General features: G+C 32.9%; 1 protein-coding gene across 8 annotated transcripts; it reads right to left on the bottom strand.

Moving 5' to 3' along the window:
* Positions 1-13,489: 13,489 nt before the first annotated feature.
* LOC143256050 (protein mothers against dpp-like) lies at positions 13,490-61,416 on the bottom strand. 8 transcript variants are annotated; one of them, XM_076512727.1, is made up of 8 exons: positions 60,984-61,416; positions 51,391-51,679; positions 43,198-43,369; positions 30,769-31,005; positions 26,820-26,912; positions 20,796-21,017; positions 19,273-19,433; positions 13,490-16,878 (listed from the first exon to the last, which is right to left on the bottom strand). In XM_076512727.1, the coding sequence occupies exons 2-8, from the start codon at positions 51,619-51,621 to the stop codon at positions 16,639-16,641; spliced, it is 1,356 nt and encodes a 451-aa protein (XP_076368842.1). In that variant the 5' UTR covers positions 51,622-51,679; positions 60,984-61,416; the 3' UTR covers positions 13,490-16,638. The 8 variants fall into 8 exon arrangements, with proteins under 8 accessions (XP_076368842.1, XP_076368851.1, XP_076368804.1 ...); XM_076512736.1 differs by having other exon boundaries at positions 13,490-16,904; positions 26,820-26,915; positions 60,984-61,414; XM_076512689.1 differs by having other exon boundaries at positions 26,820-26,915; positions 60,984-61,414.
* Positions 61,417-72,089: the final 10,673 nt, after the last annotated feature.

Genomic DNA, 72,089 nt, shown 5'->3' with positions numbered 1-72,089 from the left:
TAAGATTAGCAGATAATCTTTTTTTTTTTTTTTTCGGTGCAGTCATTCGACAACAGTGTTAGTAGTTACACCCTGAGAAGATAGCAGTCATTCAACAACAATGTTAGTAGTTACACATTGGGTAGGTAGCAGTTATTCGACAACAATGTTTCTTCCTGGTTTCAAAGGCATTCACAATACCTTTGTGAAAACGAAAGTGAATAAACTGTTTTTGATTTTCATTTAGCAAGTATTCACACAACCAAAATCTAATACTTGAGACAAAGTGCGTATTCTAAAACTGAGTTCAATAAACAGAATACGCAAGCTGCCCAAGTTTGTTTTCATGGAAAATAGCTATAGCAACGTTGAAAAACACGAAAACAGTCGAGGGTAGGCTTTGGTTAGCTCAGAAACACAATGCACAACAAAATATTTGATGTTTTCATGGGATGTAGTACACGTTCTTTGTTTTCATGCACAAAAGTACAACTACAAAACTATTATTTTTTCAAAAGTAGATATACTTAAAACCGATGATTCAGTAAGAAATAGTAAGATACAACCACGTATGTTTGAGAACATCAACTACAGCTTCAACGTAGAAGTATGAAATAAGAACGAAGTTTAGGGGTTATCGATACCTCTGTACTGTGAAAATAAGTATTAAACACCATCCCACATATTATTCAATACATCTTAAATAAACCAAGTTAACACACACACAACACCATCAGATAGTGTTCAACTGCAAAATTTTAAAGATAAATATATTTGCCATAAATAATGTAGCTGTTGGTTTTAAGAGTTTACACTTATTTTCTCCACTACTGAAACCATTTCTAATTTTATCAACTCAGTATAAATCTTACGGAATTTATTCAACAATAATGAAATCAGACAATCATTTCCAGCTTGTTTGCTGTGGCGTTTTCTATCACAATTCAATTCTTTCTTGCTTTATTAACAGATCTATTGAGATCATTTTGAACAAAACTATTGTCCTATATAATAAGTTGAAATTAAACATGCAGTTTTGCTCAAAAGTTGCTATTATATATAGAACATTATAAAAAGTAGTAACAAAATGCCACTTGACAAATCAAAGTTATTCCTCATCCTTGAAAACAAAATATAATGAAACTCTTTACTTTCATATGTTTATCACACAAAAGTTGAGTAAAATTTAAGATTATTGCATAACATTTGGTAAACGACTGTTTAAAATATTTGCGTGCATCTGAGCTTCCAAAGCTTAAACTCATCACTTCTAATATTTAAGATTGTACTTCCATCTTTTTAATTCCATTACTCAAGCAGACCTTGATTAGAAAACTGTGAAACAAATCTTCTACTTTTCATTGAAATAAAATTCAAAACTTTAAGCCTCTCAAAAATTTAAATAATCAGTCTAAAGCTTTTTCAACATTTTGGTATCCTTTCTACAGTGAGAGGTTCAAATGTTTTGTACACAGCATTCTAAATGTGATCTTACTAGTATCTTATACAAGGTTACAATAACTTTCTTCATCTTACAACTAAAACTCCTATAAAAAGAATCATAAAATGCTTAGAAAGAGGTTTCAGTTATGTGAAGCCTTAGCTCATTAACATAACATTCACCACGTACTTAGCATAAGGCATAACACTATCTTAAGTACATACTACTAAAATTCAAAACACATTCACAATTATTATATATATATATATATATATATATATATATATATATACGCAGGGGATATATAACACGAAGTTCCATGAGCCACGGTGATTCCTAAAGTTCTAAAGATGAATACATGTTAAAATAATAAGCTATGCACTGTGAAATGGACTGAAATGAAACTAATTTCTGGGAGAAGGGATTCACTCCAGCACACTGACACTGTCCAAGCTTGTATAACGATTTAATTCATATACCTAATTTTGTATAATCTATATAAACTAACATGAATAAAATTTCAGTTTAATATGATAAATGTTACCAACTAAAAGGAACAGAATAGCTTTCTAAAACTTCCTTCACTAAAGAATCTGCTTTTATTTATCCTGTCATACAGGATAACGAACAAAATATTTAAGCCACGTAAGCAGGATTTAAATTTACAACTCATTTTTCTGAGAAGCAAATATTTTAAATGTAAAATGATTTTATATACAAATGTAAAATACTATAGTTTGCTTTTACAGTAATTTAAAACACAACTGCCAGTTACTGCCAGAAGTAATACAATTTCTCCCAATTCCTTTAGGAGGTAGACCACCTTTTGAACGCATTTGTGAGATGGAATTCAATGTAAACAATCTTCTGTAACATTAACACTTCAAAAAGAAGAGTAAATCATAATACGACAAAAACTGATATATATTACATAATGAAACAGTTCCTTATCAAAGTATAAAAACTTATTCTGGCTCATATTTCCTTACAACTAACAAATGAGAAATGGTTACTAGCTACATGTTCATACAAATAATTGTTAGACTTGTACAAAGTTACCAGTCAAGAGTTAAAATTCTATCAATCATAAAACCACACACATTTAAACAACTACAACTATCTTTAAACCCAAACAAAAAGCATATTCTCGTTACTAACACACATTTATCAAACATTCAGATTTATACATGAATGCAAATTTTAAAATTACTGGTCTTTCTATTTCAGATATCGGTCGTTTGGTCGGTTGTTTCGCCGTTTTATGGTGCAAAGCAACGGGACTATCGGCGCTAAACACACGGTAAAAAGTTAAAATTAAAGTAAAATTATTAAAATTCGCAAAAAGGAATCAAGGTAAAATAAAACAAAGTTTATTTTTCAATTAAAAACATAAATAGCATAAAATCCTATTTTTATATCTAGTTTACAGTAGTAAGAAAGAAATTACAGTAATATACGTTGTAAAGGACTTTCTGTAGCATAATTTTAATTAGCATGACTTGGCAGGATGGCTAACGGGTAAGTTCAAACATCAGTGTTAGTCACCTGAAGGCCTTTCCAATCATAATTACGAGTTATTTGACGTCACGGCCGTTTTCAGAAAGAAATGTAATACAAGATTTAAAAGACTTTCTGTGGCATAATTTTAGTTATCATAACTCGTCAGAATGACCAACACGTAAGTTCAAACATCAGCGTTAGTCACCTGAAGGCCTTTCCAATCCTAGTTTCGAATTATTTGACGTTATGGCCATTTTTTAATTTTAAATCAAACTAGTTGTATTTTAATTCTTAAAAAGAAATCACATTAATAAAAGATCTAATTTATAAATTAAAAATTTAAATAACATTAAAAAGATTAATGCCCTTTAAAAAACTAAAAAAACAGTTGTAAGGTGGACAGTGTCCCCACCGCCAATGACACTGTCTAACGTTATGGACAAACCTTGGGGCAAAACATGTTTAAACGACAACAAGATAGCAAAGTGTGGATTATTGTGACCTGTGTGTCACACAGACAACACATTGGTTCATCAGTCCCAGATAAAAGAAAACGATGAGTTAAAAACTGTGACCACTGCGTAGTCTAGTCAGGACAACTTCCTCTTTCCGATTCTTATGGAAACAAGACGCCCAGAGTCCAATAGAGGGTTTTATTTGGAAAAGCTTATTTTTACGTCGCTCACTCCAAATCGACAACCAACTGGCACGGAGCCAAGCCATGAATATAGGACCATAGTCCATGTAGGGAAGAGGCAGAGCAGTGACAGTGCCAGAGAAAACAGATTTAGCTGAGGTGTTGGCGAGCTCGTTTCCGCGAATACCAAAGTGGCCTTGTATCTAGAAAAACGGAATAGAAGTAGATGTTAAAGAAACAGGGGCCAGTCTGTTTTGAATATCGGCGAGAATAGGGTGAGAACGAACTTCAAGCGATTCCACATCCAGTAGAGAACAAAGCGAGTCAGTATAAAAAGTGCAATTTGAACAAGGGTAGGAGAAATGGCATATAGTTCAGCAATGAACACAGAAACTGTAGAGGGGATTCTGTGCACAACCACCGAACCACAATAAACCATGGCAGAACCAACAGAGTCACCTGATTTCGAACCATCCACATAAATAGGAATGGAAGGATGGTTCAAAATATGTCCAGTAAATAACAAACGGTACTTCCAATTGGAAGTATCTGCTTTTCACAGATGACTTGAAGAAAGGTTACATTTGGGGTTTATAATATACAATGGTGGGATGGACTGACCAGTGGATACAGCAATGTCATCCAAAGACACACCCAATTCATTCAAATGCACCTGTATACGCAGGCCAAAAGGAGCAATGGCAGATTTTCTGTTCTAAAAAATCATGACCCACCGAGGAAGGAAAACACAATCCCAGGTGGAATGCTGTGGTAAAAACTGAAGTTTCAAAGCAAACAATAAAGAGAGTTGCAAACGGCAGAGGTTAGAGGAGGTTTATGAGACAGACTCTGTGTACAAGCTATGGACAAGGTCCAGAGCCAAAGTCCATGATGATAAATGGGTCTAGCATCTTCAAGGTTGAGGTCCTGGCAGAGCTATAGATCAGTGATCTATAGTCTAGTTATGTTCGAATAAGAACACGATATATCTTTAGCATACAACATTGATCTGCTCCCCAAATGGTGGAACAGAGGAATGGGGATGTTCAGTGCTTTTCTACATTTGACTTGTAGCTGCTTGATGTGTGGTATAAAGGTCAGCTTACGGTCAATGATAAGCCCCAGACCTTTTTCTCAGGGACCACAGGTAGCACAACTTCACTAATACAGAGTTCAGGATCAGAATGAATACCCCGTTAGAGACAAAAATGCATTCAAACGGTTTTAGAGAGAGAGAGAGAAGTTTAAACCAGTTGCTGTGTTCCACTTCAGTATACGATTGAGGGCAGTCTGTAGCTGCCACTCATTATACCTCATGTTCAATGACTGACATGAAATGTGAAAATCGTCAACATAGAACCCGTTTGCAACAGTAAGAGAGAGTTGTTCAATGATGGCACTAATCTTTGTATTGATAAGTGTGACACTAGAAACAAAGCCCTGAGGGGCTTCAAGTTCCTGTAGAAAAGAACGGGAAAGTGTTAAATCCACATGAACTTCGAATTGCCTGACCATTAAAAATATTTTAAATAAATATGGGCAAATGACCACCTAACCCATATAAGTAAAAATCTCGCAAAATGCCATACCTCCAGGTAGTATGATAAGCTTTATCAATGTCAAAGAATATTTATACAATATTTGTCGTTTGAAAAAGGCTTCTCTGATTGACGTTTCAAGTCGAATCAGGTGGTCTATGGTAGAGTGCTGTCGTCGGAACCCACATTAGGTAAGCGAGAGGAGGTAGTTTGATTCGAGGAACAAAACAAGACGAGCATTAACCATTCTTTCTAAGGTCTTACAGAGACTGCTCGTCAAAGCAATTGGATGGTAGTTTGAAGGAATCTTGGGATCCTTCTCAGCCTTAAAGAAGCACAATAGACTGGCGCCAGGCATCAGGAAAAATAGATCCAGTTAACAAAAATCAGAAGTATAGCAAGAAAAGCAGGAGATAAATGGTACAACATTTTGTTGTGTACATCATCACGTCCGACCGACGAAGAGCCACTTTGAGTTCCATCAGTGTAAAGGGACAATTATAGTCATAGAAACAATTAACTAAAAAGGAAAGAAATGATTGCTCTGCCGGGATCTTGATGGCTAAGAAGGTGGAGGATAAAGTAGAAGTTATAGATGCCCATCAAAGGCTTTCATCTAGAGTATCAGCGATGCTTTGGGTGTCAGCTACTTCTTGGCCGTCAGAAAGCAAGATTGAGAGGGGGACAGAATTATATTGCCCACTGACCTTTCAAATCTTGTCCCACATGACTTTGTTACTGGTGGTATAAGAGATGCTGGTTGTGAACTTAATTCAAGATTCCTTCTGGCTTTGACGTCTTACCTGCCGAGAATTTGTGCAAGGGCCTGCTGGAAAGCGATGCGGTTCGAGAGTGTGGATACCTACGAAAACTATCCTAGTACTATTTTTGAACCTTCCGTGTCATATGGTAGGCAGGATTTCACCACGGATGAGGGTATCGTGGAAAACGTGTCAAGGTTTCAGGAATACACTGAACACCTGCCTTTATAATATAGCCAGTCACTGCTGCCATGCAGTCGTCTATTGATGACTTATGGACGATGGCAGCAGTTCAGTAAAGGACTGAATAGGTGCATGAAAATAAGTGTAAAAACCAGTATTGAAAAGAAAAAGGTTGTAATCTAAGAGCATACACTCTATGGAGCGATCCCTCCCATCAATATCAGTACAACCTGAGAGGGGATTATGCCCATTAAAGACCCCAAGGATTAAAAAGGGAGATGGCAACTGTTCAATGAGATCGTCAAGGTCTGATTCATCACAGGTCTCTTCAGAAGACAGATAGAGAGAACAAACAGTGAGATATGACCAAAGGAAACACGGATGGGTACGGCCTCCAAGGGTGTGTCGAATGGCAAAGACAGGGTGGGTACATGCTGATCAACCAGCAATGCCACTCCACCATGCACTCGTCCGTCACGCAATCTGTCATTTCTGCACAAAGAAAACTACTGAAAACTGACTACATTGGCAGGTTTCAGAAGTGTTTCTTGTGAGGAAAAACATACAGGATAGTAGAAAGCAATTAGTGCTTTAAAGTCATCCAGATTAGAACGTAAACCTGAACAGTTCCATCGTATGAAGGTGGCCATTTTTATTTATGTGTGGGCGAATTGGGTGGAGAGCCCTTCTGTTTTCGACCACATCTTTTTTCTTTATTTTCTTTATTCAAGGGAGGTCTGTATACCTCCATGTCTCCTGTTCTGGGCCAAATTGGTAGGTCTTCGTCGTTGGAAGAGGATTCCAGCAACTGAGGACGTGAACGAATGATCGTTTTGTATCTTAGGGTGGGAGAAGAAGATATACCTGAAGAAATGTCCGTACCCGAAACCAAAGGAAGTGCATCTTGGAGTCTGCTGGAATGAATGTTAGGGACAGATAGGGGTGTTAATGTTAATAAGACATCTCAGCTTTTCTAAAATATATCAAGCAAATTTTTCCAATAGTGCAGAATTCTTATAAAGAAAGTTAATATATACTCAAATATAAAACACAGCTATGTTGACCTTCGTGTTCAAAAGCAAAATACTCACGGATAACAGTACGCTATGAAACGAGAATTTATTTCGTTTGATACTATGATAAATAAATCTTTAAATTTAATAGTACATACTTGCATTTACATTAACATCACATTCTCAAAACTGTGGGGTAGACCATGCTTAAAACTTGAAAAAGTTACACTTCCATGTTGGCTTTTGAAAGTTTCGAATTCAAGGTAAAAATGGATGTTATTTCCATACCACTATACAGTATACGCTAAAACTAGTCAGTAGATAATAGTGTACAGTATATACCATTATTTATGAATTACTATAATTAGTATCAAGTCTATATGTACCATAAGCTAATTAAAGAATAAAAATAAATATTTGGCTGTATTTTCTTTAGCGTTACTATAAAACGTAAAAAATAGTAGTCAATTTTTATCATTTTTCTAACATAATACCTAACATTACTTCAACTCTTACTAATGTTGTTACTAGGCTTACTTCATCGTTCATTATCATTGTCTTAGTTCCAAATCTAAAGCAGCCATGCGTTTAAGGAATTTTAATCTTGGAAACTGTTTTTAAGCATTATCAATAAAATTAAACTCAAAATTTAAATTTGTATATCTTTTAATAAAAATATTAAAATGTTAATGTTCAAATTAGCCGCCACAGCTTTCTTCTGCAAATTATCCTATCCATTGTGGCAAACCGCTGTTTAATAACTTTCAACCCTCCACTAAAATTATCAACTGTTTGTTTTTTGAGTTTCGCGCAAAGCTACTCAAGGGCTATCTGCGCTAGCCGTCCCTAATTTAGCAGTGTAAGACTAGAGGGAAGGCAGCTAGTCATCACCACCCACCGCCAACTCTTGGACTACTCTTTAACCAACGAATAATGGGATTCACCGTGACATTATAACGCCCCCATGGCTGAAAGAGCGAGCATGTTTGGTGGGACCGGGATTCGAACCTGCGACCCTCGGATTACGAGTCGAACCCACCTGGCAATACCAGCCCTAAATTATAAACTGTATACTGTCAAATTATAAAATCAACACTCAGAAATACTAAAACCCAAAAAAGAAACAAATATGTTTTATTATCTTTATACATATCAAACTTTCATTAACTCGAATAGCCCAGCGCCTTCTTTATCGAATACAGCGAAGCAGAATATAATAACTGGATTATTTGGATAAAGCTTTCATCTACTATTTTGAAATAAATAGATAATTTACATAGGTTTGATCCAAACTAAAACTTGGTGGACTACTTATAAAATATGGTATGTTTAAAATTTACTTGCAAAATTATTAAACATCACTAGTTAAGAGTGTTAAAATCCTGCAAATGTTGTCTCTCTCTCTATATATATATACGTATGTAGAGTGAGCAGATATTTATCAATCACACGCTATATCTTCTGAACAGTAAATATATATATATATCAAAAGAGTATACTCTATACCAAAGAGTACATTACAGGAAAACTGTTGATTTTTTGCATTTCTTGAAACTTCATATCGACATCAACATCGACCTGTCAATCTTCGTAGCGCTGAACAGTCAATTTTCGGGAACACTTATCAAGAACAAAAATGTTTCTTTTTATGAGGAAGTGCCACGAAAAACTGCGCTTCCTCCGTTGGCTGATTAAAAAAGATTTTAAATACAGGAGCACGAACAGAAAAAACGCATTAAGAGTGCAAGGTGTTTGAATATTTATGTTTTTGTATATATATTTTTACATGTTGATACTGTATACGTCTACAAATCTATTGTATCACATCGAATAAATTAATTTGAATTAAATTAAATATATTCCCTTTGGTAGCTCTTATAGAAATTACAACTGTTAAAAACAGTTCCATAAAACTCTCTCCATGCGTTCAATAAAATGGCAAGTAACTTAGTGAAGTGGGCTCTAAATTTTAGTGTTATAAGTCTTCAGACGTACCTCTGAACTACTAGAGAGGCCATACATTAAACATCCCAAATTATGGTACACCGGAAGTGAGTATCACCTAGGCGACGATTTAGGTTTTGAGAACCATTGGAAAGGAGGGGAGTGATAAATCAATCTGAGAGATCAATTCTCAAATAAAATTAAAAAACAACAAAATATCTTGGATTGTGAATTCTTAGCTTTTGTTTAACTCGTCCACAATCCTAAAGCATAGATTTCTTTCATTATGTGTTTGTTTAAAAGGAGTCCACTTAACTACATTTATTTCAATAAATAGATCTATACTTACAATATTTTCAGCTAGAAACGGACAAGTATTAGGTGATTAGAGCTGCTAGTAACAGCAGAGGCATTTATAAAATAAGGATACAGTCTGTGTTTGATAGCTTGACTGAGTTTATCTAATTTGTGTAAAATAATGAGACTGGACAAAATTAATGAAACCAATACAATTATTATACTATGGAACAAACCAAAATAAAAAAAATGCAATTTAATTACTTTCACATATGAAGAGACAGTCGCTTCTATTACACTGTAATTAATTACAAAGCTTCTTCCTTTTGGGAAAGACTTCTAGCAAATTAAAAACGATAACTTTAAAATAGACCTTTACTCATCAATATTCAGATAGAAGCTGAAATAATAAGGTGCATCTAAGTTAAGTGGGTAAACTTGGTTTCTTTGACCGGTTAATAGGATCACTTCGTGACTTTTGTTCGTTTACAACGTTCATTGGCAATAGCATTCAGACAACGAGAACTCGGCCAGAAGAGAATTTTACAGGCGTTAATCATTTCAAATTTGTTGCTTTATGTTACTATAATATCCTTCTGGGTATTATGGACGCTATCTGCTATGGAGAACAATGGAACTAGAACAAAACAGTATTAAACTTTTTAAACTGCCCATATGACTAAAGCAGATAGAAAATGCGATATGGCTGCATTGACATACTTAATAGGACTCACAACTAAGATTATCAAAACCACTTATTTTCATACATAAAATTGTCTTTATGTACTGCTATGCATAAAGCTTTCATCAAATCTTCTATAAAACTATTAAGAAATATTTTCTCATTCGGTTTTGAGAAATGCTTTTTTTCTGACCAGTGACAAATATATATACCGTTAGATGGTTGTTGTATAAATTGCATATTTTAATATTTTGTATTTGTCAATAAGGGACTATTTATTCCTACAAGGCTGTCCCTCCTAATATTGCCTCCCAGTGCTACAGCGGTATATCTACAGACTCACAATGCTAAAAACGGAGTTTCGATACCTGTGGCGGGAAGAGCACAGGTAGCTCATTGCGAAGCTTTGTGCTGAATTTCAATCAACTAGTATAAATTTCATTATTATAAAAGTAATGGGCAAAGAAGGCATACAGAAGGGTTTGGAGGAAATTGATTTATTCTAACATTATAACGAGAGAATCACAGAAAGTTAATTAATAAACTAAATTAAAATTATCTTTCTCTAATATTTCCATTAACGTTTATTATCATTTTGACTAACTAAAAAGTCGTGTAGCTTTCAATTGTCCTCAATTGAAAGCTGACTAGCTGTGAAAATAACACACAAACCAGACTGAATGGTGTTTCTATATGCATTGTTTCTTTTCTTTTCTTCTACATGTGAATAGTACTTGACATGGTGTTATGAGAGTTGTAGATTTTAATGTAAAATTTCTGAGGAGGTCGACAGAGATTGATCCATATTCTCCTCCCCTTGACGCCTGAGAAAAAGATTTAAACCACTTTTTTATTTTTCAGGAAGTTGCTGAATTAAGCACAAAGCCACATAAAGGGTTATCTTTACTCTGCCCACCACAGGTATAAAAACCCGGTTTCTAGCGTTGTAAGTCCGCAGACACAAAGTTGTGCAACTAAAAATCATCGAATCCTCTCTTAAAGTGATCATAATAGTTTCCGTACTGTAACTTTTAACATATTTTGTTTTATGTATCTTTACAAAATTTCGCAAGTTTTCTGTAAGCATTACAGATCCTTTTTTACACTGAAAATTTAGAATTTTTTATTAAGCATTTTTACTAAAATTTCTCCGTTAAAATGTTGACTGCTCAGACCTCAAAGTGATTTTAATGTTAATATTAAAAATAATTTTCTTCATTTGAAAATTAATCAGACTTCATTCACGTAATCTCTAAAATCTTACAAATAAATATTAAAGGTTTATCAGTAAAAATGTATATTTCATCTGCTAGTTTCTCTACCCTAATTCTATACTCAGTCAATTTAACAGACCTTGCAATCACCATAAAAATATATTTAAAAAAGCATTCTAGAATGGCTGCAAATTGTAATAGGAAAAACAAATGTTTATCCTATAACCTATATCTCTTAAGGCTGGTAACAATATATATACATGTTTGTACCTAGATTTTGTAGTTTTATCATCCTTTAATCCGTGTCTAACTCTCTAACATCACTGCATTAGTTGTAAATCACTTGTATCGTGTAGCTCATTTCACCGTACTGAATGATGTAACGCAGGAACTACTACCGAGCAAACTTTGTGAAGACTTATTATTTCTCTTATTATCTTACCTAATTTAATGTAATAAGTTTCTAATTTTTACATTTTACTCTTATAATAATAAATCAACCAGATGTACTTCTGTAGGGTCCTCGAAAATGTTCCGTTTCAAAAGTAAATAAAACCAAAGTTAAGAGTAACAAATCTTTTTGTTTCTTGCTCTTGAAATTCATAGGCCATGCTGTGTTGTAGCCTACAGAGTGCATAATTCTTCTCATGATTCATGGCATGCTTATGTTTTGCTGACATCACAACAGAATAAGTTAAGTGTTCCTCATGTAACTTCATTTTAGTGTCAACTGACTGAGAACACACAGTGTCAAAACAGGGGGCCCTCTAAGCGGCCTAAGGCCCCCTTTCGTGAAAATAATGCACATAAAAATATATATAGTAATTACTTGGGTTATCCTTTCTTTCTTTATCATCTGTCTATAATATTTAACCCTACTTTTTTACACAAATGGTACTATCACACTAAATATTTTTTACTTCATTAAATATTGTACCTAAGAACACAAAATGACAATATGCAAAAAAAACAAACAACACAACAAAACAACATCCTATAACTATCACAATTTTTCTGGCTTTCTAACTATGCGATAAGAGTCTTCAAAATTCAGCTAAGCTCGTCAATGTGATTTCCATAAGTTTGAAACTGAACAACGAAATAGATAATACCATGTACGAAAAACAACGTAACGTAATACGATGGGTGAAAGATTAAAGCCTTGGCTTTCTATTAATTATAAATAATAAAGTATAAAAGTCTATAAAACGTTAGAGAAAACTATTGACAAATTGTTAAAATAGGATGTGACAAAGTAGGTCTTATTTTCTAGGTTAAGACTCCGTAGACAAATAAGATTGAAAACTACAAAAAATATACTTTGTCTTTGCCTAAGTAATATTGATGTTATAATAAGTAATTTGCGTTAAATTCCATACTCTAGGACGGTTGGTAAGTACATATGAGAAGAGAAAACAAATGTCACGATTCCCTACAGCGGTAGATTGAGGATTTTATAAAACATCTCTTCATAAAATGAAGAACTTAAAGTTTATATAATATTAAATTTTGATTCTTACTATGCTTCGATGCCATGTTTATTCATATACATTGATAATAAAGTAATTAGTTGAATGTGACTGTCTTAATAAGTCGTGACATGCAAATTTGGACCGGCCCATGGTGAGTTAACAAATAGTAATAAACTGTATTTATTTATGAAGCTAATGTCTGAAGGCTTTCCTTTAAAATGTGACAGGGGGCTCCCACGTTCTTAATTCAGCCATAATAATAACTAAAATGTATAACTATGCACTTATTATTAATTAAAGGTAATTTGCCAACTATTTGTCTAACTTACCATTTGATCCAAATCATTCTGTAATGCTTTAAGATCTTCAATATGGCTAGAAATAACCAATATTTTATCAGCAATGTATACTAATTTGCTAACAACACCCCTTTCATTCTCTATCAATATCATTAATATAAACATGAAAAGGCACATTCCCAAACCTCTGATTCTTTACATGTACCACTAGTAAGAGAAATCCACTTTAATGAACATATTCCAACCCTGTTAATTTTCTTTATTGCAGAATGGTTCGTCTCATACCCCCTACACTAAACACTGGCATCATGTGACCACAAATTGCACTACATTACTAAATAAAAGAAATAAGAATTCAAAACTAATTTTATTACAGGTTACTATTTATGAAAAGATTTAGAACTAATTAAATATGTCAAAAACTTTGACATATTAGATTATCCTGTTTAACTATGAAATCTGCATTATGAGTAACCAGTTGTTCATAATAACTACCTCCCATTAGTTGAAAAGATAACAACAACAAGAATACTTGCAACACTTTATTTCATAGTAGACCTAAAGTTACACTACTCCAGGGATGCAACAGGAACAGATTTTCTTTTTAATATATTGAACACAATTCATTTACAAACTACATATAAAACACGAAAATCAAAGTTGGACATTAACACTTTTTCAAGGGTAAACTTTGGCATTATAAATTTATCAAGTACTGTAGTTTGATTACCAGCAGCAAAAGTTTTTGTCCATATGATAAAAAGGTTAGAATTAAATACAAAATCATTAATTTAATGAATGCAGCATATTTTTCTTCTCTAAGGTTATAAATTTAACACTAATAATAAAAATGTCTTAACTATATTGCAATTAGAATATTATACTGATGTTGTGGTGAAGGTAGTTACTTATTTGTAAAACCAGTTAATCCTAATATTTATTGAAAGTATTTATAATGTTCACTGTGGTCTGACTTATCAGTCACTTCAGCATAAATCGAGAAATATATATGATGTCAATACCAGTAAATGTTACTTAAATGGTTAAATAAGTTTTCAAGCCTTACAAAACCTGTCCAAAAATACTTTAAAAAGTAAACATTTTAAAATAACAAAACTAAAATGGATCTATATATGAATTCAATTTTTTAAGAAACACAAGAAAAAAAAAAAGACTTCTAAATGTTGCAATAGCAATATTGCAAATAACAGAAAGAATTCAAACCATGAAAATTAAATGTCATTTAAAAATATTCAAAGTTTAACTAGATTACCACTAAATCATTACTGAAAGTTTTCTTAATCATTTCTGTGTTCCTCAGAACCACAGACATTTTATGTAATATCAAACATTTTATACTTGATTTATTCATTGTATATGTTTTGAATAAAGAAACTAAAAACATCTATCTTAAAATTCAGCATAAAAAAAACAACCCTCACCAAAGTACATTCATATGTTTACCTGGGAATAGAAAATGCAGATATATACCCCTCCAACAAGTAAGGGAGAAAAAAACTAAATACCCAACAAAAATTAAATGCCATTATACTATACTAAACCTATATCTTTTAAAGTTCACATTTCAGAAAGAAACTTTCTGCTTTTAACAAGCTTCTTTTATGAAATAAAAATAATGTTAACTTGGCATGCTTGATATTTTTTTTCAAAACATTTGTGGCTTTCAAATGAAACATTAAGCTTGATGTCTGATCAAGTAAAGAAACTGCTTATAAAATAATCAAAAACAAATACATAACAGTTTCTTTCACAGAGTCACTAGAAGTTCATATTGTTTATGAAGTTAACTGGATCAGAATACATTCAGTTAAACTAAAAATAAAAGTAACATTCTTCTTGACATAAACTAAACATTATTTAAAATACAATTTTTTTTCTTCTTTTAATTACATATAAATGAAAGTATGCATTTCTTTACATACCATCTATTATAAAGTAAATAATTAATGTAGTATCCATTCAAAGAACAATCATCCAATGCAACACAATAGTTCTCTACATCATGTGCCAAAAAACATTTCATTAATTTCCCATACCTCAATTATAAACATACTTTAAACATCAGTAGTACCATTTCTTTTGTTCTTCATACAAGATTATGTGTTAATTACTTTAACAAATAATTATTACTAACCTCATCGCCACTGTGTACAGGACGAATACAGTTAATGAATTTACCAAACCTATTAAATACAACATAAAATAACTAGTTAATATTAAAAATGCACCACCTTGGACTCATTTTTTCAAAAAATATAATTACCAAGAACTACAATCTTCCAGAACTGAACACGTAAGCTGATAATATGTCACATTAAAAACTTATTAGGTTTGTCAGTTTTTTACAGCTTCTTCTGATCTGGTTTGTCAGTTTTTTTATGGCTTCTGTTTCTTGTAATACAGAAAAATACAAAAATAACTAATATTCCCTGAAGTTGTTAATATAGTGTACTTTTATTAATTGTAAAGCTTAAAACAATAATTATTAATTTGTATGCTGGTAGTCAAGTGGCATCATGGAACATACTGAATCAATTTTAAATCATGATTAATAATTCATGACAATTTGTGGCAGAAACTACTTGTACTGGAAGTAAAACCTTCTGTTTAAAATTGAGATGATACATGACTAAAAAGGCATTATGAAAAAGAGCAAAAGGCTGAGTAAGACATGTAACAGTGCAGAAACTGGTGTTAGGTACCTTAATCTGAAGATCTTAATTCTTTAAATTAGTTTACATAATGTTATACAAAAATTTTTTGTATAATTTGTACTAACTTATAAAAAAACACCAATTTTATTCTAAGAAACAACATAATTCTTAGTAACAAATATGCAGTGGGAAGCCTATTGACAATGGATCAACTTTCCACCCTTGATTTTCAAACCACACTAAATCTGTAAGCAGGTAATCCTTTGCAATTAATACATAAAAGGTTCTTCAAGCAAGACAGTTTTGAAAAGTACACTTTCATGTTTTTAAACACCTAAAGTACAACTTACAGTTAACAAAAAGTGGCAAATAGAGCTAAAAATATTACAAACAGGAACATCAAAACTTCCATATGTATTCTCAGAAAACAAGTTCTGGAATGAAAATAGTTTTATAGGTGATCAAAAAGTATCACATGAATGACTATAAAAAATTTTGAGATACATCTTTAATGACAAAAACATATAATTTACGGTCACTTTGCTAGTTTCCATGGCACTCAAAAAGTTTTCTATACTATTAAGCATCATTTATGATTACCAAGTGTAAAAAACACATCTGGTTAAAATACTAGGTATGTTTTAATGAACTATGTACAAATAAAAATGAAGAATTGAGATTGGCACGGTATTTGCTTCTTACTATTTGCAGAGCTTGAACTATAAAACCTTTTAAATGGTTAAATTCCACATACAATTAAAATTTTTCATTTAAAGTTTGTCTTATCATTTAACATCCATAAAATATTACTACAGTAATAAAAATATTTTTCTTAAAAAATTATCATAAAAAGTTAATTTGAATGATTGAACTTTTATTCCATGAGAAGAAAAACAAAACAGTTAATTTTTGTTTTGAAAAGCAAAATTCTGTAGAATCGTATCTGTGACCACTTACACACGCACAAATGCATAAAAATCCATCCAAGAATAACATTTCTCTGTCATGAGACTGAAGAGATTGGATTGTGTGGTGAGCCCATTTGAGTTAGTACTTTATCCAACCACTGAAGAGGTCCATGAAGATGGATTTCAATCCAGCATGGTGTGGATGTAACATCCTGACGATGATATTCAGCTCCCCAGCCTTTGACAAAACTCATGCGAATAGTGCACATCTTTGTTAATTCATATACTGCTTCAAATCCATGATTTACAGCTTGACTCAGCAACTGAGCAAACTCCTACAAATGAAAGTGTAAACAGCAATCTGTAATAAAAACTATACAAATGACATTGTTTATCAACAATTCAACATAAAGCTATAAAATATTTACCAAAAACAGTTGTCTACACAATAAAACTTGTTTAACCCTTTCACAACAAGCTTGGTATAATATATACAAATTTGTCTATACATATGCACATATTAAGTATTTGCGATATAGCTTATGATACAACACGTATATCTTCACAAAATTTGGTACACTTTTAATAATGGTTACAAGTGTTTTATATACAAAAACATTTGATTTTTTGAATGAAATATTTTTACTAAAGCTTTGTTTGTGAAAAATGAGTCTACTTAGTTACTAGTCTGAGAGCAAAGTGATTTCATGTTATGATTAAAAAACTATTCATCCCAAAAATCCGAAATCTTTTTTGCATAATCTGTAAAGCTTCCTAAATACATCTCTAACATTTGTTTTCAGTAAAACTTTATATTTTGTGTTATTTTCTATACTCTAACCAATGCAATAAATATAAATTATACTTTTTTATTTTATTATACTACATATATTCTTTTTATTATATTGATCTTCCATTCATGCCTTGCTAACATTAGATACTTTGATGCATTGCAAGTGCACTTCAATCACGAACCCAGTAATATAAAACTGACCTTTCGTCTTCCCTGTCTTGGCTGCGTTTCAGTGGACTAGTATTTTGTAATACAGTTGCATTTCAATTACTATACATTAAATATATGGATATAGATTACTACCATTTAGAAGTAAAGCAAACAATTATCTTTTCTCTCTATAACCTTTGTACATGGTTGCTGCTGGACACAGGTTGTTTAGCCTTTTAGAATTTCACAAGTGAAGGACATCAAACAAATTAAGTTTTATATATACAGTTTAATAATCAAATAATCATAAATAACTACACTGATACCATAGAATTCTACCATAATTTATGAACCTTAGTAACAAAGAACTATTTATATAAAAAAAAAAAAAAAAAACAACTTCAAGCAAACTAAAGATACACTCTACCTCATTGAAATCTTGGATTAAAAGAAAGTGGCAGCTTTTTTAAATATTAAAATGGTGTGGAAAACCACTCTGAGAACATTCTAAGCAGTTAATTGGTTTTTCTCATGCCAATTTTTAAAGCAAGTGTATATATATGGGACTGTTTCAAAAAATGAAAAAAGTTAAATGGGGCCATAGTGTGTGACTCAGTACGTAAGCCATATCTCAGTAAAATAAAAAGATACAAGGTTCTGATTTTATATCCTAGACTGATAATATTAGTATTTTAAGTTCTTAATTTGTAGAAGACTATAGACTTAGTATTTTGACATCAGAAACATCTAATTTTAAACAGTGCTGCATTCAACATACTACGAGATTCACTAAAATCTATATTTAGATATGTTCCTTTAATATTTATTAAGAAATTAGCTCATATATAATATTAAAGTTTGAATTATAATCTACAATTTGATTCCAAACTTATCTACATAAACTCAACTCATAAAATAGAAGTTCAATGAAATTTTGAAAGCAAGTCAACAAATGCAACGTCATGGCCTTTCAACCGCGACCCAACATGAAAGGATTAATCATGATTAATAACACAGAATTTCTCAACAGACTTATTTGAGTGTATAATCATCAATGACCTTTTATTCACATTGTTATTACATACTTAAATATCTTATAAGGGTACCAACAGACATATAAATTTCTTTTTGTGCTAACTTTTCACTTTTAAGTTTACATCTGTAGTAGGCTTACAATTGAAACAACTTGCATAAAGAATAAATAATAAAATTTAGAAAAAAATCATTATGATAGGATTAATGTAGCTGTTCACAACAGTAAACCTGTGCTCATGTTTTTTTTTCTTTTTATATTAAATAAAATTAATAGTAACAATATTACAAGTACAAAGAATGTACGATGCAATGACTCAAGTTCTTTGTTTATGAAATAACTTCTTATTATAGTTTTCTACATTAATCTACATAAATTCAGAAATATTTTTGGATTGAAAAAAAAAGTATCTATGTTTGTGGGGAAATCAGTTTCTTTACTATGTTATTAGGATGCTTTTCTTTATTCTTTAACTTGATAGAATTCACCATACAGACTTTGTATTGTAAAAAGCATGTACACACATTATTCTAATTCAATAAATATTTTCTCTACTTTCAACATTTATAAAATATCTACATACTTTTAACCAACCAGATAGCTTTTGCTCAACGTCCCATCCAAAAGTAAGAATATTAGAACATCAGTAGTTATTTATAACACAAATAGTTCCTCAACCAAGGGATATTTTACATAAAATAAATAATCCATCTCCTTAATAATTGAACTTTAAGTATGTTGCAGTTTCCTCACCTGGTTATTGAAAATTTTCAAGCTGCACCCAGGAGGTATTTTACACACTGTAGTAGGATGAAAACCATGTGAATGATTACAGTTACGACTCTGTACAAAAATGGCACTATCGCTAAGGCATTCAGCATAAATTTCTCCTCCCACGTAATACATGTGCACACCTAATTAAAAAAAAAAGTCATCTAAAAAAACATTGGAATAAAGAAACTAATGTGATTTAAAAATATTTCATATCTGTATGTTTACATTCACTGGAATATAAAACATTCTTGAAAATCCCTAAATATATTTTAAGCTAAAATCAACTGTGTAAAATAACTGTGTTTATAACACCAAAGAAAATTAGTACTCATAATACACCATTATCATAAAAACATAATATGATTTTGAAGTAATATTAAGATTTTGACCAGTAAATTAACATTACTGTCAAAGAGAGACAACCAAGTAAAAATGTTTAATGTAACCACTGAATGAAGTCAGAAATATTGAATGGGATATACACTTAAGCTGTTATAAAATTTCATTCTTATTATAAGTGCCTGACTTACAATCTTAGCACTTTACTAATAAGAGCTGAAGTAAACTTAACTGTAATTTGAAAAATAAGTGCTTCTATCAATTTGTAACTGTAAACCCAACATAACTAATAATATCAACTAGCTGTGTACATTTCTTTCTTTAATGTAAAAAAAGTAGTCGTTCTGAATCACATTCTCAGTCTATCTCAGTTAATATTTACAAGCATAATAACTCCTGAAACGTATTTACATAATAAAGTAAATGCAAATCTAACAACTATGATATGTAACAAGTTAATGTATTATAGTTTATTAAATATTGTGAGTAGTATCTAATAATTTGTAAATTTAGTTGAAAATTTCCCTCATAAAACATGATTCATTAGCTGGGTATCCTTCCTATCTATAATAAATAAAGAATCTATGTGTGATTCCCATAGATCCAAGACAAAAGAAGCTAGAAATCCAAAACTTTACACCCACAATATGTTGAATTAAAATGTACATCATATTATTGGAATGTCTTCATTCCACAAAAGAGACAATGGTTTTGACATATATAGGTCATACAGAGGCAAGTGAATTTCAGGAAAGTTTTCAGTGTGTAAAAAAATCTACATGAAACTTGTTCATTTTTTGTTAATACATTCAAAATACTTACAGCAGAAAATGATGATTCACTGAACTTATTTTTTTAAGCACTAAATTCAAATTATTTACAACATGATTATAAAGTTGTATATAAGAATGTTATGCCTAAAAATTGAATGTTAGGAAAGATTCATTTACCACTAATTTTAAATCTTAATTTTAAAATTTCTAAGCTAAAATTGAATGATTATACAAACAAGCAAATGTGAAAATGCTTTACAAAGAATAAAATATTTAGCAGTCAAACAACAGAAATAACAAAAACTAAATAAAATCTGCATTAATTGTTTAATAAAGCTATTAATTTAATACAAAATTTAGTATTTTAAAAGATAAGAAAAAACAACTGACCCTTTCCAATATGACGTCGTGTGTTCTCAATTGTGGAGTTTCTATTTACATTTGACAACAGCCCAAGGCAAAACCTGTTGTTATTGTTTGATGGATCTGTAAAGCCATCTACAATAACGCTATGATGATGTGTATGGAAAACTTCTCCTACACGGGAATTCAGTTCGTAATATGCAACGGAACACCAATATTGAGGCTCTGAATATGTGACTGGAGACACATCTACAAAAAAACAATTACTTATAAAAAGGTAAGTATTGTTTATAAGGTTAGAGAATCAGTAATCTTTATGTAAAAACTTAGAATATGTAGTATACATTTTCTAAATAAATTAGATAATTTTTTCAAAGAAATTATTCTGATTTGAAGCATTAACAAGAATATGATAAAAAAAACTGGCAACTACTGGCTGTGAAAAGATTTCCTATATGAAGGTTCCAATCAATTATCATTAACATCTGATCAAAGCAAGCTACTCACATAGATTACTACTATGAAGTAATCAGTAATTAATACAGCTAAGTTAACATCACAATCTTAATTATAATAATTACAAAACATTGATTCATTACCTAGGTATCCTTCCTATGTATAATAAATAAAGAATCTATGTGCAACTCCCATAAATTCAGGACAAAAGAACCTAGAAATCCAAAATTTTACATCCACAATAAGTGGACCGTGAAGATATGCACCTGGGTATTATTACATATCCACATGAATGCACACATGCACATCTTTTTAATGAAACAAGCTAGTGAAAAACCATAAAGAAAAGAAGTGGTTCCTTATATTACAAATAGAATCACAAAGATAACCACATACATCCCTCTATGTAGTTTTTTAATTTGGCAAGCCACAATAAAAAACAAATAGTTCTTTACATAACAACTTCTAATATGTAATAATGTCTACTATGTATTCCAACAATGTATGTCATGTTGTTTAGCAACAAAATTATAACCTTATATTCTTATTAGTCTGTTTAATGAAAGCCTAAAGTTAAATGTATGAACTACAAAATGGGAAAAATATATGTTGATTTCTTAATTTATAATCTGTTGATTAAAGAGGTTTGTTTTTATTATTTAAGTTTAAAATTGGATTATAATTTTTACTTTCCTGATAAATTTTATGTACTTGGCTCTAGACAAGGTTACCTCATACTATATTTTTACTTTAATCTTATTATTTTTTTAAATTCATATCAACATTAAACTACACTTAAAAGGTTTCACTGCAACTTTCTTCATGATCCCTTGCACACCTACCATTAAAAGTTGCAATGGGCAGACATTAATAAAATGGCATAAAGTTGTAATAGATTCTGGTAAAGTGTGATAGACATTTGTAATATAAAATATAAATGTGAAATATTTAATGCAAAGATAAAGTTCATTGATAATAAATAATTCTTAATCTACTGTACCTTCTATATGACTTTTTTTTGTTTCTGGGAAATGAAAATAACCCAAGCAAATCCAGATACTTTTGCTAGTTATTGATATTTTCAGCCTCAAACCCAGTAACATCTTAAAGGTTGATCACAGTTTAAGAGATTTAGATTAGTTCTAAATACATAAACTAAGTTAAAGGTGGAAAACAATCCTCATAATAAAAAATATTAAAATTAATGTAACAGATTTTATGAAACAATTTAAGCATGTCAGAAAAAAAACTGCATTTGCTCTAACTTGACACAGAAAAAATAATGGGCTGTTGACCCTTGTTTTGGAACATGGCAATTAAAAAATATTTGGGATTCTTCTGGGTCAAAATGATTTTCAATATTAACTTTTCCTTTGATGCAACAACTGTTCTATGTACCAACATTATGCTGTGGTTTTATTATTACTTCACCAGATGTAACTTGTTAAATTTATTATTAAAGTTCTTGGAGCTTTGTCTACTCTAGATTGTAGCTTGTTAACAATCAACCATCCCACATTATCAGCAGTGATACATACAACATAAAAGTTAACATAAACTAATGACATTTACTACAGTAAGAGCTTAAAATTGATAGCAACTGATCAACTAAAGTTGTTCATTATTATCACCTCAAAGAAAAAAACCATATTAAGTAATTGTGTAGAAGCCATAGCTTTGAAAAGGTCACACTATTCTGTAAAATTATTATACCCATAATTCATTGCAAGACTGCTGAATTTACCAAAAAATTGATAAATCTGGTGTTCAAAATGTCATAAGAGACATTTCATGTGAAAAATAACCGAAACCTTGTAACATTGAACAAATCTTACTGTATCTAATAAGTTGTCAGTAGTACACACTGTAATATAATTCAATAAAAAATTTTAATTTTGAAATTTGATGCATATGTTTCATTGAAAATTGAGCTTAAATGTTTGATTAATGATGTTTACATTAAATACAGGTATACTGTGCTATGCCTGTAAGTTATGTGGATATATTTATTTAGTTATGTCAAGAAAACCTTAATAATAAGATATACAAACATCATCAACATGCACGAGAAGTGTATAAAGCTTTATCACAGCCATATCTTAAAGTATTAAAATATGTTTATTTAATATAAAAATTCAAATCTACATAAATTCAAATCTGCAGTTTGTTGGCTGAAATTATCAACTACAGGTATTCTCCATATTTGCTGAAAGAAATGTTGGTTTATCTTCAACTTTCTGATGAAAGGCTTTAATTTGATAAATAGGAATATTAATGTAAAGATAATTAAAACTAAAAATTTCTATTAGTTTTGGCTTAGTCTTTACATTTAATGAAACCAAAGATGATAATATTACACTTCTTGTTTAAATACTCTTTAATGTATTTCAGACTTTGACCAACTAGAATTGATAACCCTTAGTAATAGCTTTCTTAGCATCAACAATAAATCTATGGTTGTATGGTGATTTATCTGATTTGTGGATAAAATAATAATAAAGGTGTTAGATTTTTCAGGATGTACACCAAAGTGTGATAAAAAAGTAACTGTTTGTGTAAGATACTTTCTTCAGTGATTTTAATATGCCTATAAAACTTATCACCTCAAAGTTTCAGTGTTTATATATTAAATTTCAGTTCTTTACCTAATATTGCAATATATATATATATATATAATGAATTTTTTTAATCCTGTTTAACAATTCATTAAATAGGAGTAATTTTAAGTTCTCCTTTTATACCATTTATGTAAAACTATCTAGGGATTTACTAATTATGTGTTCTGTGATCTAGTTAACTTCAGAATTTTCTTGAAATTTAGGAACTTTGCTTACAAAGAGTTGTAAATCATCAATATCAACTATGTTTTTAATTAGAGAATTAGAGAATAAATGTAAGGCAATGATAAAATTCATTATTAGAAGGTAGTGTTGTACAATTCCCTTCAGTTATGTTATCTACCACATTATTATTATTAAAGATTCTGTTGCCAGTGTCCCTCTTGCAAAAATAGGTAATAGCTGCATATTTAATTTTGCAAGTGATAAGTAATAACTATTGCACAGAAATGTTTATAACTACAGATTCCAATTTAACTAGTCCTGTGATTCAGTCAATAAATGGAACTATAAAGTAAACTTTATTTTGATTAGCAGTTGTTTCAGAGTTAATTCATAAAAACTAGCAAGTAACAGTAAATTCTACATTGTCAAATTTAATGACATCTATATTTAAATTTATTTGTATGAAGGTAAATTTTTTAACCAACAGCCCTCTGACACCTTTAATTTGATAAACATCTTGAAAGTCTAATGGTAAATTGCTGTGTTTAAGCCTATTTAGTTCTTTGTTTTCAGTTGTAAATACAGGGTTGAGATGTAATAATTTGAGAAATATTTGAATTACTTGAAAAGTAGTAGCCTTAAGAAAATTTATGTTTACTTTTATCTCAAATGTTAGGCCTATACGAATAAACTGTGACTAGCATTTTGATACAGTTGTTTTCTCTTACTATAATTGTATTGCATAAAATACCCATTTCTCACACTGTATGAATTCAGGTTTACTGTAAATATCTTTAATAAAAGTATGTTTTTCACAGTTGAAAGCTAACTGGTTTGGTTAGGTTTGTTTTGAATTTTGCACAAAGCTACATGAGGGCTATCTGCACTAGCCATCCCTAATTTAGCAGCATAAGACTAGAGGAAAGACAGCTAGTTATCACCACCCACCGCCACCTCTTGGGCTAACTCTTTTACCAATGAATAGTCAGATTAACTGCAACATTATAATATCCCCATGGCTGAAGGAGCGAGCATGTTTGGTGCAACGATGATTCGAACCCATGACCCTCGGATTACGAATGGAGTGCCTTAACTGCCTGGTCTGAAAAGTTGATATAGAAACCTGGAATATTTTACTTTATTAGAGATTGCAGTGCTACACCTAACCAAACATAATAGATATTTAATGCCACAGTGTAATTTCATAAAACCATTATTAATCACAATAAACATTTTGTTTGTAATGTAGCTAGTGACTGAGTTGTTACAAACTATTCAATTACAAGTTACAAAATTTCTATGAAAATATTTCTTAATCATGAATAATTCTGGTCATGTGTGTGAGAATAATTATAAATATGAAGACAACCATCATAATCAGTGACATTACCAGTGCCATGCACTGGGTAACTATTAATATTCTGTGTACTAGGGTCCACTGATATACTTTTCACAGCATAATATTTTAATGGATTCAGTGAGTGGTCTATTTAAATGGGCACTCATCACCCAAGCTGGGATTAACTTTATGTATTTGCTTACTCATAAAAAATGGAGATGCATAAACACCAAGCTACTTTTCTTGATCCTGAAAATGGGTTGCACAACTACAAAAGCAATTATTATTAACTTCTGATTACAGCAAGTAACCCACACAGATGAGAGAAAAAGGTTAACCTAGTAATAAATATAGGTAACTCAATTCACTTTTTTTTTATTTATAACGACCAAAATGCATTATTTTCAAAACAACTGCTCAGTCAGATCTAATACTTCTACCAGTACTTTTTTAGCATTATGGATTAAACTCATTAACTGCTGTGAAAGTTCCAACTAATGTGAAATTAATCTGATTTTGACTGTATATTAAAATTTAACAATCAATTAGTTTTAGGAAAACTTATTCAAAACTTGTTAATTTTCACAACAGTATGCATTTTTTAAACTAACCAATTAAGTAATATTTACTATTGAACTTTCATCCTAACATAACATGTAAAGATTCAGGAAAAACTATTTTCTAGATAAGAATGAATTAAATTTCACTAAGTTTCAGACATGTTTACGTCAGTATATTTGTTTTTGAAATACAGTACATTCTGCTATTGTGCACATTTTTACTTATGAAAATTTCATGTTCTGCAGGTAATATTTATCTAAACATTTGTTTGCATATCCAAGAGTTGTACAATTGCATCTTAGAAATAATAAGAATTATAATAAGTGTAACATTCAATGCATGTATCAAAAGTTATGAATATGCAGCAATATTAAACATTTTCAAATTGGTTTTGTTGTTACTTAATAATTTAAAAAAAATAAGAAACAGCCAATACAAATGACTATTTGACTATAAGTGTTTGATCAAATTTACAAAAACTACCACAAAAAAAGAAATGCATTAAAATAATGATGTCTAAAATTATTAAGCCTTTGGAACACAAGTTCTCTCTTTGGAAGCAAAAGTTAATTAGATTAACAAAAATTCAGAGAGGATTTTACTTTCTTTTTCAATGTTACTTCATCTTCAATATTAAAAAGTGTTTGTGATACTATTCCCAGTATCTTGTGTTGTTAATTTTCAGTGCTTTAGCAATAAAAAGTTTATCATATGTTGATACATCTATTTTATTGTATGATTAAGTGCACCTGTTGGAAAAATAATAATAATCAATATAATTTGGAATTTATTTTGTTCAGACCATTTACTATGAAAAATTAAATAGAAATATATCCAACTTTAATTTTAATCCATTGAAGTTTCTCTATGAATTCATATGAGGAGAAATGTACTAATACTACAAACACATACCAGAACGCATGTTGGAAGTATCCATTGCCTGATGACTGCTTTCACTTCCTTGTTGGCTATCATCATGTGGGCTATAGGCAGGTGGTGGAGTTTCTGCTATGAATTTCACAAAAGATAAAATCAACAAAACTCTCAACAAAATAAATTTATTCAAACCCTTCAGTTTACAAAACAATTAAAGAATTAAAAGCTTTCTTTATCAAACTTAACATGAAAATCATCACAACGAAACAAGAGCACTGTTTCCTGCAAAACTTTTCAATTATTACTGAAATTATATATACATTTTTATAATAACCAAAATCTACAAACTTTCAGTTTTACCAGAACTACATTAGCTTTTAAATTCTAGTTTATTATTTCCAAGACTCCAAAATGCCAAGAAGATGCACAAAAGTTCTTTTTTTTTTTTTTGTAGGGTGTCATGCAAATCCTTACCAACTTATAAATAGTGAGCCTAAACTAAAAACTATTTTATTACTAATCTCAAAATTGTGCAAGAAAAATTAACCTCTATCTTAGTAATCCAATTAATGGGTACTACAGTAGTGAATAACAACTGTGTTGGTTTGTAAGATATACATTAAAAAAATATAGGAAAACAATTTTTTTTTCATTAATATTGATCTGGCAATACCTCAGACATTTTGCTACTTAACATTTGTAGGTTAGTTTTGAATCAACCAAGCTTCCATTTCAAGAACATCAAGCATTCTAAAATTTTGGCTCATTATCTTAGCAGTGTCTCATAGATAATGTATTGCTACAATGCTATGACCATCATCTGAATTAGGGTTAAAAAAAAAAAATTCTGTATATATTATCCAGCAATAGCTCAGGATACACCTCTCAAGTTCTTATAAAATAATGCCCATTCCTGTACATTTAAAAAAAAAATACATGCTGGATATGGTTCCTACAACATACCCTACTATTTCTGCTACTGTGACTCAGAGATGGCTTGTTTAAAACAAACAAACAAAATCAAAATCAATATATATATACATACATATATTTGATGTAGGATTATAACTGATATATTTAACATTTCTAGAACTAAAATGAATATAAAAAATACTGTTGAATTTAAGGTCATACTGTCAACACAACGTTACTCAAAATTTCCTCTAAATGTTCTTTATGTAGTTGCATGCTTAATGTCACCCATAATACTACTTTTCAACATGCCTTACTACTCATATATCAATAGATTTTACACAACTTTTGCTTTCCTGCCATAAATTAGATATGTTTCAAAGTTACAGTTGACAGAATCCTGGAGTGAAGGTATTTCAGAGGTATTACCATTTTGAAAATAATTTTAATTATATGAATGTAAAATTTAAATCATACAGACTTACGCCTGAAATGTGTACACCTACACTATAAATGAAGTGGGAACCAATGAACAACAACAGGAAGGGAAAATAAACAACAACAACTAAAAAAGCCATGCAGAGACTGATTAGAATTCAGGACGACAAACATATTCTTAAAAGTTGAACCTTGTAAGAATGTGTATAGCAGACCAGCATTACAAAATAAACAGTACCTAAATGACACACAGAAAGAAAACAGGGTACCTCTTTTATCCATAGAAACCTTTAACTCAGGCACAAAAAAACAGTTTTGAGATTAGTTATGATGTTTTGATATTATGATGTCCATAATGAGACACAGGTGGCTACACAAGCAGGTAGGAAGAATATTAGGTCTAAGCTCTTGCAGTGGAAAGCTCTTGGAGAAGCAGCCTAGACATGTATTATTAAAAAGTTGTATTTAGAGGCAGTAGCCCCTCTTCAACCATACAAGAAAAACGTGAAGAAACTGAGATGAAAGTATAAAAGAATAAACAATTAAGAATAAAACCACAGATAATCAATCTCCATTTTGCTCAGACAAAACATAATTTTTATAGCTGTCAATTTTGTTTGGTTAAGGAGACATCAAACAAAATTATACCCCTCTTACAACATCCACCTGTCACATCCTCTTTCAGGATTTAACAGTTCTTTCTTACATTTTATACTATATTATTTATTCCAACAGAAAGATAAGTATTTCATCTATCAAATGACATACTGTATTACATTGTTTTCTGAACAGTGAATTGTCATTTTCTCTTTTAGTTCAAGCTTCATACTTAACAGGAAACACATTGACTAGGTTGGATAACTTTGTAACTGCTCTAGTCGCATAAATAGAAAGCCTTAAGAATTGTTATAGTTATGGGACATTGTCTACGTTTTGCTGCTACTATTCTTTGTTCTTTGGCACATTATTTAACTAAATACAAATTGTGTAATGCATTACTACCATTATTATATAAAAAACAAAGTAGGGTTAAGTGTCATTGACAGCAACAACAACAACAAAGACCCAAATAAGTACTTTATTTCTTGTATTTAATGATATTATTATAAAATTAAAAACTTTAAAATGTGAAAATAGGAATCTCTTTAGATTAGTTAAATACAAAATACTTAAGACTATTGCATCATCTGATATAAAGTGTAACAGATACATCTTCAATATTCCAAACAAAAATACATGCAAGATAAAAAGAAAAAAGAGCGAGACCACTAGAATGTTCTTAGGATAAGGAGTGGCTCTTAAGCAGGTAAATCAAGCCTCAGAAATTGAAGGCAATTAGACCATAAGAAAAGATTGACTTTCATAAAATATGAGATATTTTGAATGATAAAGTAAATTAAACATCCATCTTATTGTGATATCAAGCAGGAATATCAATTTACAATGGTAGAAGCATACTGAATAATCAAAACTGGCAATGCAACTTTAAATTTACCCTGTATATTACAATATTACAGGAAAAATGGAAAGTAAGGCTTTCAAATTCACTGACAGAAATTCTAATACTAATAAAAATAGTTATATCATAAAGAATGTAATAGCAAAGTCAAAATCTATACTGTCAACAATAAACTCTTAAAAGTGAGAGGGAGAATTATAGAAAAATGATGTAACTCTGCAATGTATAAAGAACATTCTGAAATTTTGAGTCACATTTTGGGGACAGCAGGATTAGTCTACCCAATCTGAATTATTTTTTGTGTTGTTTACTTAAACTGTCTATCAATTTTACTATTTTGAGTTTTGTTAAATGGTTAGTTAGTAATTCAAATTGGAATAATATAAAATGTTATTTACATCACTAAATGTGTTATATAGCTGCTATTTTTTGTAATATTTTTGCAAATACACTTACGATACACAAACTGAAAAGATTAATCAATAGTTCTTTCAATAAAATTTGGATGTACTTTATAATATTAAGCTGCTTTCCCATTAAAAAAAAACTAAATTAATTATTTCTTTAGGTGTGGTTGATGCTGAATATTGGGATTATTCAGTAAATAATATTAACCTTTATTTTCAGACTGACTTATTTTCTCAATAATATGCACAAATTTTAACAAAGTATGATGATCAAACTTATTAGTAATTACTAGTTTGTCACAAATAAATTAGTAGCATTTTTTTCTTTAAATTTACTTAATGATTCAATACAGTCTGTATTCCTTTAATACTATTTTTCATTTTTCTCCAGTTTACTTTTATAATATATCCTTTTGGTCATACGAGCTGTTGTAAACCAACATTTTATTTCTATTAAACTTTAAAATTTTGTATAGGAAAGCATAAATTAGATACAGTTTTGAATGTATTTATGGAAATTATGCACTTATCATCCATATTTGTTGCAACTTCAAACTATCAGTTTGTTAATTCTAATAGATTTTTAAATCTTTCAGTATCATTTATATTGTTAATACTGTTTTTGCAATAACATCCATCCTTATAAATAAAGCTTCATTGTATCTTTTTGCTAAAAATACTGGCAGATGATCAGATACTTTAGCAAAGCTATACTTGTTAAACTACAACTCAGTAATTTAATAGTTGAACTGTACAGAAACCAAACTACCAGGAAGTCCAAAGGGGCTGTTAGGTGCTGAGCTGCTGATGTTTGAACCAGGGGATGAAACACCCATTCCTCTTGGACCAGAAATGTTGTTTAATGAAGTAGCAGAGGATTGAAATCCTTGAGGTGAAAAACTGACATTATGAGGCATAGAAGGTTCAGGAACATGCTGAAAGTTACTAACAACAGGATGTCCAGGGGGAAATTCACTGTGACGAGGCACCAAAACTGGTGGCAACACTACAAAATCATTTAATAATAGCATTATTTCTCAGAAGTACCAAATAAGGCAATCTAGAAATAAATAAACACATGATTAATTATTGAAACACATTAAAAATCATCTTTATTTACATAATAAATAAAAAACAACACTTATCCAAAAATGTACTTCTGATAGATCATACCTCTGTGCACAGATTAGTCACTTTCCTCTTCAGGTCATGCTATCTGCATTAGTGAATTGCATTCCACCAGCCTTGTGAAACTTCCACTCACAATTCACTTGAAAACATATGAACTTTACTATTACATGATGACATAATCATGCAGCAAAATCTTCCAATAATAGGAACGCAACATAACTCTTTATGCAAATGCTCCCTCTGTATGCAAAATTTCTCATTTCTTATCAGGCAAATGAGAAGAGTGCACCAGGAAAGATGTATATGTGCACAGAGGTGAGTATCTACTGAAAATACATTTTCAGGTAAGGAAGATATTAACTTATACTATAATGACTCACTTCCATGCACAGGTTACTTAGAATCCAATACTGAGATGACAAAGTGAAGGGTGAAAAATTACCTAGGTGAGCCTCCTTTCAAAAGCACTATAAGAAAGCCCATGGGGTGTGACAACTTATGGTAGGAATACCATAGTGACATACTTGTGGGAGACTGCATCTCATTTCAATCAAGGTATATTCATTGCTCAAGTGAAGAATAGGGAAAGGCTAGAATCCTAAAAGATATCATAAGGTTGAGTAAAATAAGTACACAACCACCCAAGAGCTTGTGCATAAACTGTTGCAAGGCCAATCAATGTAGTAAGACTGCAGTGCATTCAGACTGTACTAAGTGTGATCATTCCATTGGCAAACAATTTCCACAGGTTAATACTAGTTGAGGGAGAAGGGCGCTAGTGAAAAGTATCAATGCCCAACTCCTCAACCATCATACACTAAGGGCCCATGCTAGTTGCCTGAGGTTGGTTGATTTGGTGTTTTATGGTGCTATCTGCACCAAACATCTGGTAAAAATTAAAGTTTCTTTGTCTATTTTTGAATTTCTCACAAAGCTACACGAAGTCTATCTGCACTAGCTGTCCCTAATTTAGCAGTGTAAGACTAGAGGGAAGGCAGCTAGTCATTTCCACCCACTGCCACCTCTTGGACTACTTTTTTACCAACGAATAGTGGGATTGCCCGTAATATTATAACGTCTCCATGGCTGAAAGGGCAAGCATGTTTGGTGCGACAGGAAAAATTAAAGTAAAATTAGTAAAATTCATATAAGGAAATTAAGATAAAACAAAACTTAATCTTTATTTAAAAAACATAAATAGCATTAAATCCAATGTTAACATCTAGTATACAGCAGTAAGAGAAAAACTACAGTAATACAAGTTGTAAAGGACTTCCTGTAGTAGAGTTGTAATTATCATAACTTGCCAGGGAGACTAACAGGTAAGTTAAAAAAAAACCACCATTAGTCACCTGAAGTTGGCTTATTTGACGTTATGGCCATTTTCAGAAAGTAAAGTAATAAAAGTTTTAAAAGACTTGTAGCAAAATTTTAATTATAACTCACCAGGATAACTAACGGGTTGTTGAAACAGCAGTGTTAGTCACCTGAAGTTGGCCTTTCCAATCCTGGTTTCGAGTTATTTGACGTTACGGCCATTTTCTAATTTAAAATCGAACAAAATGTATTTTGATTCTTAAAAGGGAATCACATTAAAAAAGATCTAATGTATAAATTAAAAGACTTAAATAGCATTAAAAAGATTAAAGGCCCTTAAAAAAACATTTCTAGGGTGGACAGTGTCACCATCGCCAATAACACTGTCTTAACATTACAGATAAATCTTGGGATAAAACATGTTTAAAATGGTGCCATCGTTGAGAGTCATAACAATGGCAAGACAGTAAAATTGGCTTATTGTGACCTGAGCACTAGACAGACAACACATTGATGCATCAGTTTCAGTAAAAGAAAACAATGAGTTAAAAAACTGTGACCAATGCTTAGTTTAGTTAGAACAACTTCTTTCTGATCCTTATGGAAGAAAGACAGTCAAAGTCTAGTAGAAGGTTTTATTTGGAAAAGCTTGCAAGAGTGTGGGATACCTACGAAAAGTATCCCAGGCTCATTTTTGAACTTTCCGTGCCAAGTGGTAGGCAGGATTCCACCACAGAAAAGGATATTGTGGAAAACGTGTCGAGGTTTTAGGAACACGTTGAGCAGCTGTCTGTATAATACAGTCAGTTACTGCTGCCACACAGTCGTCTACTGATAGCTTGCCAACGATGGCAGGATCGAGTTTTGTAAAAACAGTGAAAGAGGGCCAGTTTGCTTGGTCCAGCTTCCACTGGGGCACATGGGTCAGGTGGCATCGACCATGGCCAGTCTCTCTCAAAATTAAAAGAAAATTATCACTGTCTCGTGGATTACTGTCAATCCTCCATGAAAAGTGAGAAAATAGTGAAGGGAAGGAAATTAAGATACCAATAGCAGTAAAAAACAGACTAGGTGCATGAAAATAAGTATAAGAACCACTATTGAAAAGAGAAAGGTTGTGATCAGAGAGCATACGCTCTATGGAGTGACCCCTCCCATCAATATCATCATTTCCCCAGAGGGGATGATGTCTATTTAAGTCCACCAAAATTGAAAAGGGAGACGGCAACTATTCAATGACAGCATCAAGGTCTGATTGATCATAGGTCTCTCCAAGTGACAGGTTGAGAGAACAAACAGTGATGGTATGACCCAAGAAAACACAGATGTCTACTGTCTCAAAGGATTTGTCAAGTGGCAAAGCCAGGGTGGGAATATGTTGATCAACCAACAGTGACATCCCTCCATCCACTTGCCCACCACACAGCCTGTCATTTCTGTACAAATAAAACTGCCGAAAGGTGACTGTATCAGTAGGTTTCAGAAATGTTTCCTGTAAGGAAAGACATAGGATGGTAGGAAGCAATCAACGCTTTGATGCTGCTCTGGGTTGATTGGCAGGTCTTTGTTGTTGGAAGATGATTCCAGTGACTGAGGACATAGAATGAATGATCATTTTGCATCTTGGAGTGGGAGAAGATGTACTTGAGGAAATGCCCATATCCTGAACCAAAGGAAGTGGATCTTAGGGTTTGCTGGAATGAATGTTAGGGACAGAGCTGGGTGTTTATATCGATTCAACAACTCTTTTAATGGTGGAGGTCAAAAGATATTTTATTTGGTTTGAGAACGATTCTTTTGGAGGCACAGAGAGGATTCTCTGCACTCCCACTGTAGTAGTGGAATGAAGTGCAGTAGCATACATCCAATATAAAGTGGTGGACAGCAACTTTTGAGCCTGAGAGTAATTAATGTTTTGAATTGTTTTCAAATGCTGAACATCTTTTTCTTCCAACCATTTAGGGCAAGAACAAAAGTAGGACAGGTGAGAGCCAATGCAGTTGACTCAACAAGGGTCTATTTCACACTCATGGGCATCATGGTCCTTGTCATTGCAACAAGGACACATCAAGAAACCATAACATAATGACTTTAAGTGACCAAACCAATGACAAAGGAAACATCTGAGAGGGTTTGGAATGTATGGTTGTGCCTTGCAATTAAGATAACCTGCCTTGATGGTGGCAGGTGGACAAGGTGATATAAATGTTAGAATGAGGACATTGGTCGGCATCATAATTCCATCTTTGCGAGTGGAGATACATCTCACTGCAAGCAAGAATCTTTGACTCATGGATGTTCTTCAATAATAATTCCTCGTGATGAATTCAAAGTAGCTTAGGCATAACCTCAGTAGGTATATCCCAATTGCCTTTCAATGCAAGAGGAGTTCACTGTGTTGAAATGTGGATGTTTCCACTAATATGTCACCAGAGCAAAGCTTCTTTACTGACTTTGGAGAGCCAGCAAGTCTCTTTAGTCTCTTCTGAATGAAGAAGGTAGACATCTACCCTAAAGGTTTGTCTGAAAGAGAATGTAGTATAAGAAAACAAGGTACAGGTGTTACAGATGTTGAAGATTGTAGCTCAGAATCTTCAAGACATGGACATTTAATTAAGAACTGTTTTTCACAATTTTATTTGGAGGATCCATAATAATAATAAAAAAAAAATGTCGGTGCCCACTAACCCCACCCACCATCGAGCCCTATGATGGGAGAAACTAGAATACCAAACAAAGACACACTGCAGCAATGCCAGGGTTTCGTGAGCACTATACCCAAATACTCTTTCTCAGAGAAGGGAAACTGAAAGAACAAAACCTTCCCTGGGAGGTCCCTCACCATGAACAAGAATCCACATCAAGGGTCAGTTGCCTGAGAAGGGCACTGCAATGGATAGGTAGGTAGGTATTCAATGTTTATTGGCACAAAGCTACAAGGCTATTGTGCCAGACAAGATGTGGTACAGTGTAGGTATAAGGCAAATAAAAAGTAAAATTAGGAACTACCAGAAAGACTGAAGCTAGAAGTACACCCTTGCTGACAGTCACCTGAAGTTGGCCTTTCCAAGTCCTGGGTTCAGTTCAAAAGAAAAATAAAAACTAAAATGTGTAAAATTAAGACTTGCCAGGAAGACTGAAGCAACAAGATCAAAATTGCAGTCAGTCACCTAAAGTTTGCCTTTCCAGTACTGGGTTCAAGTCAAAATAAAAATTGAAATGTGTAAAAGAAATTATGCTAAAACACTATATAGTCTGATAAAATCCTTAAATTAAGTGTAAAAGACCAATGGCTCTTAAAAAGGTAAAAACATGAGCGAGATGGGCAGTGTCACCTATAACATGGGCCAAAGTCAAGGGCAAACCTGCCTTACAAATATCTTTCAAATGGTGTTGTCATTCTAGGTTATAACAACGGCATGATAATAAAATGTGGATGATTGTGATCTCAGTGACACATAGACCACATATTGGTGCAGCAGTACCAGATAAAAGGAAGTGGTGGGTTAAAAAACTGTGATCAACACCCTCTAAAACAACCTCCTCTCTTTGGTCCTTACAGAAGCAAGAGGACCAAAGACCTAGAGAAAGTTTGACTTGAAAAAGCTTGTTATTGTGTTGCTCATTCCAGGTTGCCTGCCATCTGTTGTACAGTCTGGATTTGATAACTGGACCATAGTCCATGTATGAGTACTGGGATGATAGATCCAAAACAGACTTCGCTGCTCTGTCGGTTCATGAGATTCCACATACAGACTTTCCACGAGAAAAGTATGAAAAGCTCCAATGTAAAGCCAAAGCCCTTGGTGATGGACAGGATCCCACATTTTTAGTACTGAGGTTCTAGAAGAACCATAAACCACAGACCCATAGTCAAGTTTGGATCAGATGAGGGCACGATAAATTTTGAGCATGGAGTATCGATCTGCTCCCCAAGAAGTAGAAGAGGGGACACAGAGAATGTTCAATGCTTTTAGACCTTTAATACAAAGTTGCTTGATGTACGTTATAAAATTTAATTTACAATCAAATATAATGCTTAAGAACTTTGCCTCAAGGATGACAGGAAGTACAACATCATCAAGACGGAGTTCTGGATCTGGGTAGATTCCCTGTTAGCAGCAGAAATATATACAAACAGTTTTAGAGAGTGAAAGTTTAAAACCATTTGCTGTGGTCCACTTCAGTATCTGATTGATTGCAGTTTGTAGCTGCTGTTCAATAAACCTCATGTTTGATGACTGACATGAGATGTGATAGTCATCAACAAAAAGACCACTTGCAACTGTAGGGGGTAGCTGTTCACAGATGGCACTAATCTTTATAATGAAAAGTGTGATACTCAGAATACAGCCCTGGAAAAAATGAGAAAGTGTTGAGCTTGTACAGACTTCGAATTGGTGCTTCATTAAGAATTGCTGGATAAAAAGGGGTAAGTTTCCATTCAATCCATAAGAGTGAAGGTCTTGTAAGATGCCATATCTCCAAGCTGTATCGTAAGCTTTTTCTAAATAAAAAAAAACAGTAACAAGATCTTGTCACCTTAAAAAGGCTCCTCTGATTGATGTTAAGGCAAATTAAGTGGTCTATCATAGAGCATTGTCTATGTCACAATGAGTAGGTGAGAGGAGGTTGTTTGATTCAAGAAATCAAATGAAGCAGGCATTGATTATCCTCTCTGTGATCTTACTGAGACCACTTGTCAAAGCAATGGGATGATAATTCAAAGGAATTGTTGGATCCTTCCCAGGTTTCAGAATAGGGAGTATGATGGCTTGTCGCCAAGCATCTGGATAGACATTTTCCTGCCAGGTCCAATTAAAGACAGCTAGGAGAATAGTAAGAGAGTCCTGGGAGAGGTGGTGTAACATCTCATAATGTATATTATCAGGTCCGACTGATGTATTGCCAGATTGATGAATAGCAAGTTTGAGTTCCATCAGTGTAAGAGGGCGATTGTATTCATAGGAATGGTTAGTTGATAAGGAAAGAGGCAGATGCCTCGCCGGTGTTTTAATGGCTAAAAAGAAAGGGAATAAGTTTGAAGAGCTAGATACATGAGAGAAGAAGTTCCCAAGAGTATTGGCAATGCTCTGTGCATCTGCAACTTCGTGGCCATCAGATATTAAGATAGAGAGGGTGGTAGAAGTATATCTTCCACTCACCCTCCGGATCTTATCCCAAATAACATTTGTGCTGGTGATTGAAGAAATGCTGGAGGTACATTTAATCCAAGATTCCTTCCGGCTGTGACGTATAACTTGCCGAGTGTGTGCACAGGCTTGCTGAAATGCAATGTGGTTTGAGAGCGTGGGGTATCTTTGAAATTTATCTCAAGCACACTTCTGAGTTTTCCATGTTATAGAACAAAGGGCGGGGATGCCGTAGGGAACATGCCAAGGTTTTAGGGATGCAGCGAGTAGCAGGTTGTATAATACTGTTGATTACTGCCGCTATACAATCGTCTATAGATGATTTACATAAGATGGCAGGATCAAGTTCCGAGAGAGTAGTGAAAGAAGGCCAGTTGGTCTGGACCAACTTCCACTGAGTTACATGGGTCAGGTGGTACTGATCATGGCCAATCTCTTGTAATACGATGGGAAAATGATTACTACCTCGTGGATTGATGTCAACCTCCTAGGAAAAGCGAGTGAGTAGCGAAGGGGAACAGACAGAAAGATCTATAGCTGTAATTGACTGACTAGGTGCATGAAAATATGTGTAAGAGCCAGTATTGAATAGAGCCATGTTGTGGTTCAGGAGCATATGCTCTATGGCATGCCCTCTCATATCAATACGGGAGCTACCCCAGAGGGGATTATACCCATTGAAATTTCTCAAGATTAAAAAGCGGGATGTTTCAGGTGTAAGGTATACAGAGCAAACAGTGATGGTACAACCTGAGGAGACAAGAATGGCTACAGCTTCCAAGGGTGTGGTCAATGACAGGGACCAGGTGGGCACATGCTGATCAACCAGCAATGCAATTCCCACATGTCCCCATCCTACATATAACCTGTCATTCTGGTATAACGAATAGTGTCGGATAGTAACTGTATTTGTAGGCTGTAGAAATATTTCCTGCAATGAAAGACATATGAGATGATAAAAGTCAATCAGATCTTTGATGTCAGTCATATTTGACTGGAAACCTTGACAGTTCCTTTGGATTAGTGTGGCCATGTGTAATTATGTCAAAGGAGAAGATGGTAAAGAGTCCTTCTGCTTACAACCTTGTTTTTTTTCTTTATTGGATGTGGGTCTATCACCCTCTATGGATCCTGCTCTAGCTTGAATGGTTGGATCTGAATTTATTGGTACATGTACTAATGATTGAGGGTGAGGACAAGTTGTTTGTTTAATTTTTGGGGTGTCAAGAGAGGGAGACCCCAATGGAAACATCTTGATTTGAAGAAGGTGAAGCTTGGCAGTGATTGGAAGGTGTGGTCAGAACAGAGATGGAAGGAGCGACTGATTCGTGAACTGTGTTGATTTTGGGAAGTGTTCCATTAAGATTTGCTGGTGAAGATTGTGTAGGAAATAGCTTTTTTATCAACTTAGGGGAGCCGGCAAGCTTTTCTATGTAAAAAATGGGGACATCTGTCCTAGAGGTTTGTCACTTAAGGAATGCAAAATTAAGAATTGCGGGACAGATTCAAGTGGTGAGTTAGGCTGTACAGAATCATCAATGCATGGCCGTTTTCCAATAGTCGGTTTTTTCTTGATGGTTTCAAGTTGTGCTTTTTGTTTTTAGGACTATCCATAATAAATAGAAACTTTTTTGGTGCCCATTGATCCAACCCACCATGGAGCCCTACAAGGGGATGCACTACAGTACCTTAAGGGCACTACAGTGATGCCAGGGTTTTGTAATCACTATACCCAAACGCTACTGTCAGACACAATGTCCACAACACCTGTTGTGAACGTCCTTTGCTGGTACTCAGTTGACTCTGGCCCAAATGAACTAGCCGATTGATCCTGGGAGGCCACCCCAAGACCAACTGTTTACAGGAATTCAAGGCCAAAGTGATGTGTTGAAGTAAAACCCCTCAACCACCAGGATTCTCTCCTCCCCTTCACAGGTTACCACACATGGCAAACACACAGGTCCCCTCACCACGTACAGGAATCAACACTGAGGGGGAGAAAATTGGACTGCAATTGTCATGTCCACCTGGCACAGGATATCTTTCAGATAGGGCCAATATTATTATCTGATGTTTGATACTAAATTATTTATAACCAATTGAAAACAAAAGTTTTAGCCTATTGAATGATGTATCATATTATATTGTTTATTGTACAGAAAACTATCTATATTTTGCTTCCAAGCCAAACTTTATTCCCATGGGAAATAAAATGAGTTTAGCTGAACTGTTGTCATATGGTTAGAGTTGAAAAACCGAGTTATAGGATATTGGTTGTTTTTTTGCATGTTATTGTCCTCTCCTCGCTTTCACGGGTTACCACTCATGGCAAACAAACACACAGGTGGATGTTTAGATCCCAGAGGAGGTAAACTGTAAAAACCTTCTCTGGGAGATCCTCACCATGTACAGGAATCCAAATCAAGGGGAATTACAATGAACACAAAATAATGACACTTATGAAACCACCATACAACTATTAGGCTTTACAAGCCTATTACCAGCTGTGGGAATAGAGTTAATGATTCACATGTGAGAGTTGGACATTTATACTTTCCAGACAGGTCATAGTCAAAGGCCATGCCATCACGTTTCTTGACTGAATTCAAAATTTTATAGAACTATTATTTTATGAATTTATCTCCTTAAATTTGGTTAAAAATGTCAATTATAATTCAAATTTTCATATCATACATTATTTAATTCTTAAGTTAAAAGTAAACATCTATTTTTGTATACCACATGATATGTTAAATGCACCACTGGTTATTCATATGTATATATAAAAACTAAAAAACAATTTTGTTTTTGATCCTCCAAGTGCAAAATTTCTTAAGGTATAGCAAGCCAAGACAAGCAGCAATGAGTACAAGAGTCATAACTAGAAGAGACTGTTTGTTTTTGAATTTCATGCAAGGCTACGCAAGACTATCTGTGCTTGCCTTCCCTAATTTAACTATGTAAGACTAGAGGGAAAGCAGCTAGTCATCACCACCCACCACCAACTCTTGGGCTACTCTTTTACCAACAAATAGTGGGACTGACTGTCACAATCTCATATGCAATAATATAAAGTCATATCCTAAGGAATCAGCAATGTGTAAGGGTAGATCAGAAGGATGAAAAGTTGGGAAAGGGAAAACAAACCTTGGACTGGAGAAGTAATAGAAACAACAACAAAAAAAGGAACAAACCAGTCTGAAGGCATAGACAGCTTGAGCTAAGGATTAAGACAAAGAAGACATGAAAGGGAAAGTGAGAAAAGGAGGGTGTAGTAAAATAAAAAAGAACAACAATGAGAAAGCTGAACAACAAAAGACCAATGAATGATGTACAGTGCCCCAAGAATATAACAGGTTATGGGCACATTCAAATGGTATAGCCTCAGAAAAAAGTTTGAACACTATCTTCAATATGTATATGTAAAGGAGTCATGAAAGAATATTAGACAGTTATTACTAAGAGTACATGTAACACAGTAAGTAGCCAATGCAAGTAAACACTAAGTGACACTGTATGTCTAAATCCTATCTTACATGAAGCAATAATTAAACAGTGTATGTAAACATACAAAGTGAGGAAGTATAATAAAACAGTAATGTCAGTGTAATTTGTCAATGAGTAATGTATGTGAACTAAATATTGCCATCTATGAGTACAAAATATGCCATGAAACTAATCATTAAGTGTACATGTTAAGGAATAATGAAAGAAGTCTATATATCATCAGAAAATTAGAGCAAGCTAAGGAAGAAAAAATATATTGAAATATATCCTACATGTTCTAGTTAAGAGATAATGATAAACTAGACTGAAGCATCATCTACCATGTGTACATAATAAAAAGTAATGAACTATTATGAAACATTACCTTTCAAGTGACATAAGGAGTCAGGAATTATGAGTAAACAACTTATTCTGTGTTATATGTGAAGAAAAACATTGACATTATGAATGATATGATAAGGAGTAATAAGTTATATCAAAACATTATCTTCTATGTGAACATCTTAAGGAATAAAAAGTAGAACTACAGGTTAAAATGGGCACACATTCATTTTAATCTTGGCAAGAAATAATTAACAAAGATCAAGCATTATATTTCATGTGTACAAATAAAGAAGTACTGAACAAGATCTAAATCAGGGGTTCCCAACCCTTTGGCACTCATGACATGAAAATGTAATTGATGAAATAAAATTAATGTTATCCCAAGCTACTTCTAACAAGGCTACGCGACTCCCCTGCCAAGGCTTCGCGACTCCCAAGGGGGGTCGCCACCCACCGGTTGAGAACCCCTGATCTAAATGATATATTTTAGGTATACATGCTAAAGAATAAGAAATTAGAATCAAACATTAATAATTATGTAAACACAGCAAGGAATAATAAATTTAATCTAAGCATTGTCTACCGAGTTACATGTGAAAAAGAAATGAAGATGATGTGTACACTTCCTTCTAGTTGGATATATCAAGGAGTAATAAACCAGAATAAAATATGAATGATTAAATGCTATAAGTAAGAGATAAACTATAGATGAACAAATTAATGAGTGATGAACTAGTTCTAAAGAATATAATACATGTGTACATGTTAAGGAGTAATAAATAAAGTCTCATATTACTTCCTTCAAGAGATGTGTTAAAAAAAATAAACTATAACCAAACAGTAACTTTTGCACAAAAAGCCAAGAAGTGTTCAGTATGTAGAAAAGTATTGGGGGGAAAATCATTCCATTCATTATCCTTGACTTCAACTTCAAATCTGTGAAGAGAAGAATGGTAAAAGAGGGTTAGGTGGCAAATGTGGACCTCACCACATGTTGGACAATGTTATGTTACTCTTCTTCATACTGTATTCATACTATATACAGGCAAAAACTTCCTAAATTATGAATGACTGTGAATAATGTTTGTACTCATATCAGAAAAAAAAGAAAGATTTTGAAATACTTACTTCAACAAGTCTCAGTAGATAAAATGACTAAATACAACTGTCTTAAGGAAAAAATAATTAAGATTTTTACACAGGATGTTGAAGAATTAGCACAAGGATGTGTGTCACACTCATACCAGTGGAGGGTTTTGCTGCATGATACATCATGCAGTAGCACAAATTCACACGCTTTCATGTGAAGTCTTGGTGGGAGTTTCATAAGGCTAATCACATGAAAATAAGTCCATAAAGCAAAATAGCATGACTTCAAGAGGAAAATAACTAATCTGTACATAGAGATGTCATCATATCAGAAAACAATTACATTTATTATAAAGGGTAATATAAAATCTTGAACATAACATTTTGCTCTACTTACATAATATTTAAAATAACACAAAAAACTTATTTATACATCTGAAAGCATAAAGTTAGTTCTGTCAGAATCTTTTTTTTTTTAAGACATTAAAAGCTTTTCATAAAGACTAACATTTGAACACACAAATATTCAGATTAGGAAAGAATCAAGAATAAAATAAGAGTTATCCAATATAAGAAACCACACTTTATCAAAAGACTCCAGGGTCATTAAACAAATGCTTACCAACATTAACAAAAGATTGATGTATAAACAAGAGATATTTCATATCTCATCTTACCAGGACTTTCTATCCTTTTATAATGGTATGGATTGATGCACACATCCTTCTGTTTGGCAGAAAAAGGAAACTCACAGATTTCCAGAGGTTTTAATTCATGATGACTCTGGAGATCTGGCCAACGCCAAACTCTACAGTAGATCACATGAGGAAGTCCCTTTCGATGTGAAACCTAGATTATCAAATAAACAATTTTTAAAACTACATTAACTTTTTCTGAGTGTTTGTGTTATATTTCATTGGGGGAGGAGAGAAAAAAATATATATATAGTTTTACTGCTTAAATATGTAATTACTTTAGAAAGATTGTCTTAATTTTCAGATTAATATGTTTTTACAATAATTTACTACGTAGAAATTACAAAAAGAACTTTAGTCCTCTGAGAATGAAATAATACATGGGAGTTGAAAGTAAAGGTGATGGTATGATTACTGGATACTGTTGTTAATAAACAAACCACCTGAAAACAGCAGTTCGTATAAGCAATTTATCTGTATTTACTAATATTCATAATTCCTTTTATTAAACATGACCCTTACCAATGTATACTCAAAATATAGTTTTACAGGATTAATTATAAACATATACAATTTTTTAATACTTGAACAAATGTGGACCTTGTTTAATATTGTGACTACTTATTATTTTAAAATAAGTACCAATGTATATTTTAAAAGACAGAAAACATTAACTCTTACCACTTCTTAAAGCTATATAAACTAAATATATATCATGTTTTCAATACAAGTGCTAAAATATGATGTCATTATTTAATAAACAATCATGTTTTGCAAAATTAAATCTTTCATAATTTTGAATTAAATCTACTGAACACAAATATTACCATAAACATTGTGCAACTGTAATTTCAAACTGAAAACAGATATCAAATGTATATAAATTCATTTTTCTTTTTGTTTTAATCTAATAACTTTAAAACAGAAACCATGTTGAGAATAAAAAAATGAAAACTATAGTGCATATTCTACTTATTATAATAAAAATAAAATATTTTTGTATTTAGATGCTTTTGGGAAGAAGAGGTTAAAAATTTATGCCTGTAGCATTCTGAAAATTTTACCTGAAACATCAAATAAATTGATAGCATGATAATTTTTCATTTCATAATGTACATGACAACAACTATACAATTAATATGCAGAATTCTTTTACTTCAAAATGATCTCAAATCAGAATTTACTGGTTTGTAAAAAATTTAGTTTTTTATTCTCTAAATCTATTACCTTTTATCTGAAGATAAAATGGTCAGAAAATAAACCAAAATGTTTTAACCCTTAAATAGTGGGAATGTTGTAGGTAGCAGTATCAATTGATGACAGCCTCCATTTAAGAGGTAAAGAAAAAGTTAGAACTATTTTGTAATTAGTTACACACGTCAGTCCTCAATATTCATTTGATATCTCACAAGATAAAGCTCGTTATCACTTAAAAATAAAAAATTTCCTCAAACCTTTTCCTTTGATACTTTATACATATAAACATGTTATGTATATCAGTGCATCAATTAAATATATTTGATATTCTAATATGCTTCAACATTTTGATAATAAGATATATGTAATTACCAATGTATGACTTGCCATTGTGAACACTGTAAATCCTCTGATGCCTTATAAATGCTCAGTTCCTTGAAAATATTAAACATATTTCTATACAAAAAAACATTAGCCATAGGCTTTAAGATTAATTTTGTAATAAAAAAACTATTTTCAAACAAAGTTATGCTATATACTTTGAACAATTACTTTAAACTGTGATACCAGTACAATTTAACAATGAATGCAGACACATCAGATATGCCCTATTTTAGATTAGTAGAATCATGTCCAGAAAGAATAGCTTCATGTTGTGTTAGTAAATGAATAATGCTTCCTATTATACTAATATAACTTGTCAAAAAATGAAATTTAAACAATACAATATAGCAACAACAATTACTAATATACTTGTGTGTGCATGTATGTATGAATGTATGCATATTAAAACAAATTTATGCACATTTTCAAACTATGATCTCAATTAGTAAGTGCGGTGGATATTTTTAAGTACAACACATTATGGACACCATACTAACTATGCACAACGTGTACATTACACTGCATACTACTGTCAAAAAATTTATAACTTTCCTACATTGAAAATGTGGTTCTGATAGGCACTTCCCTCCACTCACAAGATTAGCTTTTTCATCATGCATCACCTTTCAACCAACAGGAGAGCAATACCATCAAAAGGCACATGATTCCCTCTATGTGCCACTACCAAATCATTACTTTAAAGTCTGGCAAAACATATAAGCACCAAAACATTGTGGAGAGGACAGAGTGAATGGAAGAAGTACCTATCAGAAATACATTTTCAATTTAGGAAAACTATAACTTTCAATATATTACTTTCCTCTACTCACAAAAGTAGCTACATTGAAAAGTAAGAGGGATTGTGCAAGGGAAGAACAGACATTCACCCACTCTCTGAAAGCATCTGAAGGATATCTTCTCTGTATAGTAGAGAAACAGATCAGATAACTGTGGAGGGGTGCCACACCACTTCTGAACTAGATATCTTCTTGTAATGAACAGGTATGATTAAACATGGTGAAAAAGGGAGCACATATGAGTGGAATAAGGTCAGTCAGAAGAGTGATCACAATAACATAAAGAAATAAATCAATCCATGGAAGAAAAGTTGGTAAAGGAGAATGCATCCCATGGTGTAAAATGATTAAGGTGCTGCAGACCATACTCATAAGTCAACTATGTCCAAAACCTCCTCACTGGGCACTGACATCTATGCAAGGGTAGCACAAGGATGGTGCTGTCTTCACCTAAAGCCCCAAAATCATGGATGTGAAGAAATGACAGACTCCAGGGCATGACACAAGAGTAACACAGAGCTAGGGATCCAAGAATGTGTCAACCAGTATCTGAGAGATATTCATTGCATGCAGTCAACTCCATGAACATGAGATTGGTTGAAACATGAGAAAATATCAAGGACAGAGCAGAAACAATTCATGGATATCCACCATGACCCATGACAGAGAGGGAAGAATCAAAGGAGGAAGACAGACAACTCCAAACCTGTGGCTTACTCAATATCTAAAACCAACCTGCTGGGTACTGACATCTATGCAAAGTCAAAATGAGGGTACCCAATCAAAGGGGTGAATCACACTGAATATGGTGTACAGTGCAGATCTGTGTAGAAGAAAGAATACTTAGTCAGGTACCACTTTCCACAGAGCAAGAACCAAAGACCAAATTCGAAGCAAAGGCCCCTGAAAGAAAAGACAACATTACTAAAGACTTACCTAGTGTCAAAGCCACACCAAAGTCTGAAGTCTAGACACACTTGTAGTAGGTGATACCCCATGAATACAGAAACAGTTACATGATTGAGATTATGGGAACTGAATATTTGAGGGGTGATCCATACACTCTGCTGCAGAATCTACTCCAAGAACAACCAAGACGAGAAGCAAGGGAAAATGTGAGATGGCAGATTTGATGGGAGGTAATACGAAATAACAACATTGAAAAGGGGACAAAGAGGAATAAACCAACTGGATGAAATGACATACTCAACTGGTAAAAGTAGAGGGAGAAAGATCCTGAGAGAAATATGGACGTTGTGAAATAAATAGAAGGGTACAGAAGGAAGTGTGTGAGCAATGAGGGAGATGGAAAATGCATCAATATGAGAAGTATCCCACTCAAACAGGTAAACCCAGTCTGGTTAGGAAATATCATCTGCTGCAAGGTTCAAAGCACCAGGTATGTGATACTCTATCAAATGTAAGTGATGATGATGGGCCAAAAGGGGAAGATTCAAGGTGATAAAACACAGATATCTCAACAAAGTGCCTTCTTGGTGATAGATATGAGCCACCACTGTTGAAGTGGATCATGACCAACCAACCTCTGAAGATAGGAAGAAAATGATTCAAAGCCTAATGAACAACAAGGAGTTTGAGGATGTCGATATGAAGAGTTCTCTGTAGACCAATTACCCAAAGTCACTCAAAGATCAATACACCTCAGTCCTGAAGAGATTCATTCATAAACAGATGTAAAGATGGCTGCAAAAGGATGAAGTGGGAAGCTCACTGAGGTATAAGCCTGGTACAACTACCATTAGAGATCATCCATAATGTAGAAAGAAAGGGTGATAGGAGAATCCAAAGGATTTTATGCAAGGTTCCATTGGTTGTGGAGGGCCTAAAGATGTGACTGTGTATGAACCCAACCAAGACGAATGAGAGGAGTTATCAAAGATCACAGCCCCAAAAATGAAGGAGCAGACAGGATTTATCAAATGGTCAAATTCCATAGAACAAAGCCAAAGATAATAAAATGGAGCCTGATTGAGATGGGTGTGATATAAAACACCCAAATAAACAAGGTATTAAGTAAGATGAAGGAAATGTTTTTCCAACTTGATCAACTAGCCCAACTGAGCTGTTCAAAAAGGAACTGATGAGTGTGACAAGCTAAATCCTGTTTGGAATGAGTGAAAAGAAGCCAGACATCCACACAGAAGTGAAAGTTCAACCACAGGGCATGAAAATGTAGAGTGGAAGTGAAGAGGTAGAGAATTTCTCTAAAAAACCTCTCAGGGTTGCTGTGGAGAGCCTCTAATAGGGCAGGAAATGGCTTGAGAAAATGTATCACAACAAAAAATTCAGGACCTGCCCCCCAAACAGGCAGAAAAAAAAAACAATTGTTGGCCTGGATATAGCAGTCTGCCCTACAATTAGAGAGAGATAGAGAGATAAGGGACTGATCCAAATCCCACAGGAAAGAAATGTACTAATGCTGTCACCTAACTGGAAAGTGAAAAGCTTAGTGTGAATCCAGTCACCAGGAGACAAGGGAAAAACTAAATAAGCTTAGGAAACACAATTATGTAAAAGGGAAGGAGTGGGATGAAAAGAAGTTGGAGCAATATACAAAACATTAAATACCTGAGAAATAAAGTCAGAAAAAGCTGACAAGGGTCAAATAGAAATCTTAGGCATGGGGTAAGAAGGCATGGCAAACACAAGAGAAACAAATGATTGAAGTCCTCATCGGCATTACCAGGATTAAAAGGAAGAGGGGCAACAGGAGGAGACAATTTTTGTCAATTATAACATTCAATCTCCTCAAAAATAAATGTCAAAAGATCCCCTGACTTATGGCCTAAAGTATGGCTTCAGATGAATTAGATAAACCTAAAGTTCTAACGTGAACTTTGGAATGTATGCAGACATCGAACAAACAAGTGAAAGATTTGGCACAAAATATGGGTAAATAAATGCTCTAAAAATGAAAGTGAAAAAATGATTGAAAATAATATGTCTGAACTCGAGCACTGCCAAAGAAGAAGTGATGGTTCAGTCGTGGTGCATAGAAAGTGTCACATATATTACATGATAGTAGTGCTCTCCTACTGATGGAAAGATGTTGCATGATGGTTTACATGAGAAACATATTTGAATATTTGATTCCAATAAAAAGAGGAAGGTGCAGAAGACTTGTGGCATGCATTACAAAAACGTTTGTATATAAAAGGCTGCACAAATGGAAAAACACTAACCTTGTGAGAGGAGGCAAGTATCACATTAGAAGTTACTTATAAAATATTATGTATTAAGTGTCCATATATACACACACACACACACACACCAAGGAGGTCAGGAGATAAGGATAGAGGAAATGCAAGGAACAAGTGTACAAACACACACACATATGTATACACACACTGGAGTATAGCTATCTAATATTGTTACACAGTGGCAATGGAAGCAAAAATAAAGCAAAAAATTGAATACAAAAACTGCAGCAATCCACACAATCTTAACTTCACTAAGCAACAAAATTTTACATGAGAATAAGGTCTTAAACGGACATTGAGACAGAACATATAATACCATCATAACATACCAGATAGGTAACTGAAACAGTTATTTGGGATGAAGAGCCTGAAACAACTTGAGTAGGCCAAAAAGCACTGGGGACTCAACTAATTTTTATCTCAAGTATCTGATGAGGTCAGCTTATATAAGGTGTTTGTAAAAGATGCTCTTTGATAAGGGTTTTGCCAGGTTAAAAAACAAGTTATGATTGGCACTTTTGGTTGAAGTAAATTCAACCTCCTCTAAATACACCACTGCTGATATGAGTGCCATTTCCACTGATAAATGTCCATCATGGGACTATGCAAACAGAGATAGATACATGGCATTCTCAGAAGTTAAACCCTGATACTGTGAGAAGGACTACATAATCTCCCATGCATGAAGCTTGAGCTATGCACTCCATCCTTGAAATAAGACATCCAAAAACAGATGGATCTCTGAATAAGGTTGCAGCAAAGTAATACCTTTCATAGCATTGTTCTGATCTAACCAGTATTCAAGATTAAAGATGACCATGAATAAGAGAAATGGGAAATCCACTGTATTGCTGTTCATGATCTCCTTGTCAGCTTAAGACCACTGAAGAGATCTCAAGTGCTTATTCCTTTGGGATGAGCAAAATTTTTATTCTAGTAAAAAATGCCAATGCAGAGTGAGAACTGACTCAGCTATAAACCTTGGAGGATCTAGGAATTGATATAGATGAGAAAGATCTATGACTGGATGCCAATCTCCCATTTCCTTTGACACAAGAAACAGATGGGAATAAAAGCTTGGAAGAACTAGCACATCTCGCTCCCCCACCCCTTAAACCAATAGAACTCTGATCACTCTAGAACAAAATTCCAAAATCCAACTATCTGTGGGAGGTGGAAAAACTACAGGTTGGGTGGATAATGGTGAAGATCTGAAATAAATGACTAATCCTGACTCAAAGACCTGTAGTGTCCATTCATCCAATGTTAAAGTTTTCCACATATCCACAAATTCTCACAATCAAGTTCCCACAGATTCCAAAGACACATAACAGTCACTGCTGCAAGAAAAAATGAATATAAATTCTCTCTGAAATGTCAAGGATCACCCTCAACTGCAGCCTCCTAGTCCCCAATAGAAACACCACAGGACTGAACACACGTTTCTATATCGCTATGAATAAGGCCACTAACAATCTCAACTGAAAGTAATCACTCCCACCCCTGACTGTTGAGTGATGCTATGTATCAGAAGTGGAATAGAAAACGCCTGATCTGCCTCAGTGCAGAAAACAATAATCCACGAATTCACATTGTAAATTGGCTTGTCATAAAAATAAAAAAAGTTGTCCTTCTATTTTTACAAAAATTAACTAGGTAACACAAAGAACATTCAAAATATTTCCAAGAGTCATTGTATGGAGAAACCTTTTAATAAATGCTCTATCACAAAAAAAGTGATAATATTATCTGTAAAAGATGCTTGATACAATAAATAAAGCATCCAGGATAGAGATTGCATCAACACAGATGGAGAATGTCAAATGAAAGATACTGCCAAGGGCAATTAAGTGTGAAATAAAAGATTGGGAGCTGCAGTGTGAGGAAGTACATACATTTTGGAATATAATTCTGCAGCAGTGTTTTTGGCTAAAATTATAAGCTTACCTTCAAGTTTAGAGGGTTTGTTTTGTTCTTGGCCCATTCTGAGCAAAAATAAAAGAAACAAGAGACGAGAACAAATATAAGAAGTTTACAAGTTTCACACAGAGGTCTAATATAAATTATAAAACATAATCTTTAAATGATTTAAAAATCAGCAAAAATGTCATCATCAGATAAACCATTCCACAAGGTCCTAATAATTTTTTTTATTTAAGAACAAGCTTGTACAAATTCTGTAACAAAGCAGATAATCTGAACTGTCTGCATTTTGATTATTTTGTGCTCAAAAACAGAAAACGACAAGACCAAAACCCAAAGTTTTCATCCCTGCTTTTATTATTTTAACTAGTATTCATTCTTGCTGCATGTCCTTGCATTGTAACATGATATCATTTCTTGTAATAAGGAGAAAACTTCACCCAATGCTCCCCAAAATAAACTTCACAACAGATTTACACACTATGTAATATTAAAACAGTTAACAATTCAGTGTAATAACTTTATACAAAAAGACACAAACTCAAACTGTTTTACAATTAAAATGCAATCTATTAAAGCTGTTACTCAATCACTGATACAGCATTAATATTCTCATCTTTGCTAACACATGAAAAAAACTAAAAACTACTCACCTGCAGCCTACCATCTAAAGAACGAGGAATAGTCACACATTTGCTTAGTTGTCCAGGACAACTTAATGCTTTTTCTAGTTCTTCAATTGCACCTTTCTTTTTTTTCAATTTCTTCACTAAAGAATCTACAGCCTTTTCTGCCCATTTTTCTTCTTCATCACCCTGCTTCCAACCCAAAAGTTTTTTTACAGCAGGACTCGTAAATGAGAAAAGACTGTTGAGACCAGACATGTTTGAAAAGTAGTGTAAGCACCAAAAGTGATCTTTTCTGTAAAAGATGTATTTATATCTGCAATTAAAAAAAAAATATGGATGAAACCATTTCCTTTTTTTAATCATTTCATGTAATATTTATACAAAATAATCTTCCCTCCAGAATTGGAAAAGCAATAATTTACTATATTAAACCCATTCTGCATCACCAAACATTACATGTTCAACATTAAACAACATAATATCAAATTCAGTAGAGAGTATCTGTCACAGTCACATTTTTATTTTCTGTTTTGGTAAACTGATGTGCATGATCATTTCATAGCCACTAGTATATGTTAATGTCAAGAGCTGAATATTCCATTAATTCTTTTCCTTTTATTTGTTGTCAATGGAAAGCACATGATTTGTTAGGTTTGTTTTGAATTTTGCTCAGAGCTACATGAGGGATATCTGTGCTAGCCTTCCCTAATTTAGCAGTGTAAAACTACAAGAAAGGCAGCTAGTCATAAGCACTCACTGCCAATTCTTGGACTACTCTTTTACCAACAAATAGTTGGATTGACTGGCACATTATAATGCCCCCATGGCTGTTTGGTGTGATGGTGATTTGTTTGAGACCTTTTTTGTAACCTACTGCAAAGGGTTGACTTGGAAGCACACATGAGAGAAGTCAACATGTGAACATTGTGTAACATGTCTGTTACAGGAGAAAATAAGTTGGACGTTGCAGATAACTGTGTTAAGACCATGTAGTTTCAGTTATTGCAATGACAGAAATGTTGAGGCTTCTGTGGTGTCTAGCATTTCATTTAATGGTAAACGCTGTAAGGATAGTAAACCTATACTTGAATTGGTGATACCACAATATTACAAACCATCAGTTTTGCTTAAATCTTGTGGATGTTGTAGTTATTAATATAATCATGGCTGGTGTCCATTTTTTCCTGAAAAACTACTGAGTAATTATTATTGCCAATCATTAAAGCTACTATCTCGTCTTACAATAATCATAATAGTTTAACATAATCTCACTAAAATAAAATGAAACCACAAAAGCATTGAAAAATACACTTCTGATACATTTGTACAATGTGTGTTGGCACTTGTTATGTATGTGTATTAAATGGTAGTAAAATGTGATAGTTTGTAAAATTCCACTAAGCAAACAACAGAAAAATCTTAGGTGAAGATTAGCATTGAAAAATGATGATTTTTATATAATGTCTGAAGAAATGGAAATGTTATCACAGACATGAGGCAATAAACAGGTAGATAATTAATGATTTGTGGTATTTGTTTATTGAACATTTATATAAGTATCTGTTTGACATACGTAACCAGTTAAGTTACTCAAATGATTAACCAACAAGTGACATAACAAATGTCAGTGTATTGTTTCTGCTCAGGAAAATGACTGCAATAATGAGAATCACCCAGTAAGAAGGGATTATAATCAGATGATGTCGAGAAAACCCACTTGTAGAGAAATATATATGCAAAAACGGCTCCTCAACCCAAACGAGCCATTTTTGCATATATAAAGAAGGAATTATGTTGTAAATACTTGGGAAAGTCAACTTAATAATGAAAACTGTACAGCATGTTCTGTGAAAGTGTAGCTACTGAATGCTGAAAAGTATGGTTTTTAAAATATGACAAGGGATGAATTATTAGAACTAAAAACATTATATGATTACTCAAAAAAATTTGACACTGCAGTTATGAATTACACTTGTCATTATTTTAAATGTAGTTATGGTAACAGCAGCCTTATTTTGTGACCAGACTATTCTGAAACTGTTTGATAATTTTATTCTTTTTTTTTTCTTTATTTTTTTATATTTATGTATTAAGAATAGTTAATAAATAGTAATGTGTACTAAAATACAATGTATGTACTTCTTTTGTAATTGTATCTGTTGTGGAGATGTGAGTACTTGCCACAAAATGGTTTCCCCATCTCTGTCCATGACAGAGTGCTAATGCCTAAACTACCATTTCTCAAATTAACATCAACTACTCAATTAAAATTCCATACTGGATATGGATAGTACATTTCTTCAATTTAAAAATAAATGTTTAAAATGTTAATGCCAATATATTTTGACCACTTTACTAAAAGAGTAACAAATACCAGCTTAGCATAATTACAAATACTATGTAACCTTATTTTACTGAAATAATTTGAAACATGACAAGTTAATACAAAACCTAACAACAGCAATGATTGTTGTCTACTGAACTGGTAGCCAGAAATAAAGTCACAGGAAAAAAAGTTACAAATTCTCTAATATCCAAATACAATGTAAAGTAATACAACAAAAACATTTTTAAGTTACGGCAATAACAGCACCATATACAATATGTAACATTATATAAAAAGTGCATATGTTAATAACACAACTTCCATAACTATTGTACAAGGATATATATGTAAAAAAAGTAAATGAGAAATAAAGATACATGACTGCACATGGAAACAGTCTAGATTCTGATCCTGGAAAGCTCCTCTTATGTTTCATACATTATATATTGAATATGCTAACACACAATCTTGTCTAAGCATTTCTTCATTAAGAATAACAGTTTTCATGATTTTTTGATCCAACAGCACTTTACAAACAGTCTGTTAACTTGACAAGTGTATTTATATATAATGCAGAGTCGAGCACACTTTTCAGACATATATGAGATCAATCACCATAAGAAGAATGAAGGAATAATTTGATAGTTTAATTTCTGTTAACTTGAAAAATTATAATCATAAATTTCTAAACTGTAACTTTTTTCCTACATCCACCAAACTTAAAAAAAACTATTAAAATGCAGCCCTTATCATTTAATCAAGACTTCTCTTAAGTCTTAAAATTACTGCATCCACCACATCTGAAGGTAAACTATTCAAAAGGCTAACCCATCTTATCAGAAAAAGCAAAGTGCTTTAGTTAAAAATGACTATAACCTTATCAAAATTTATACTTTTCCATACGTGTCTATCCACAAAAAGCCATAATTTTCTTATATTACCTACAGAATTGTGACAATTCATTCTTCAATGCATAACTGTTAATGTATGAAGTTCTCCAGTGTTAATAATAATAAAATTTAACACCATGACTGCTTACTGTGCATCTAGCATAGTTTCCTCCTTAGACTGTAAATGTATGACAACTATTTCATTCAAGCTATAATAGTAGTCCTTCTCTGAAGTTTTTATACATACTTCAATTCTGGCACCATAAGAAGAATGTTGTTACTGAGCTGAAGCTTGGGATCAGGATGCAACCTCCTATGGTAATAAAAGTGTGCAAATGGTTTTTGAAGGGGGGAAAAAAAAAGAAAGAAGAAAAACCATGTGCAACGATCCATTGCATGAGACAAATGAGGGCTGTTTGAAGCTGCAGTAAACTTCAAGTTTACTGACCGACACAAAACATGGAAGTAATCAACGTAAAGACCATTTTCAACATTTGGAGGAAGCTGATGAGTGATGGCATCAATCCTAATACTAAGTGTGACACTCAAGACAGAGATCTGAAAGACTCCAAGAAAGTGCAGACCTCACATGGATCCAGAATTACATGTTGGGTAAAACTTCTGAATAAAAAATGGGTATATGGTCACTTAACCCATACAAGTGGAGGTCACATAAAATTCCATACCTCTATGTCATATCAGAAGCCTTCTCACGATCGAAGAAGACCGAAACTAGGTATTCTTTAAGGAGAAAGTCTTCCCTGATTGACATTTCAAATCAAATCAGGTGGCCCATTGTAGAGTTCTGTCATTGGAACCCACACTGAGTGGGCAAGAGGTGATTGTTTGATTCTGAAAGTGAAACAAGACAAGCATTGTCCATCCTTTACACAAACAGCTCATCAAAGTAACAGACTGATACGTTTATTGAAATCTTGGAATCCTTCCCAAGCTTAAAAAAGGTCAGTGTTTAGTATGTTGATCAACAGAGCTAGGCAATGTTAACATTTACTTAACCTGAAAATGTATTTCTGATAGATATTCACCTCTCACACAGAAAACTATCTTCCTCATGCATATGCCTTAGAAATTTACATACCACTAGCCTTCAGGAAACTCCCACAAGATTTATTGTGAATTACACTACTACATAATGTTATTATGCAGCAAAAGCCCTCCATCAATTGGAGAGTGACATAGCCTTCCTGTGCCCTAGTTCATTCTAAGATTTTGCACTCAAGATCATTCTTTGAATGTGAGGCAAGAAAAACTAAGTGTGTAAAGAGGTAACCATGTATTAGATAAACATTTACAGGTAGGGAAAATGTTAGGTTCCAAACAGTATACCCCTCTTCACACAGAAAGCCAGAATCCCATGTTAATGTGCTGGAGGAACAGGTGCAAAAGTTACTTAGCTGAGCTCCATTCAGAAATTTACCAAAGAAAACTCATGGAGTGTAACTTTGGATGGCAGGGGTTCTATGGGGGTATACTCATGGAAGACTGCATTTCAATTCTTGCAGAGAACACACTTTATCTTGATTAGAAGGGAGGAAGAAACTGCTCTGTCCAAGAGAGGCAGTCCACAGCCTGGTTCACAATACCCATCACATGGCAAAGGAGAAAACCAGCCTGTGAAGAACTGGTCCAAGAAGGAAGAGGCAGGATAAGAAAGCAAGGGGTTCTGAATCAGATTCCCTCAAGGCAATTAACTGAGAAGAGCTAAGGAGTTTATGGAAGGAAATATAACAAAATGCTCCACTAGGAGAAATAATAATGGGATTATGCCCAAAAGTCTACTAGAAGTTTGAACTCATGGATATAGAGAGAAGACTTATCCGAGGACCAAGTACCAGACGTAAAACTGACATTCAGGGATGCTTCCAGTAAGAGGAAGCATTGGTGAAGAGGGTTATGACTATTTTGGATGGAAGTAATGGAACACAGAGGGTGATGCTGCATTTATCCAACTATCAATATAAATATTAAAATACAAGGAAGAATATGAGAACCACCAAGGTCGAAGAATCTTGCAAGGCATACCTCTAGTATTGCAAGAACCAACAGAAGAGGTACATATGTGTGTGATCCAAAAGTATAAGCAGTGCCACATGAAGCCATGGTCACCAAATAATAAACCTCACAAACAGAATAATGATATGCATGAATCCTAGTGTCTGTCAGGTCCATAGCTCACAAACAGGTGGGAAAAGTCTGATCCCAGCAGCAAATGACTTGAAAAAAAAAACAACCCACATAGGTGAATAATATATTTAGTATAAGTGATGAATTGGTTAAAGTGTCAATAAACGCAGTCTCTATAATAAATTGGGCACAGATGAGAGCAGAACGAGAAAGAAAATAAGATGCAGGTAGAAAAGAAAAAGGAAATGAGATAAAATCCATATGTTAAAAAGAAGAAAAACACCAGTGTTAACAAAAGTGTGATTAAAAGAACTCAAACTATGACAGCCAGGCACCAATGGGACAAGACAGAATGGAAGAGTCACCAATGAGCTCAACAAGACCAATGCTGGATAGAAGAGAAAGTTGGGAATTAAAAAATAGGGAACCAGGGACTAGGATGAGATACAAAAGTGGAAGTAGAGTTAGGGACAGAGTGGAAATGATGTATGAAAGTGAAAACTGATGATAAACAGCCTCATCTCATGACATAAGCAAATCAAGAACAGCAACATCAAAGAAGAGAAAAGGGTTGAACAGTTTGAAAAAGGGAAGAAAGAAGTTAACTTATGATAGTGGAGTATCCATACCCAACAATCACCAGGAACAAGGAGGCACATGAGAAAGGAATGGCAGAAGTAGAAAGGCCACAGTGTAGTAGTGAAGGGAAGTCACATGCAAAGTTGACTGGGACACTGAAAGAAATACATGTGCAGTGAATACTGAAGAGTGATACCAATGTCAATACTCCCACCCCCCATTGATAAGGGCAATCCCAAACTTGAGAATCATAAAAGTGAGGCTAGAAAGACTAAAAGGAAAGAAGAATCAGAAAGACAAAAAAGGCAAGGCTTCAAGGCTTGATATCATGAAAACATAATTTGGAGATGAATATTAAGGAAAATGAGTTAAGAGTTAGGATTAGGAAGTAGGAAACAAGAAAAAGAACATAAGAAAGAGGAATTAAATAGAATGGTGCACACCTGGTAAAAGGCCAAATGTGAAGCAGTTGAAAGTTTGTTTGTTCCTAACAGAATAAGGGAATCTACTACCCTATTCACAACAGCCACTATATCAGCCTAGTGATGTTACATCCATAAATCATAATTGTTACACATAATTGTATGAGGAAAACAGTCACTCACACAAGTGGCAGAAGACATTACATGAATGAGTATTCATATTCTGAAGAAAAAAAAAGATGAAAATATGTCACCTTCCTAATAGAGGAGGGCTTTTGCTGCATAACAACATCACTATGCAGTAGCATAAGTCACAAAAAATGTCAAGTTTAGGTGGACGTTCCCTCAGGGCTAGTGGAATGTAAATCTCTCTAAGGCAGACACAGTAAAGATAGCTTTCTGTGAGAAGTGGGGTGTAGCATTAAGAACTAAACATTTATCTGTGAGAAATGATTACACTGATTAACATCATATGAACTAACTGATTAATAAAAATTAGCATTTTCAATTTTTAGTACTTTCAACTATTCCAATATCAGATTATTGAAATTACAATTACTGTTTGCAATTATTCCAATAATCATCCAAAACTCTGGTTACATCAACTGTCAGAAAAATAGTCAACTAACTGAAATTACAGTTTTTGATTATCACAATCTAAGATTACTCAAACTATCTAGTATCAAAATATTGCTATAATGTTTGTTGTTAACTACAAAGCCACATAATAGGTTATTTATTCTCTGTCTTGTAACTGTTTAAATTTGTTCAGTATTGGTGGGAAAGGAAGTTTAAAGGGGTCTCAGGTTTGATTCTCTGTGCTACTAAACAAGCTTTCCCTGTCTTTGTTAGAGCAAAGCTACTAATGCTCTTTGCCATTGTCATTAATTCTAAACAGCTGACTAGAGAAAGGATAACTGAATATTGAATCACAACTCCTCACTTTTCTTTACAAATTACACTATTTAGTAAACCAAACACATTATCTTAATTTTGTGTTTATGTTCAATACAGATTCTATTCTCATAAAAAACAGCCAATATGAGAAATATTAAGGTATTTCTTTAACAACTATTAAGAAATATAAATTATTTTAAAACAGTACTTTGTTCCTTTAATGTGTTTGTGTATAATCAAGAATATAATATTTATATTTATAAAGAATCACAGAAAAATGTATTTATAATGTCCAAATGAATGTACATAAACTTATTTCACATTTATATAATTAAAAATAACGCAATGGAAAAGTATTTAGAAATAATTATAAAATAAAATGCACTAATTTAGTTATAATACTTTCAATTACAATTCTTGTATCTAAGAAAATTTTTTTTCTGATTATGAGCTGATTCAAGGTTACTTATTTTCAGCTTTGCCAAGATGTCCTTTTTTAATACCTTTCAACCTCTTAGTCAAAACATTATATAGCTATAACAATTTTTGTCTCAGCCAATTCTAACTCACTCTTTGCAACAATTAACACTTTGGGCAATAAAGGAGAGGACATTATTACAGGAAATTTATTTGCATATTTATTCATTACTTGATAAAAACTGTTCATAATAATGGCCACGATCACTTCTTGGTCAACTGTGTGTTGAAAAATACTGCAAAATTAGCTTGGAATAGCAGAACTAATCAAACTTCATGTCACAGTAAAAATCATACAAAAATAGTATAAAGATATATATTCTCTTTCACTTTATTAAGCCACAGGAAAAATAACCACAGGTCCAACTGTCTGAAATTGGTAAGATTGCATGAAAATACTAAAATATAAAAACTTGCTTGTCTGTAATGTTTCCTGTAAATATCATTGTTAATGACTGATCTATCATGCTCCTGCTTTGTAGTGATTATATTATATAATTAGTAATGCTGAAACTATATAACATTGTTTATAAAAATTTTACAAGTTATTTGATGGTCTTGTAAATAACCACTCTCCTCTTTCAGCTAGTTGATTTCTTCCCCAAAAGTTAAAGAAGCTTTCTATGATTTCTAATTCCTTAAAGTTGCCATTACTAGCAAAATTAGTTATAATAATCAATACAGAAATATTGTGTCCCTTAGTTTATAGCATACTAATAAACAAACTATCTTCCACATGCAGTCCTTAGTACATGGTAAGCTAATTAAAGTACTAAAAGAAGAGTCTAAAGTAATATGACTCTTAGAACAATAAGTTGCCCAGTTAGGTAAAGTTAAACTAAGAGTACAGAGCACATCTTTAGTGTAACAGATACAAACTCCATAGTTTACTACACCCCTGAAACAACATTATTCTAATTTTTATAATTCCATGAATTTCTTTTTCCAAATATTAGTTACTTTATAACACTTTGACACTGCTGAGAGCAATAAAGTCTCAAGGTAGATTATTCAAGTCTGAGATTCATGAAGTCTCTTTATACTATTAATATTATAGTTAATAAAAGCTAGATTATTTGCTATAAGAAATGACTGGTTTGGTACTTCAGTAATAGCAGGTCCATAACTTGACTACACTGTAGACTATTTATGTATACCTGCATTAGGGTTTGACCCAGCATTGACAGGTGGGTTTAGGCGTTCGACTAGTAATCTGAGGGTCGCAGGTTCGAATTCCGATCCCACCAAACATGCTTGCCCTTTCAGCTGTGGAGGCATTATAGTGTGATAGTCAATCCCACTATTCATTGGTAAAAGACTAGCCCAAGAGTTGGCAGTGGGTGGTGATGACTTGCTGCCTTCCCTTTAGTCTTACACTGCTAAATTAGAGACTACTAGTGCAGATAACCCTTGAGTAGCTTTGTGCAAAACAAAAACAAAAAAAGCTTTAGGGTTTATTAATACTGTTATTAAATAAACCTTTGGACTATCACCACACACGCTTATGATTGCAGCTTTACTGGTTACTTATTCCTATGGTTATGGCATGAGGTCTGGGTCACTTTTTAAATATGTCCTCACCATAACCTTATTAACTCACATGTTACAACTATACCTCACAATCATATCCTATTACAACTTATAACAACAGTTACATATAAATTATAATAATACAATTTAGACTCCAAAGTATTTACGTTCCTGTGGATAAGCAGTTTAGTGTTATTTTTCATCAGGATTATCAGTAATACCCCTAGTATTAGCTAAAGCCATCTTTCGAAATTTAAGTTTTTTATTCATGTCACTAGAAACTGATCACGTCACTCAGTAACTAAAAGTAACAACGACAATAACTGACAAGCGACATAAATTTTACCTCACCTCGTTTTCAAACGAACTTTCCTCTTTCTGGATTTGGGATATTACAATCACACGAATATTACAACACAGTCCGTATTAATGTTAATTATACGCTGTCACGTGTATAAAATTATTCTTCATTTCGCTTATATAAATATATATATTTCGCATTTATGATGATAAAGTAGACAGTAACACATTCACTTGTTAATAGGCTTAACAATTAACTTAACGAACACACAATAATTTAAACCTACACTAGTGCTTTAGTTAAGCTCACACTTATCAACATATATAGTTCTGTGTGTGTGTGTGTGTATGTATTCTTCGATATAATAACATTAAATTTGTAATTTTCTTTTGTACCGATTAACCAATAGATGTAAATTACTACGTCTTCGAAAATGAAAAAAATATTTTTCTTATTACTAGCTCTTTCAACAACATAAATTCTGGCACTTTATTTTATGTGGTAGTAATACACTAGATGAGGCTGTAGAAATTACTGTATTAATTTTGAATTGCAAACATTCTTCACGCTCAAAGCAAGAATACAGATAATGTATAACTCTATTTTACTTATAGTTATCTAAAAATTAGTCTCCAATTGTTTATATTTCTAACCTTCTTCTGAAAATAACACACTTAAAATTACTTCTCAAACTAAGTTATTTGAACTGTTGATCTGCGATTTTGAAGGCTTTTGAAGTAATAATAATAATACAAAGAACAAACATAATCAGAAAGACTGTTATTTTCGATTTACATTCTGCTGTCATAAACATATAATAATGAAAACTTATTAGTGTAAACTGTGAAATAAGATTTCACGTATGCATTCTTATTCATTTTGAATATTTAGTGCGAGTGACCGCAGATTTAACACTGTACTACAGTGCACTTGATCGTGTTACTTGCAGGAAAAACATGTGGCATCCAGAAATAGAAAGCTCCTTTATCAACGAATAGTGGGATTCATTGTAACATTATAACGCCCCCATCGCTGAAAGGGCAAGCATGTTTGGTGTGACGTGGATTCGAACCTGCGACCCTCGGATTAGGAGTTGAGTGCCTTAATCAGTGATGTCGAGAAACCCACTTGTTGAGAAATTTATATGCAAAAACGGCTCGTTTGGGTTGAGAAAATATTTTACATAGAAGAGCGAACAACGTTTCGACCTTCTTCGGTCATCGTCAGGTTCTTCTATGTAAAATATTTTCTCAACCCAAACGAGCCGTTTTTGCATATAAAGTTGAGTGCCTTAACCACTTGCCCTTGTCAGCCCCGAGTACCACTGAAAGCGCTTCTTCAGTTATTATAGTACCATTCATTTAGTGAAGTGTTTAGTTGTCAGTTTCTTCAGTGACTTACAATTCAGTGAAGTATATAGATCAGTCTTAGTTTCTAAATTTTTGAAAACACAAGGAATAATGAAAAATTATAAGTTATAATAGAACCATAAGTCAAGTTTACAATAAAAGAGGCAAATTGCAAATACATAAGGCCCGGTATGGCCAATTGGTTAAGGCGCTCGACTCGTAATTTGAGGGTTGCAGGTTAGAATCCCGTCACAACGAACATCCTCACATTTTCAGCCGTTGGGACTTTATAATGTGACGGTAAATCCCACTATTCGTTGGTAAAAGAGTAGCCCAACAGCTGGCAGTGGGTGGTGATGACGAGCTGCTTTCCCCCTAGTTTTACACTGCTAAATTAAGGATGGCTAGCGCAGATAGCCCTCATGTAGCTTTACGAAAAATTCAAAACAAACAAACGAATACGTAAACATTAGTCCCCCGTTGGTACAGCGATAAGTCTACGGATTTACAACGCTAAAATCAGGGGTTTTAATTCCCCTCGGTGGGCACAGCAGATAGTCCGATGTGGCTTTGCTATAAGAAAACACACACACGTAAACATTACTTCTCAGATTTTGAGATCATTCACAAAATAAGCATGAAAAATTTATGAGTAAATAAATGTATTTTATGAGTAAGAAAATTTCTCTATTAAAAGTTATTGGAGTAATCTATTTTATATTTTATAATAATATACATTAATTACTGAAAAATGAATTTTATGATAAAAGAACTATGAGTGTTTACATAGAATTCGATTTTCATAACTAACATGTGTAACAAATAATACACAGTAATATTAAGATTTTTGTTTACTCCTTCCTATGTGTTAGGCAAACGAATGTTTTAAAAAGTATTAGTTTTTGTTTAGGATGCAGCCTTACTTTATTGATTCCTACGGTTTTGGCATAAGGTCTGGATCACTTTTTAACTCTATCCTCACCTTAACTTTAGTAAATTATATAAGTTACAACTATATCTCATAGCCATATCCTTATACAATTTGTAACATGGTTACATATAAATTATAATAATACAAGTTATACTCCAAATGTTTAAGATTAGAGAAATTAATTAGTTACCTTGATGTGCAAAATGACTTTCTATCACCTTCTTGACCCTAAAGTTATTAAGTCATGTTTGCAGATCGTTTCTGTTTTGGGTAAATTGTGATTACCTTATTTGGACGTAACTTAACTATTGGTTTTGAAAACTTGTGTCAAAAACAAATACTCAGATTGCTTTAATATTATTTTATGAGTATGTCTTCGAAACATGGAAGCTTAATTTTAACTAAGAAGCTTTCTGAAGTATTTATGAAATACAAAGTATATTCATATTCAAAGGTTTCAAAAAATACATTCTATTTTCTACGTATAATGTGAGGGAAAGAAGCAGATATAAAATGTTATATAAAAACACGAACACTAGCGAACCACACTAACAAATAAGAGAGATGCATGTTTGAAGGCTCTTGCAAGAGTAAAATAAAGACACATTTTGCGTCTTTACTCTAGTGCCAGACAAACGTGGTACACTGAGATAAAACCATAATTGTTTAGATGAAGCTCCTGACGAAATGAATCAATATCACCAAAAACACTTTAGGGGATAGTGAGGAAAATCACTGAGTGAATTAATGTCAGTGAAGAGACACAAGGTACAGGTTTGTCGCTATACACCCTAAGTTATTTGTCTTAGATGATTTATTCAAATCTATTACATAAGGGACAGAAATGAATTAAGGACCAATAACAAAATGGATTTTGATTACAGTCTGATGGAATAGTCCACTTGTTTATGAAAGATTTCACTTATACCTATCGAGTTAAAAGAACTAGTTTTAAAAGTAGATCGGCCAAACTTCTTGAACAGTAGGAAGAACGCCAAAAAGTATGTTTATAATTCCGCCTTTCCGACTCCAAACGTCACTTCTCCGCAGTTATAAAGTTGCTCCGGGGAAATGTTATGACTTCAAAAGTCAGGAGATGGCAGTCATCCAGAATCTACAAGTTTGTCACACATACTCCTTACAAGTATGCTCTTTCTGAACTAGTCTAACATGTTTCACTTAATATTTAATAACGTATAGAGAGAGAAGAGTGAAGTTCATTAAGTGTACTAAAAATAGTAGATTTAAAAATAGTTAATGTGGAATTACTTTAAGATATACTAGAGGAATTATTAATACAGTCATACAGATTATGACCAAAAGGATTTCTTGTGTTAATTTAGTTGATAACTTAACTAATGTTGTGTCTATGTTACTGAACATACTTTAAGGCTTTCTTAATCAACGCCAATATCTTCAAAACAAAGAATTCAATGATTTAGAGTTATTGTTGTTTCCAGGTAACATTGAGAGTTTCGATATACATGAAATGCTCAACAGCGAATAATTAAAAAGACGATTTTATTTCTATTCAGTTGTCTCTATGCGAGTTCTTTATTTCACATGTAAAGTTTTTCAAGATGGTGACTTTTGTGATCCACTTGTGAAAGAACGACTCGAATTTCAAATACATTTCTTTGTAAAAAGTGTAAAGTCCAACCCAACGACTAAGACCACAGGCTCTTATACGCACATTACATTTCAATGAACAGCCCACATATACTGACGTAATGGTTTCGGCATTTTGGATTACATGGGAAAAAATGCCAATTCACTTAATAAAAATGTAAATATTTTATTTGACTGACAGTTCTACAATTAGTTTGTATCTCACCTCATGATACCAGGTAAACCTGAAATGTTGTGGATAAAATAAAAAAGTTGAACTCTGTACAAACAATATAACTTGCATGAAAATAAGTTATTGAAAAGAAACTACTAAATTTATCAGATATAAATTGATCTAGATCACGAACAATTTTCAGAAAGGTATTGTTACCTAATCTCGTGCGTTTTCTTATAGTAAAGTGATATCGGGCTATCTGCTGTATCCACCGAAGGGAATCGGATCCCCTGATTTTTGTGTTGTAAATAAGTAGACTCACCGCTGTACCAGCGGGGGACATTACCCATTACCTAATCTAACTTGATGTCACTGTGACAAACTAGCTCAGCTCGAACGTTACTGATTATTATTTGTGGGCTTGCCCTTCACTAGTACAACGGTAAGTCTTCGAATTTACAACGCTAAATCAGGGGTTCAATTCCTCTCGTAGGTCTCAGCAGATGGTCCGATGTGGGTTTGCTATAAGAAAACACACACATTTGTGCGCTTTCACCATATTTTTTATGATGATTACAATCAGCATAGTAAAGTATTTAATGAATTGTGTCAATGAATATCAAATAAGTTGAAATCAACTGTGTAAAGAAAATTAAACTTTTTGACAAATAATAATACAAAAAATTCCAAGGTGATATAAAACATTTTTTCATTTTATTTTCAACGCAGTATATCAGCGTATATTTGAAAATTTTATAAAGCAAATATCACAAAAAAGTAAACCAAATCATATGATTTTTAAAATTCCAAACAAGATACTATTTAGTACGTTTTTACTACGGTTCTTTCAATTTTATTAAGTATTTCCACCGAGAAAAGGAAAGAAAAAGCAAATGATGTGAAGGCTGCACGCCTCTTACCTGGGAATGGTTAAGTTGCAATCGAAACATTATTTTGTTGTGGACTTTTACAAGTAACAAACTGTTTAGGCCCGGCATGGCCAGGTGGTTAAGCACTGGACTCGTAATCCGAGGGTCGCGAGTTCGAATCCATGTCACACCAAACATGCTCGTCCTTTCAGCCGTAGGAGCGTTATATGTGATGGTCAATCCCACTATTCGGTGGTAAAAGAGTAGCCCAAGAGTTGGTGGTGGGTGGTGATGACTAGCTGTCTTCCCTCTAGTCTTACACTGCTAAATTAGGGACGGCTAGCGCAGATAGCCCTCGAGTAGCTTTGCGCGAAATTAAAAAAAAAAACCATAAAAAAACCCACCTCTCTCCTGCCTCTATTGTTCTTTTCCGTCAAGAGTTTATGCTTCCACACAATTTAATCTAATCATCCCATATTAGATGGGCGGCACTTATAGTTGTCTATCTTAAGTCTCCGATTTATTACGTTACGTATTACGATTACAAACAGCCGGAAATTTTAATTTAGAGGTCAAATGTTAATATGTATCAAATGTATGCCACTTGCCAAAACGATTGATATACACAATTTAGCTTCTTATCACAAATATATTTTGATACATACACACACACACACACAAACAACAATTTATAATGATAATTATTACAAATAATTATTTACATACAAATATTTTACAACTTCTCAAACAATATCAGTTATTTATTTATTTATTCAATATTTTATCGACGGGCCAGGTCCACGAAGCGCAAATTACTTTTTATGTTGATACACGGATATACTTTACATTACCCCAGCAGCACGGCGGTATATCTGTGGGCTTGCACGGCAGGAAATCGGGTTTTGATACGTGTGGTAAGCAGAGCAGATATAACCCACTGTGCAGCTTTGTGCTTAATTCAGAACAATCAATCTGTCACTTCAGATGACGGGAACGCTAACTAGCTCTATTATTCAAACAAATTTTTCTGCTGAAGTTATGCGATGACTTCCTACAAATACTAACGTCCGAAGTTAACTCACTGAGGTTGAACGATTTGTAATGTTTGAAGTATATAAACGTTCCTGGACAACTTATGTAGTTTTATGATTAACAAGCGTTAATGACAATTATATTTTCCCAGGCTAATGACTGTAACGACCAAACAATATTTTATTACTGTGTCTCAGCGAGTCGATTTATAAACTTTAAGGTGAGGTTCTAAAAAGTTCAATTGGCAAAAGTACTTGCAATCACTAGTATTTTGCATTAATCGTATATTGTTGATTCTTATTCTCGAGAATCTTCTACAAATTTAGATAACAGGCGGAACTTGCGCAACACACATTTAACAATATATTTTACATGCATTAAACCGAAACAAACGCAGATATAAAAATGAATGCACATCAGTAAATCTGTTGCAATATGCCACCTTAAATTATTGAAATTCTATCACTAGCTAGACAATTTTTTTTACACATATAAACTTAATAAGCTTTAGCCTAATTTGCATAACATTATCTACTATGGAATCAATGAATTGGCTTAATGCCAACAAATCTATCACTTTTTGTGGTGCATCTAGATTGTTTGGAAAAATTCTTCCACGGGTTCAACTAAGGTCTCACCCTTCTGTTCCCAGACTTTGCTTCTGATATGACACTTCAAACCTCTGATAAGGTAGCCACTAATAATGCCTAATGTTTAACACGACTATATGTTGGTAGATGGTTTAGGGTTGTTAATTCTGAACCTTTTAAACCTGCAGGAAGGTGAATAGCCTGTTGTTTATTACTTCATAAACTCACATTAAAATTTGTTCCAAACCGAGAAGAAAACGCTCCCCTTAGTACATTATGTTTTGTTTTTTTAAACTGGTGACGTTATTGAATTATTACATTAAATTTTGTACCGTGAATTGTGATGTTGCTGGAGTAGTCTTGAAAGGTCTTTCACTGACTAGTGGCACGGTAGTAATGGCAGCATATAAAAATTGGTAGTTTAATGGTATTTGAGAACTGAATTATTGTGTAGATGTATAGAGGCATGCTGCTGGTTTGCTCCTTGCATATGCTAATTCAATTTCTAGAAAATTTGTCTCACAGTTGATGTCTTTTTCATACATTTCCAATGGCTTGTTTGATCTTACTGCCCCAGTGGTACAATGGTAAATCTGCGAACTTATGATGTTAAAATCGGATTTGGATACACAACACAGATATCTCATTCTGCAACTTTGTGATTAACTAAAAACAAGCAGAACAAAATATTGGTCTTATCACATTTTTGTACATAAACGATTTCTTATTGTACTCCCCTTTTTACTTCATTCATCTTACTTTCCTTATTACTTCTTCAATTTTACTTGACTCCAGCTGTACCTCTTCTATAGCTTCTGTAATTATGTAGTTGTAGTGAAGTGATCATGGTATTTTTATTGAGTTTTTTAAATTAATTTTGTCACTTTGGTTACGTCAAAGAAAGTAAAAAATTGACTATTTCGTTTGCGAGCTTTAGAGTTCTAGCAAAGATTAAAGTTAAAACAGAGATAATTTAGCAGAACCAACAATGCTCTCCTAAATACTCTTGGTTTGAAGAACAAAAAAACCTGTCTGCCTTACTTGATAAATTTTTCCTTGCGTACGGTACGTTTTGTTATTATATCTATTTTATTCAATAAAGCACAAACACAATATTTACAAAACTGTACACACAAACTAAGAAACTTGCTGAGCAATGAATGAATTATCATTTATTCTAGTGTAGCACTGAATTTATATTGCTCAAAATATTTCTTCAATTTTAAAGAAAATTTCAAATACTAAGCCATGTAATCGTGCTACGTTCAAACTCTTTGGCGAAATGTACAATTAATAAATAAAAAAAAACAAAAATATAGCCTACTACAACATGTAAAACTTTGACACTTTCCTTTTAGCTTCATGATTTTTCAGGTAGTTGAGTAGGTCGCTTGCACTCTTAAAAATATTTTAAAAGTCAGATTATTTCTGACCATACATGTTAGTTACATGTGGCTGGAGTTCAAATTATGCTAGCAGAAAGAAAACACCAACATAAGGGCTATGTTTGTTAACTCTTCTAGTTTGTTTGTTTGTTTTGAATGACACACAAAGTTACACGAGGGCTATCTGCGCTAGCCGTCCCTAATTTAACACTGTAAGACTAGAGGGAAGGCAGCTAGTCATCACCACCCACTGCCAACTTTTGGGCTACTCTTTTACCAAGAATAGTAGGATTTATCCTCACATTATAATGCCTCCACAGCTGAAAGAGCAAGCATGTTTGGTGTGACATGGATTCGAACCTGTGACCTTTGGATTACGAGTGGATTGCCTTAACCATTGGCCATGCCATGCCTTCTGGTTTGTACTAGTTTTATTTCTTTTAATTTTGTGCATGGTAGTATGAAAATATTAAAAATATACATCTCTTGAGCTTCACAACAAAAGGGGATAAAGTCGAAAACAAATTGTGTAAATAAATAATTTTGTAATTATTTCATTAAAAATTTTGAGGCTTAAACCTCAGTTTAACAAATCCCTTCAAGGTTATTTAAAGTTCAAAATTATTTATAATGAACGAATATTTTCAATATATGCAGAGCAAGTGAATAGAAAACTTGCAAGTGGGTAGTTGCATGGAAATATATGTGTGTGTGTGTGTGTGTTTTCAGTATAAGACACACTGTTTGAAATATCTCTGTAGTTGTTTAAGTGGTAACTGCATCAGATAACTAGAAATATTCGCAATACAGCAGATTTGAGGAATGTTAAGCATAGAATAGTTCTAACACATATAGTTAAGGAAAATTATCAAATCAAAATTATTCACATTATCAAAAGTTGCTGAAATGTCACTCAAAAGCAATCAAACCAGCAATTCTGACTTTTGTACCACCCCATCCAGTACTTGTCTCCAGACAACATCTGACTTGTTACTGTCTTTTGTGACATTGTAATGGATTTTCTTTCATCTGCTCAGAAAACATATTCTTTTCTTCTGGAGTTTACTCAAGGTTTCCAACTACGATTATGAGTAGTTTTTTCATGAGTGTGGGTCATCAGACATTTTTCACTGGTCAGGATTCAAAGATAACCAGTGGTCAAGAAAAATACTTTTTAAAACAAAAGTAAGGACTGAAAAGTCCTTGTCAATTCAAATTGTGGTAGGTATAAGTTTAGCCACTACTGTAATGTTAAACATCACATCCTTACTCTTATCTATGCAAAGCAAACATCTCAATACTCAAAGCTAAAATTTAGTTGTGTGAATAGCTTAGCTATTCTTTATATTATATTTGTGTATCTAATTAGGTATACCCAAACTGGTTAATACATAGCAAAATAACAAAAAACAAACAAACAACAACAAAAAAAACATATGAACTCTACACACATCATTATTTCTTCGTCATATACTCAAAATTTTCAGCATATGTGACACCATTACTTAATGACTTTGTGGTTTTTGTAGTGCCCAACTTACATCACATTTGCTCCACATGCTTTTGAGAAGCATGCTAAGATAAAACTTGCACATTTCATCTAATAAGTTAGAATGACTCCAATTCAACTGATATTTCCAGAATAAAAGAATCATGGACACAAACAACTGGTAATAGCTTACTACACTATAATTATCCATCTAGATAATATATGGAGTTGTCCAGAACAAAGTATATGCATATATACAAATGTTATTCCCAGCAAAAAGATGAGAGTAAAATTACTTTTACTCTCATAGCAAAGTAATATGCTATGTTTATCTAGTTCATACTGCCATTTTATGGTCCTGAAAAACCTGTTTCATAACACAACAAAGACAGCTAACAGGAAAATAAATCTACAAAAACAACTCATATTTTAAGTTACATAGTTCATGATAACTTCATATGCTGTGTTAGAGAACTTTACTATACTTCATTTAAGAAAACTGGTACAAATAAGTAGGAAATTGCACAACAAAAAGTCATACTGACTTATGCACCCGATAAAGAGTTCACTCTAGAAGTCCATTTTAGCAAACGCTTGCCAAGACTCACAAAAAACAAATATATCCTCAGTGCTTAGAATTCGCAGACATGATCAGACTTGTACAAACAGTGGTTTAAAGGGGTTCTACTTTGTGAGATCAAAAGTGAACACATAGTACTAATTCTGGTATGTCCCCAGAACAATTGTAAATAGAAAATAGTTGCTATGAGATTAAATCTGCCAGCTCTTTTGCATGAAATATAGCTTATACAATTACATGGCTGTACACATAAAATTCAAAAACATTCAATGAAAAATTAACAAATCATTCTGTTTTAATTTTGCATGGGGAGTTAGACTTAAGATAATGTAAATTTGTATGTTTTATTACAGTAAAGTACTGTACTATTTATGTGGAGGATAGTTCTTAATTGTTAAATTATATTACTAACTTTAGCAACAGTAATTAGGATGGCTTTATGAAGATGGAAGTGTGAAGTCATATATAATTAATATGCAAATGATATGTTAATGGATGCACAATTAACTATCTATTAATTAAAGTTTAATTTACTGCTAAATAATTAATTAATTAGATATATGCTAATCAATAAGTAATAGTTTTATTAATTTTGGTAATGATTATCTAATTAACATTTGTTAAGGTTAGTTAATATGCATGTAATAAAATCCAAGCCCTTGATGTTAGCAAGCATTTTTCCAAAATATGAGGTGGTTTTTACTGTTAGATACATATGGCTCTATAAATGGTAGCAGTTGAAAATATTATATTTTTATTAGTGTGTCATATATTATGATTTAATTATTAATGTCTTAACAAATTGAAAGAACATTATTTTATAACAATTAATTATTAATTAACATTCAAGTTACAAGACGTTTCCCAGAAATCAATCTGTGTTTTGTCTCAATGTTACAAAAAGTATACTTTTGTGACATTTTTTAGAGGTTGAATTACTATATTTACGTATGACAAATAATAAAGTCAAAAATGAGTTTTTTCAACTACGGTGATTTACTTTTCTATTTCATTTCAGTTATTAATACTTATACATTCCAAAATGTTTTAATACTTTACAAATACCACACCTTTTTACAAACAGTTTGCAGTTTTCTACTAACCTTTCTTCAGTGATTGCTGTCCCATCAATTGTCAGTTAGTTTACA

Source organism: Tachypleus tridentatus, chromosome 1, assembly GCF_004210375.1.
Source record: "Tachypleus tridentatus isolate NWPU-2018 chromosome 1, ASM421037v1, whole genome shotgun sequence".
Classification (NCBI taxonomy): domain Eukaryota; kingdom Metazoa; phylum Arthropoda; class Merostomata; order Xiphosura; family Limulidae; genus Tachypleus; species Tachypleus tridentatus.
Note: the sequence above shows the minus strand (reverse complement) of the source record. Positions and strands in the feature narration are given on the sequence as shown.

Coding starts and splice junctions, on each gene's coding strand:
- LOC143256050 (XM_076512689.1), bottom strand. CDS start 51,621: ATGTCTGGTCTCAACAGTCTTTTCTCATTTACGAGTCCTGCTGTAAAA. Junction 43,370..51,390: donor CTTTAGATGGTAGGCTGCAG/GTGAGTAGTTTT, acceptor TTGATAATCTAG/GTTTCACATCGAAAGGGACT. Junction 31,006..43,197: donor TAAAAGGATAGAAAGTCCTG/GTAAGATGAGAT, acceptor ATGATTTTGTAG/TGTTGCCACCAGTTTTGGTG.